Source organism: Paroedura picta, chromosome 9, assembly GCF_049243985.1.
Source record: "Paroedura picta isolate Pp20150507F chromosome 9, Ppicta_v3.0, whole genome shotgun sequence".
Classification (NCBI taxonomy): Eukaryota; Metazoa; Chordata; class Lepidosauria; order Squamata; family Gekkonidae; genus Paroedura; species Paroedura picta.
The window spans coordinates 89,981,322-90,053,410 of NC_135377.1; positions in this window are offsets into that span (position 1 = coordinate 89,981,322).

Consider the following 72,089-nt stretch of genomic DNA (forward strand, 5'->3'; position numbering starts at 1 on the left):
ACGCCCACCCGGAACAATATATAAAGCTAAACGAGCCGTTCACTGGGTACTTATACGTACGAAGATCCCTATTGATTTACCTGTTTTTACAAGGAAATAAAATGTGAAAAAAATATTTCTACATCCCATGGCCTTTCCCAAAGATTTAAATTTTTCTCTTACAGGTCTAACACTTCCGAAAAACCAATACAACGCCCACCCGGAACAATATATAAAGCTAAACGAACTGTTCACTGGGTACTTATCCGTACGAAAATCCCTATTGATTTACCTGTTTTTACTAGGAAACAAAATGTGAAAAAAATATTTCTACATCCCATGGCCTTTCCCAACCATTTAAATTTTTCTCTTACAGGTCTAACACTTCCGAAAAACCAATACAACGCCCACCCGGATCAATATATAAAGCTAAACGAGCCGTTCACTGGGTACTTATACGTACGAAAATCCCTATTGATTTACCTGTTTTTACAAGGAAATAAAATGTGAAATAAATATTTCTGCATCCCATGGCCTTTCCCAATGATTTAAATTTTTCTCTTACAGGTCTATCACTTCCGAAAAACCAATACAACGCCCACCCGGAACAATATATAAAGCTAAACGAGCCGTTCACTGGGTACTTATACGTACGAAAATCCCTATTGATCTACCTGTTTTTACAAGGAAATAAAATGTGAAAAAAATATTTCTACATCCCATGGCCTTTCCCAACCATTTAAATATTTCTCTTACAAGTCTAACACTTCCGAAAAACCAATACAACGCCCACCCGGAACAATATATAAAGCTAAACGAACCGTTCACTGGGTACTTACACGTACGAAAATCCCTATTAATTTACCTGTTTTTACAAGGAAATAAAATGTGAAAAAAAAATTTCTACATCCCATGGCCTTTCCCAACCATGTAAATTTTTCTCTTACAGGGCTAACACTTCCGAAAAACCAATACAACGCCCACCCGGAACAATATATACAGCTAAACGAGCCGTTCACTGGGTACTTATACGTACGAAAATCCCTATTGATTTACCTGTTTTTACAAGGAAATAAAATGTGAAAAAATATTTCTGCATCCCATGGCCTTTCCCAACCATTTAAATTTTTCTCTTACATGTCTATCACTTCCGAAAAACCAATACAACTCCCACCAGGAACAATATATAAAGCTAAACGAGCCGTTCACTGGGTACTTATACGTACGAAAATCCCTATTGATTTACCTGTTTTTACAAGGAAATAAAATGTGAAAAAAATATTTCTACATCCCATGGCCTTTCCCAACCATTTAAATTTTTCTCTTACAGGGCTAACACTTCCGATAAACCAATACAACGCCCACCCGGAACAATATATAAAGCTAAACGAACCGTTCACTGGGTACTTATCCGTACGAAAATCCCTATTGATTTACCTGTTTTTACAAGGAAATAAAATGTGAAAAAAATATTTTTCTAAATCCCATGGCCTTTCCCAACCATTTACATTTTTCTCTTACAGGGCTAACACTTCCGAAAAACCAATACAACGCCCACCCGGACCAATATATAAAGCTAAACGAGCCGTTCACTGGGTACTTATACGTACGAAAATCCCTATTGATTTACCTGATTTTACAAGGAAATAAAATGTGAAAATAATATTTCTGCATCCCATGGCCTTTCCCAACCATTTAAATTTTTCTCTTACAGGTCTATCACTTCCGAAAAACCAATACAACGCCCACCCGGAACAATATATAAAGCTAAACGAGCCGTTCACTTGGTACTTATACGTACGAAGATCCCTATTGATTTACCTGTTTTTACAAGGAAATAAAATGTGAAAAAAATATTTCTACATCCCATGGCCTTTCCCAACCATTTAAATTTTTCTCTTACAGGGCTAACACTTCCGAAAAACCAATACAACGCCCACCCGGACCAATATATAAAGCTAAACCAACCGTTCACTGGGTACTTATATGTACGAAAATCCCTATTGATTTACCTGTTTTTACAAGGAAATAAAATGTGAAAAAAATATTTCTACATCCCATGGCCTTTCCCAAAGATTTAAATTTTTCTCTTACAGGTCTAACACTTCCGAAAAACCAATACAACGCCCACCCGGAACAATATATAAAGCTAAACGAACCGTTCACTGGGTACTTATCCGTACGAAAATCCCTATTGATTTACCTGTTTTTACAAGGAAATAAAATGTGAAAAAAATATTTTTCTAAATCCCATGGCCTTTCCCAACCATTTACATTTTTCTCTTACAGGGCTAACACTTCCGAAAAACCAATACAACGCCCACCCGGACCAATATATAAAGCTAAACGAGCCGTTCACTGGGTACTTATACGTACGAAAATCCCTATTGATTTACCTGATTTTACAAGGAAATAAAATGTGAAAATAATATTTCTGCATCCCATGGCCTTTCCCAACCATTTAAATTTTTCTCTTACAGGTCTATCACTTCCGAAAAACCAATACAACGCCCACCCGGAACAATATATAAAGCTAAACGAGCCGTTCACTTGGTACTTATACGTACGAAGATCCCTATTGATTTACCTGTTTTTACAAGGAAATAAAATGTGAAAAAAATATTTCTACATCCCATGGCCTTTCCCAACCATTTAAATTTTTCTCTTACAGGGCTAACACTTCCGAAAAACCAATACAACGCCCACCCGGACCAATATATAAAGCTAAACCAACCGTTCACTGGGTACTTATATGTACGAAAATCCCTATTGATTTACCTGTTTTTACAAGGAAATAAAATGTGAAAAAAATATTTCTACATCCCATGGCCTTTCCCAAAGATTTAAATTTTTCTCTTACAGGTCTAACACTTCCGAAAAACCAATACAACGCCCACCCGGAACAATATATAAAGCTAAACGAACTGGTCACTGGGTACTTATCCGTACGAAAATCCCTATTGATTTACCTGTTTTTACTAGGAAACAAAATGTGAAAAAAATATTTCTACATCCCATGGCCTTTCCCAACCATTTAAATTTTTCTCTTACAGGTCTAACACTTCCGAAAAACCAATACAACGCCCACCCGGATCAATATATAAAGCTAAACGAGCCGTTCACTGGGTACTTATACGTACGAAAATCCCTATTGATCTACCTGTTTTTACAAGGAAATAAAATGTGAAAAAAATATTTCTACATCCCATGGCCTTTCCCAACCATTTAAATATTTCTCTTACAAGACTAACACTTCCGAAAAACCAATACAACGCCCACCCGGAACAATATATAAAGCTAAACGAACCGTTCACTGGGTACTTATATGTACGAAAATCCCTATTGATTTACCTGTTTTTACAAGGAAATAAAATGTGAAAAAAATATTTCTACATCCCATGGCCTTTCCCAACCATTTAAATATTTCTCTTACAAGTCTAACACTTCCGAAAAACCAATACAACGCCCACCCGGAACAATATATAAAGCTAAACGAACCGTTCACTGGGTACTTATATGTACGAAAATCCCTATTGATTTACCTGTTTTTACAAGGAAATAAAATGTGAAAAAAAAATTTCTACATCCCATGGCCTTTCCCAACCATGTAAATTTTTCTCTTACAGGGCTAACACTTCCGAAAAACCAATACAACGCCCACCCGGAACAATATATACAGCTAAACGAGCCGTTCACTGGGTACTTATACGTACGAAAATCCCTATTGATTTACGTGTTTTTACAAGGAAATAAAATGTGAAAAAATATTTCTGCATCCCATGGCCTTTCCCAACCATTTAAATTTTTCTCTTACAGGTCTATCACTTCCGAAAAACCAATACAACGCCCACCAGGAACAATATATAAAGCTAAACGAGCCGTTCACTGGGTACTTATACGTACGAAAATCCCTATTGATTTACCTGTTTTTACAAGGAAATAAAATGTGAAAAAAATATTTCTACATCCCATGGCCTTTCCCAACCATTTAAATTTTTCTCTTACAGGGCTAACACTTCTGATAAACCAATACAACGCCCACCCGGAACAATATATAAAGCTAAACGAACCGTTCACTGGGTACTTATCCGTACGAAAATCCCTATTGATTTACCTGTTTTTACAAGGAAATAAAATGTGAAAAAAATATTTTTCTACATCCCATGGCCTTTCCCAACCATTTAAATTTTTCTCTAACAGGGCTAACACTTCCGAAAAACCAATACAACGCCCACCCGGACCAATATATAAAGCTAAACGAGCCGTTCACTGGGTACTTATACGTACGAAAATCCCTATTGATTTACCTGATTTTACAAGGAAATAAAATGTGAAAATAATATTTCTGCATCCCATGGCCTTTCCCAACCATTTAAATTTTTCTCTTACAGGTCTATCACTTCCGAAAAACCAATACAACGCCCACCCGGAACAATATATAAAGCTAAACGAGCCGTTCACTGGGTACTTAAACGTACGAAGATCCCTATTGATTTACCTGTTTTTACAAGGAAATAAAATGTGAAAAAAATATTTCTACATCCCATGGCCTTTCCCAACCATTTAAATTTTTCTCTTACAGGGCTAACACTTCCGAAAAACCAATACAACGCCCACCCGGACCAATATACAAAGCTAAACGAACCGTTCACGGGGTACTTATCCGTACGAAAATCCCTATAGATTTACCTGTTTTTACAAGGAAATAAAATGTGGAAAAAATATTTCTACATCCCATGGCCTTTCCCAACCATTTAAATTTTTCTCTTACAGGGCTAACACTTCCGAAAAACCAATACAACGCCGACCCGGACCAATATATAAAGCTAAACCAACCGTTCACTGGGTACTTATATGTACGAAAATCCCTATTGATTTACCTGTTTTTACAAGGAAATAAAATGTGAAAAAAATATTTCTACATCCCATGGCCTTTCCCAACCATTTAAATTTTTCTCTAACAGGTCTAACAATTCCGAAAAACCAATACAACGCCCACCCGGAACAATATATAAAGCTAAACGAACCGTTCACTGCGTAATTATATGTACGAAAATCCCTTTTGATTTACCTATTTTTACAAGGAAATAAAATGCGAAAAAAAAATTTCTACATCCCATGGCCTTTCCCAACCATTTAAATTTTTCTCTTACAGGGCTAACACTTCCGAAAAACCAATACAACGCCGACCCGGACCAATATATAAAGCTAAACCAACCGTTCACTGGGTACTTATATGTACGAAAATCCCTATTGATTTACCTGTTTTTACAAGGAAATAAAATGTGAAAAAAATATTTCTACATCCCATGGCCTTTCCCAAAGATTTAAATTTTTCTCTTACAGGTCTAACACTTCCGAAAAACCAATACAACGCCCACCCGGAACAATATATAAAGCTAAACGAACTGGTCACTGGGTACTTATCCGTACGAAAATCCCTATTGATTTACCTGTTTTTACTAGGAAACAAAATGTGAAAAAAATATTTCTACATCCCATGGCCTTTCCCAACCATTTAAATTTTTCTCTTACAGGTCTAACACTTCCGAAAAACCAATACAACGCCCACCCGGATCAATATATAAAGCTAAACGAGCCGTTCACTGGGTACTTATAAGTACGAAATTCCGTATTGATCTACCTGTTTTTACAAGGAAATAAAATGTGAAAAAAATATTTCTACATCCCATGGCCTTTCCCAACCATTTAAATATTTCTCTTACAAGTCTAACACTTCCGAAAAACCAATACAACGCCCACCCGGAACAATATATAAAGCTAAACGAACCGTTCACTGGGTACTTATATGTACGAAAATCCCTATTGATTTACCTGTTTTTACAAGGAAATAAAATGTGAAAAAAATATTTCTACATCCCATGGCCTTTCCCAACCATTTAAATTTTTCTCTTACAGGGCTAACACTTCCGAAAAACCAATACAACGCCCACCCGGACCAATATATAAAGCTAAACGAACCGTTCACTGGGTACTTATATGTACGAAAAACCCTATTGATTTACCTGATTTACAAGGAAATAAAATGTGAAAAAAATATTTCTACATCCCATGGCCTTTCCCAACCATTTAAATTTTTCTCTTACAGGTCTAACAATTCCGAAAAACCAATACAATGCCCACCCGGAACAATATATAAAGCTAAACGAACCGTTCACTGGGTACTTATATGTACGAAAAACCCTATTGATTTACCTGTTTTTACAAGGAAATAAAATGTGAAAAAAAAATTTCTACATCCCATGGCCTTTCCCAACCATTTAAATTTTTCCCTTACAGGGCTAACACTTCCGAAAAACCAATACAACGCCGACCCGGAACAATATATAAAGGTAAACGAACCGTTCACTGGGTACTTATATGTACGAAAATCCCTATTGATTTACCTGTTTTTACAAGGAAATAAAATGTGAAAAAAATATTTCTATATCCCATGGCCTTTCCCAAAGATTTAAATTTTTCTCTTACAGGTCTAACACTTCCGAAAAACCCATACAACGCCCACCCGGAACAATATATAAAGCTAAACGAACTGTTCACTGGGTACTTATCCGTACGAAAATCCCTATTGATTTACCTGTTTTTACTAGGAAACAAAATGTGAAAAAAAAATTTCTACATCCCATGGCCTTTCCCAACCATTTAAATTTTTCTCTTACAGGTCTAACACGTCCGAAAAACCAATACAACGCCCACCCGGATCAATATATAAAGCTAAACGAACCGTTCACAGGGTACTTATCCGTACGAAAATCCCTATTGATTTACCTGTTCTTACAAGGAAATAAAATGTGAAAAAATATATCTACATCCCATGGCCTTTCCCAACCATTTAAATTTTTCTCTTACAGGTCTAACACTTCCGAAAAACCAATACAACGCCCACCCGGAACAATATATAAAGCTAAACGAACTGGTCACTGGGTACTTATCCGTACGAAAATCCCTATTGATTTACCTGTTTTTACTAGGAAACAAAATGTGAAAAAAATATTTCTACATCCCATGGCCTTTCCCAACCATTTAAATTTTTCTCTTACAGGTCTAACACTTCCGAAAAACCAATACAACGCCCACCCGGATCAATATATAAAGCTAAACGAGCCGTTCACTGGGTACTTATAAGTACGAAATTCCCTATTGATCTACCTGTTTTTACAAGGAAATAAAATGTGAAAAAAATATTTCTACATCCCATGGCCTTTCCCAACCATTTAAATATTTCTCTTACAAGTCTAACACTTCCGAAAAACCAATACAACGCCCACCCGGAACAATATATAAAGCTAAACGAACCGTTCACTGGGTACTTATATGTACGAAAATCCCTATTGATTTACCTGTTTTTACAAGGAAATAAAATGTGAAAAAAATATTTCTACATCCCATGGCCTTTCCCAACCATTTAAATTTTTCTCTTACAAGTCTATCACTTCCGAAAAACCAATACAACGCCCACCCGGACCAATATATAAAGCTAAACGAACCGTTCACTGGGTACTTATATGTACGAAAAACCCTATTGATTTACCTGATTTACAAGGAAATAAAATGTGAAAAAAATATTTCTACATCCCATGGCCTTTCCCAACCATTTAAATTTTTCTCTTACAGGTCTAACAATTCCGAAAAACCAATACAATGCCCACCCGGAACAATATATAAAGCTAAACGAACCGTTCACTGGGTACTTATATGTACGAAAAACCCTATTGATTTACCTGTTTTTACAAGGAAATAAAATGTGAAAAAAAAATTTCTACATCCCATGGCCTTTCCCAACCATTTAAATTTTTCCCTTACAGGGCTAACACTTCCGAAAAACCAATACAACGCCCACCCGGACCAATATATAAAGGTAAACGAACCGTTCACTGGGTACTTATATGTACGAAAATCCCTATTGATTTACCTGTTTTTACAAGGAAATAAAATGTGAAAAAAATATTTCTATATCCCATGGCCTTTCCCAAAGATTTAAATTTTTCTCTTACAGGTCTAACACTTCCGAAAAACCCATACAACGCCCACCCGGAACAATATATAAAGCTAAACGAACTGTTCACTGGGTACTTATCCGTACGAAAATCCCTATTGATTTACCTGTTTTTACTAGGAAACAAAATGTGAAAAAAAAATTTCTACATCCCATGGCCTTTCCCAACCATTTAAATTTTTCTCTTACAGGTCTAACACTTCCGAAAAACCAATACAACGCCCACCCGGATCAATATATAAAGCTAAACGAACCGTTCACAGGGTACTTATCCGTACGAAAATCCCTATTGATTTACCTGTTCTTACAAGGAAATAAAATGTGAAAAAATATATCTACATCCCATGGCCTTTCCCAACCATTTAAATTTTTCTCTTACAGGTCTATCACTTCCCGAAAAACCAATACAACGCCCACCCGGAACAATATATAAAGCTAAACGAGCTGTTCACTGGGTACTTATACGTACGAAAATCCCTATTGATTTACCTGTTTTTACAAGGAAATAAAATGTGAAATAAATATTTCTGCATCCCATGGCCTTTCCCAACCATTTAAATTTTTCTCTTACAGGTCTATCACTTCCGAAAAACCAATACAACGCCCACCCGGAACTATATATAAAGCTAAACGAGCCGTTCACTGGGTACTTATACGTACGAAAATCCCTATTGATCTACCTGTTTTTACAAGGAAATAAAATGTGAAAAAAATATTTCTACATCCCATGGCCTTTCCCAACCATTTAAATATTTCTCTTACAAGTCTAACACTTCCGAAAAACCAATACAACGCCCACCCGGAACAATATATAAAGCTAAACGAACCGTTCACCGGGTACTTATATGTACGAAAATCCCTATTGATTTACCTGTTTTTACAAGGAAATAAAATGTGAAAAAAATATTTCTACATCCCATGGCCTTTCCCAACGATTTAAATTTTTCTCTTACAGGTCTAACAATTCCAAAAAACCAATACAACGCCCACCCGGAACAATATATAAAGCTAAACGAACCGTTCACTGGGTACTTATCCATACGAAAATCCCTATTGATTTACCTGTTTTTACAAGGAAATAAAATGTGATAAAAATATTTCTACATCCCATGGCCTTTCCCAACCATTTAAATTTTTCTCTTACAGGGCTAACACTTCCGAAAAACCAATACAACGCCCACCCGGACCAATATATAAAGCTAAACGAGCCGTTCACTGGGTACTTATACGTACGAAAATCCCTATTGATTTACCTGTTTTTACAAGGAAATAAAATGTGAAAATAATATTTCTGCATCCCATGGCCTTTCCCAACCATTTAAATTTTTCTCTTACAGGTCTATCACTTCCGAAAAACCAATACAACGCCCACCCGGAACAATATATAAAGCTAAACGAACCGTTCACAGGGTACTTATACGTACGAAAAACCCTATTGATTTACCTGTTTTTACAAGGAAATAAAATGTGAAAAAAAAATTTCTACATCCCATGGCCTTTCCCAACCATTTAAATTTTTCTCTTACAGGTCTATCACTTCCGAAAAACCAATACAACGCCCACCCGGAACAATATATAAAGCTAAACGAGCCGTTCACTGGGTACTTATACGTACGAAAATCCCTACTGATTTACCTGTTTTTACAAGGAAATAAAATGTGAAAAAAATATTTCTGCATCCCATGGCCTTTCCCAACCATTAAAATTTTTCTCTTACAGGTCTATCACTTCCGAAAAACCAATACAACGCCCACCCGGAACAATATATAAAGCTAAACGAGCCGTTCACTGGGTACTTATACGTACGAAAATCCCTATTGATCTACCTGTTTTTACAAGGAAATAAAATGTGAAAAAAATATTTCTACATCCCATGGCCTTTCCCAACCATTTAAATATTTCTCTTACAAGTCTAACACTTCCGAAAAACCAATACAACGCCCACCCGGAACAATATATAAAGCTAAACGAACCGTTCACTGGGTACTTATATGTACGAAAATCCCTATTGATTTACCTGTTTTTACAAGGAAATAAAATGTGAAAAAAATATTTCTACATCCCATGGCCTTTCCCAACCATTTAAATTTTTCTCTTACAGGGCTAACACTTCTGAAAAACCAATACAACGCCCACCCGGACCAATATATAAAGCCAAACGAACCGTTCACTGGGTACTTATATGTACGAAAATCCCTATTGATTTACCTGTTTTTACAAGGAAATAAAATGTGAAAAAAATATTTCTACATCCCATGGCCTTTCCCAACGATTTAAATTTTTCTCTTACAGGTCTAACACTTCCAAAAAACCAATACAATGCCCACCCGGAACAATATATAAAGCTAAACGAACCGTTCACTGGGTACTTATCCATACGAAAATCCCTATTGATTTACCTGTTTTTACAAGGAAATAAAATGTGAAAAAAATATTTCTACATCCCATGGCCTTTCCCAACCATTTAAATTTTTCTCTTACAGGTCTAACACTTCCGAAAAACCAATACAACGCCCACCCGGATCAATATATAAAGCTAAACGAACCGTTCACTGGGTATTATCCGTACGAAAATCCCTATTGATTTACCTGTTTTTACAAGGAAATAAAATGTGAAAAAAATATTTCTACATCCCATGGCCTTTCCCAACCATTTAAATTTTTCTCTTACAGGGCTAACACTTCCGAAAAACCAATACAACGCCCACCCGGACCAATATATAAAGCTAAACGAACCGTTCACTGGGTACTTATCCGTACGAAAATCCCTGTTGATTTACCTGTTTTTACAAGGAAATAAAATGTGAAAAAAATATTTCTACATCCCATGGCCTTTCCCAACCATTTAAATTTTTCTCTTACAGGTCTAACACTTCCGAAAAACCCATACAACGCCCACCCGGATCAATATATAAAGCTAAACGAACCGTTCACTGGGTACTTATCCGTACGAAAATCCCTATTGATTTACCTGTTTTTACAAGGAAATAAAATGTGAAAAAAATATTTCTACATCCCATGGCCTTTCCCAACCATTTAAATTTTTCTCTTACAGGGCTAACACTTCCGAAAAACCAATACAACGCCCACCCGGACCAATATATAAAGCTAAACGAGCCGTTCACTGGGTACTTATACGTACGAAAATCCCTATTGATTTACCTGTTTTTACAAGGAAATAAAATGTGAAAAAAATATTTCTGCATCCCATGGCCTTTCCCAACCATTTAAATTTTTCTCTTAGTGGTCTATCTCTTCTGAAAAACCAATACAACGCCCACCCGGAACAATATATAAAGCTAAACGAGCCGTTCACTGGGTACTTTTACGTACGAAAATCCCTATTGATTTACCTGTTTTTACAAGGAAATAAAATGTGAAAAAAATATTTCTACATCCCATGGCCTTTCCCAACCATTTAAATTTTTCTCTTACAGGGCTAACACTTCCGAAAAACCAATACAACGCCCACCCGGATCAATATATAAAGCTAAACGAACCGTTCACTGGGTACTTATCCGTACGAAAATCCCTATTGATTTACCTGTTTTTACAAGGAAATAAAATGTGAAAAAAATATTTCTACATCCCATGGCCTTTCCCAACCATTTAAATTTTTCTCATACAGGGCTAACACTTCCGAAAAAACAATACAACGCCCACCCGGACCAATATATAAAGCTAAACGAGCCGTTCACTGGGTACTTATCCGTACGAAAATCCCTATTGATTTACCTCTTTTTACAAGGAAATAAAATGTGAAAAAAATATTTCTGCATCCCATGGCCTTTCCCAACCATTTAAATTTTTCTCTTACAGGTCTATCACTTCTGAAAAACCAATACAACGCCCACCCGGAACAATATATAAAGCTAAACGAGCCGTTCACTGGGTACTTATACGTACGAAAATCCCTATTGATTTACCTGTTTTTACAAGGAAATAAAATGTGAAAAAAATATTTCTACATCCCATGGCCTTTCCCAACGATTTAAATTTTTCTCTTACAGGTCTAACAATTCCAAAAAACCAATACAACGCCCACCCGGAACAATATATAAAGCTAAACGAACCGTTCACTGGGTACTTATCCATACGAAAATCCCTATTGATTTACCTGTTTTTACAAGGAAATAAAATGTGAAAATAATATTTCTGCATCCCATGGCCTTTCCCAACCATTTAAATTTTTCTCTTACAGGTCTATCACTTCCGAAAAACCAATACAACGCCCACCCGGAACAATATATAAAGCTAAACGAACCGTTCACAGGGTACTTATACGTACGAAAAACCCTATTGATTTACCTGTTTTTACAAGGAAATAAAATGTGAAAAAAAAATTTCTACATCCCATGGCCTTTCCCAACCATTTAAATTTTTCTCTTACAGGGCTAACACTTCCGAAAAACCAATACAACGCCCACCCGGACCAATATATAAAGCTAAACGAACCGTTCACAGGGTACTTATACGTACGAAAATCCCTATTGATTTACCTGTTTTTACAAGGAAATAAAATGTGAAAAAAATATTTCTACATCCCATGGCCTTTCCCAAAGATTTAAATTTTTCTCTTACAGGTCTAACACTTCCGAAAAACCAATACAACGCCCACCAGGAACAATATATAAAGCTAAACGAAGTGTTCACTGGGTACTTATCCGTACGAAAATCCCTATTGATTTACCTGTTTTTACTAGGAAACAAAATGTGAAAAAAATATTTCTACATCCCATGGCCTTTCCCAACCATTTAAATTTTTCTCTTACAGGTCTATCACTTCCGAAAAACCAATACAACGCCCACCCGGAACAATATATAAAGCTAAACGAGCCGTTCACTGGGTACTTATACGTACGAAAATCCCTATTGATTTACCTGTTTTTACAAGGAAATAAAATGTGAAAAAAATATTTCTGCATCCCATGGCCTTTCCCAACCATTAAAATTTTTCTCTTACAGGTCTATCACTTCCGAAAAACCAATACAACGCCCACCCGGAACAATATATAAAGCTAAACGAGCCGTTCACTGGGTACTTATACGTACGAAAATCCCTATTGATCTACCTGTTTTTACAAGGAAATAAAATGTGAAAAAAATATTTCTACATCCCATGGCCTTTCCCAACCATTTAAATATTTCTCTTACAAGTCTAACACTTCCGAAAAACCAATACAACGCCCACCCGGAACAATATATAAAGCTAAACGAACCGTTCACTGGGTACTTATACGTACGAAAATCCCTATTGATTTACCTGTTTTTACAAGGAAATAAAATGTGAAAAAAATATTTCTACATCCCATGGCCTTTCCCAACCATTTAAATTTTTCTCTTACAAGTCTATCACTTCCGAAAAACCAATACAACGCCCACCCGGACCAATATATAAAGCTAAACGAGCCGTTCACTGGGTACTTGTTGTTGTTGTTGTTATGTGCGAAGTCGTGTCCGACCCATCGCGACCCCATGGACAATGATCCTCCAGGCCTTCCTGTCCTCTACCATTCCCCGGAGTCCACTGGGTACTTATACGTACGAAAATCCCTATTGATTTACCTGTTTTTACAAGGAAATAAAATGTGAAAAAAATATTTCTGCATCCCATGGCCTTTCCCAACCATTTAAATTTTTCTCTTACACGTCTATCACTTCCGAAAAACCAATACAACGCCCACCCGGAACAATATATAAAGCTAAACGAGCCGTTCACTGGGTACTTATACGTATGAAAATCCCTATTGATTTACCTGTTTTTACAAGGAAATAAAATGTGAAAAAAATATTTCTATATCCCATGGCCTTTCCCAACCATTTAAATTTTTCTCTTACAGGGCTAACACTTCCGAAAAACCCATACAACGCCCACCCGGACCAATATATAAAGCTAAACGTACCGTTCAGTGGGTACTTATCCGTACGAAAATCCCTATTGATTTACCTGTTTTTACAAGGAAATAAAATGTGAAAAAAATATTTCTACATCCCATGGCCTTTCCCAACCATTTAAATTTTTCTCTTACAGGGCTAACACTTCCGAAAAACCAATACAACGCCCACCCGGACCAATATATAAAGCTAAACGAGCCGTTCACTGGGTACTTATACGTACGAAAATCCCTATTGAATTACCTGTTTTTACAAGGAAATAAAATGTGAAAAAAATATTTCTGCATCCCATGGCCTTTCCCAACCATTTAAATTTTTCTCTTACAAGTTTATCACTTCCGAAAAACCAATACAACGCCCACCCAGAACAATATATAAAGCTAAACGAGCCGTTCACTGGGTACTTATACGTATGAAAATCCCTACTGATTTACCTGTTTTTACAAGGAAGTAAAATGTGAAAAAAATATTTCTACATCCCATGGCCTTTCCCAACCATTTAAATTTTTCTCTTACAGGGCTAACACTTCTGAAAAACCAATACAACGCCCACCCGGACCAATATATAAAGCTAAACGAGCCGTTCACTGGGTACTTATACGTACGAAAATCCCTATTGATTTACCTGTTTTTACAAGGAAATAAAATGTGAAAAAAATATTTCTGCATCCCATGGCCTTTCCCAACCATTTAAATTTTTCTCTTAGTGGTCTATCTCTTCCGAAAAACCAATACAACGCCCACCCGGAACAATATATAAAGCTAAACGAGCCGTTCACTGGGTACTTATACGTACGAAAATCCCTATTGATTTACCTGTTTTTACAAGGAAATAAAATATGAAAAAAATATTTCTACCTCCCATGGCCTTTCCCAACCATTTAAATTTTTCTCTTACAGGGCTAACACTTCCGAAAAACCAATACAACGCCCACCCGGACCAATATATAAAGCTAAACGAACCGTTCACTGGGTACTTATACGTACGAAAAACCCTATTGATTTACCTGTTTTTACAAGGAAATAAAATGTGAAAAAAATATTTCTACATCCCATGGCCTTTCCCAAAGATTTAAATTTTTCGCTTACAGGTCTAACGCTTCCGAAAAACCAATACAACGCCCACCCGGACCAATATATAAAGCTAAACGAACTGTTCACTGGGTACTTATCCGTACGAAAATCCCTATTGATTTACCTGTTTTAACTAGGAAACAAAATGTGAAAAAAATATTTCTACATCCCATGGCCTTTCCCAACCATTTAAATTTTTCTCTTACAGGTCTAACACTTCCGAAAAACCAATACAACGCCCACCCGGATCAATATATAAAGCTAAACGAGCCGTTCACAGGGTACTTATACGTACGAAAATCCCTATTGATTTACCTGTTTTTACAAGGAAATAAAATGTGAAAAAATATTTCTACATCCCATGGCCTTTCCCAACCATTTAAATTTTTCTCTTACAGGTCTATCACTTCCGAAAAACCAATACAACGCCCACCCGGAACAATATATAAAGCTTAACGAGCCGTTCACTGGGTACTTATACGTACGGAAATCCCTATTGATTTACCTGTTTTTACAAGGAAATAAAATGTGAAAAAAATATTTCTACATCCCATGGCCTTTCCCAACCATTTAAATTTTTCTCTTACAGGGCTAACACTTCCGAAAAACCAATACAACGCCCACCCGGATCAATATATAAAGCTAAACGAACCGTTCACTGGGTACTTATCCGTACGAAAATCCCTATTGATTTACCTGTTTTTACAAGGAAATAAAATGTGAAAAAAATATTTCTACATCCCATGGCCTTTCCCAACCATTTAAATTTTTCTCTTACAGGGCTAACACTTCCGAAAAAACAATACAACGCCCACCCGGACCAATATATAAAGCTAAACGAGCCGTTCACTGGGTACTTATACGTACGAAAATCCCTATTGATTTACCTCTTTTTACAAGGAAATAAAATGTGAAAAAAATATTTCTGCATCCCATGGCCTTTCCCAAGAATTTAAATTTTTCTCTTACAGGTCTATCACTTCTGAAAAACCAATACAACGCCCACCCGGAACAATATATAAAGCTAAACGAGCCGTTCACTGGGTACTTATACGTATGAAAATCCCTATTGATTTACCTGTTTTTACAAGGAAGTAAAATGTGAAAAAAATATTTCTACATCCCATGGCCTTTCCCAACCATTTAAATTTTTCTCTTACAGGGCTAACACTTCCGAAAAACCAATACAACGCCCACCCGGATCAATATATAAAGCTAAACGAACCGTTCACTGGGTACTTATCCGTACGAAAATCCCTATTGATTTACCTGTTTTTACAAGGAAATAAAATGTGAAAAAAATATTTCTGCATCCCATGGCCTTTCCCAACCATTTAAATTTTTCTCTTAGTGGTCTATCTCTTCCGAAAAACCAATACAATGCCAACCCGGAACAATATATAAAGCTAAACGAGCCGTTCACTGGGTACTTATACGTACGAAAATCCCTATTGATTTACCTGTTTTTACAAGGAAATAAAATATGAAAAAAATATTTCTACCTCCCATGGCCTTTCCCAACCATTTAAATTTTTCTCTTACAGGGCTAACACTTCCGAAAAACCAATATAACGCCCACCCGGACCAATATATAAAGCTAAACGAACCGTTCACTGGGTACTTATACGTACGAAAAACCCTATTGATTTACCTGTTTTTACAAGGAAATAAAATGTGAAAAAAAAATTTCTACATCCCATGGCCTTTCCCAACCATTTAAATTTTTCTCTTACAGGGCTAACACTTCCGAAAAACCAATACAACGCCCACCCGGACCAATATATAAAGCTAAACGAACCGTTCACTGGGTACTTATATGTACAAAAATCCCTATTGATTTACCTGTTTTTACAAGGAAATAAAATGTGAAAAAAATATTTCTACATCCCATGGCCTTTCCCAAAGATTTAAATTTTTCGCTTACAGGTCTAACACTTCCGAAAAACCAATACAACGCCCACCCGGACCAATATATAAAGCTAAACGAACTGTTCACTGGGTACTTATCCGTACGAAAATCCCTATTGATTTACCTGTTTTAACTAGGAAACAAAATGTGAAAAAAATATTTCTACATTCCATGGCCTTTCCCAACCATTTAAATTTTTCTCTTACAGGTCTAACACTTCTGAAAAACCAATACAACGCCCACCCGGATCAATATATAAAGCTAAACGAGCCGTTCACAGGGTACTTATACGTACGAAAATCCCTATTGATTTACCTGTTTTTACAGGGAAATAAAATGTGAAAAAATATTTCTACATCCCATGGCCTTTCCCAACCATTTAAATTTTTCTCTTACAGGTCTATCACTTCCGAAAAACCAATACAATGCCCACCCGGAACAATATATAAAGCTAAACGAGCCGTTCACTGGGTACTTATACGTACGAAAATCCCTATAGATCTACCTGTTTTTACAAGGAAATAAAATGTGAAAAAAATATTTCTGCATCCCATGGCCTTTCCCAACCATTTAAATTTTTCTCTTATAGGTCTATCACTTCCGAAAAACCAATACAACGCCCACCCGGAACAATATATAAAGCTTAACGAGCCGTTCACTGGGTACTTATACGTACGAAAATCCCTATTGATTTACCTGTTTTTACAAGGAAATAAAATGTGAAAAAAATATTTCTACATCCCATGGCCTTTCCCAACCATTTAAATTTTTCTCTTACAGGGCTAACACTTCCGAAAAACCAATACAACGCCCACCCGGACAAATATATAAAGCTAAACAAACCGTTCACTGGGTACTTATACGTACGAAAATCCCTATTGATTTACCTGTTTTTACAAGGAAATAAAATGTGAAAAAAAAATTTCTACATCCCATGGCCTTTCCCAACCATTTAAATTTTTCCCTTACAGGGCTAACACTTCCGAAAATCCAATACAACGCCCACCCGGATCAATATATAAAGCTAAACGAACCGTTCACTGGGTACTTATCCGTACGAAAATCCCTATTGATTTACCTGTTTTTACAAGGAAATAAAATGTGAAAAAAATATTTCTACATCCCATGGCCTTTCCCAACCATTTAAATTTTTCTCTTACAGGGCTAACACTTCCGAAAAAACAATACAACGCCCACCCGGACCAATATATAAAGCTAAACGAGCCGTTCACTGGGTACTTATACGTACGAAAATCCCTATTGATTTACCTCTTTTTACAAGGAAATAAAATGTGAAAAAAATATTTCTGCATCCCATGGCCTTTCCCAACCATTTAAATTTTTCTCTTACAGGTCTATCACTTCTGAAAAACCAATACAACGCCCACCCGGAACAATATATAAAGCTAAACGAGCCGTTCACTGGGTACTTATACGTATGAAAATCCCTATTGATTTACCTGTTTTTACAAGGAAGTAAAATGTGAAAAAAATATTTCTACATCCCATGGCCTTTCCCAACCATTTAAATTTTTCTCTTACAGGGCTAACACTTCTGAAAAACCAATACAACGCCCACCCGGACCAATATATAAAGCTAAACGAGCCGTTCACTGGGTACTTATACGTACGAAAATCCCTATTGATTTACCTGTTTTTACAAGGAAATAAAATGTGAAAAAAATATTTCTGCATCCCATGGCCTTTCCCAACCATTTAAATTTTTCTCTTACAAGTCTATCACTTCCGAAAAACCAATACAACGCCCACCCGGAACAATATATAAAGCTAAACGAGCCGTTCACTGGGTACTTATACGTACGAAAATCCCTATTGAATTACCTGTTTTTACAAGGAAATAAAATGTGAAAAAAATATTTCTGCATCCCATGGCCTTTCCCAACCATTTAAATTTTTCTCTTACAAGTCTATCACTTCCGAAAAACCAATACAAAAGCCCACCAGGAACAATATATAAAGCTAAACGAGCCGTTCACTGGGTACTTATACGTACGAAAATCCCTATTGATTTACCTGTTTTTACAAGGAAATAAAATGTGAAAAAAATATTTCTACATCCCATGGCCTTTCCCAACCATTTAAATTTTTCTCTTACAAGTCTATCACTTCCGAAAAACCAATACAACGCCCACCCGGACCAATATATAAAGCTAAACGAGCCGTTCACTGGGTACTTGTTGTTGTTGTTGTTATGTGCGAAGTCGTGTCCGACCCATCGCGACCCCATGGACAATGATCCTCCAGGCCTTCCTGTCCTCTACCATTCCCCGGAGTCCACTGGGTACTTATACGTACGAAAATCCCTATTGATTTACCTGTTTTTACAAGGAAATAAAATGTGAAAAAAATATTTCTGCATCCCATGGCCTTTCCCAACCATTTAAATTTTTCTCTTACACGTCTATCACTTCCGAAAAACCAATACAACGCCCACCCGGAACAATATATAAAGCTAAACGAGCCGTTCACTGGGTACTTATACGTATGAAAATCCCTATTGATTTACCTGTTTTTACAAGGAAATAAAATGTGAAAAAAATATTTCTATATCCCATGGCCTTTCCCAACCATTTAAATTTTTCTCTTACAGGGCTAACACTTCCGAAAAACCCATACAACGCCCACCCGGACCAATATATAAAGCTAAACGTACCGTTCAGTGGGTACTTATCCGTACGAAAATCCCTATTGATTTACCTGTTTTTACAAGGAAATAAAATGTGAAAAAAATATTTCTACATCCCATGGCCTTTCCCAACCATTTAAATTTTTCTCTTACAGGGCTAACACTTCCGAAAAACCAATACAACGCCCACCCGGACCAATATATAAAGCTAAACGAGCCGTTCACTGGGTACTTATACGTACGAAAATCCCTATTGAATTACCTGTTTTTACAAGGAAATAAAATGTGAAAAAAATATTTCTGCATCCCATGGCCTTTCCCAACCATTTAAATTTTTCTCTTACAAGTTTATCACTTCCGAAAAACCAATACAACGCCCACCCAGAACAATATATAAAGCTAAACGAGCCGTTCACTGGGTACTTATACGTACGAAAATCCCTACTGATTTACCTGTTTTTACAAGGAAATAAAATGTGAAAAAAATATTTCTACATCCCATGGTTTTTCCCAACCATTTAAATTTTTCTCTTACAAGTCTATCTCTTCCGAAAAACCAATACAACGCCCACCCGGACCAATATATAAAGCTAAACGAGCCGTTCACTGGGTACTTATACGTACGAAAATCCCTATTGATTTACCTGTTTTTACAAGGAAATAAAATGTGAAAAAAATATTTCTGCATCCCATGGCCTTTCCCAACCATTTAAATTTTTCTCTTACAAGTCTATCACTTCCGAAAAACCAATACAACGCCCACCCGGAACAATATATAAAGCTAAACGAGCCGTTCACTGGGTACTTATACGTACGAAAATCCCTATTGATTTACCTGTTTTTACAAGGAAATAAAATGTGAAAAAAATATTTCTACATCCCATGGCCTTTCCCAACCATTTAAATTTTTCTCTTACAGGGCTAACACTTCCGAAAAACCAATAAAACGCCCACCCGGATCAATATATAAAGCTAAACGAACCGTTCACTGGGTACTTATCCGTACGAAAATCCCTATTGATTTACCTGTTTTTACAAGGAAATAAAATGTGAAAAAAATATTTCTGCATCCCATGGCCTTTCCCAACCATTTAAATTTTTCTCTTACAGGGCTAACACTTCCGAAAAACCAATACAACGCCCACCCGGACCAATATATAAAGCTAAACGAACCGTTCACTGGGTACTTATCCGTACGAAAATCCCTATTGATTTACCTGTTTTTACAAGGAAATAAAATGTGAAAAAAATATTTCTACATCCCATGGCCTTTCCCAACCATTTAAATTTTTCTCTTACAAGTCTATCACTTCCGAAAAACCAATACAACGCCCACCCGGAACAATATATAAAGCTAAACGAGCCGTTCACTGGGTACATATACGTACGAAAATCCCTATTGATTTACCTGTTTTTACAAGGAAATAAAATGTGAAAAAAATATTTCTACATCCCATGGCCTTTCCCAACCATTTAAATTTTTCTCTTACAGGGCTAACACTTCCGAAAAACCAATACAACGCCCACCCGGACCAATATATAAAGCTAAACGAACCGTTCACTGGGTACTTATCCGTACGAAAATCCCTATTGATTTACCTGTTTTTACAAGGAAATAAAATGTGAAAAAAATATTTCTACATCCCATGGCCTTTCCCAACCATTTAAATTTTTCTCTTACAGGGCTAACACTTCCGAAAAACCAATAAAACGCCCACCCGGATCAATATATAAAGCTAAACGAACCGTTCACTGGGTACTTATCCGTACGAAAATCCCTATTGATTTACCTGTTTTTACAAGGAAATAAAATGTGAAAAAAATATTTCTGCATCCCATGGCCTTTCCCAACCATTTAAATTTTTCTCTTACAGGGCTAACACTTCCGAAAAACCAATACAACGCCCACCCGGACCAATATATAAAGCTAAACGAACCGTTCACTGGGTACTTATCCGTACGAAAATCCCTATTGATTTACCTGTTTTTACAAGGAAATAAAATGTGAAAAAAATATTTCTACATCCCATGGCCTTTCCCAACCATTTAAATTTTTCTCTTACAAGTCTATCACTTCCGAAAAACCAATACAACGCCCACCCGGAACAATATATAAAGCTAAACGAGCCGTTCACTGGGTACATATACGTATGAAAATCCCTATTGATTTACCTGTTTTTACAAGGAAATAAAATGTGAAAAAAATATTTCTACATCCCATGGCCTTTCCCAACCATTTAAATTTTTCTCTTACAGGGCTAACACTTCTGAAAAACCAATACAACGCCCTCCCGGACCAATATATAAAGCTAAACGAACCGTTCACTGGGTACTTATCCGTACGAAAATCCCTATTGATTTACCTGTTTTTACAAGGAAATAAAATGTGAAAAAAATATTTCTACATCCCATGGCCTTTCCCAACCATTTAAATTTTTCTCTTACAGGGCTAACACTTCCGAAAAACCAATAAAACGCCCACCCGGATCAATATATAAAGCTAAACGAACCGTTCACTGGGTACTTATCCGTACGAAAATCCCTATTGATTTACCTGTTTTTACAAGGAAATAAAATGTGAAAAAAATATTTCTGCATCCCATGGCCTTTCCCAACCATTTAAATTTTTCTCTTACAGGGCTAACACTTCCGAAAAACCAATACAACGCCCACCCGGACCAATATATAAAGCTAAACGAACCGTTCACTGGGTACTTATCCGTACGAAAATCCCTATTGATTTACCTGTTTTTACAAGGAAATAAAATGTGAAAAAAATATTTCTACATCCCATGGCCTTTCCCAACCATTTAAATTTTTCTCTTACAAGTCTATCACTTCCGAAAAACCAATACAACGCCCACCCGGAACAATATATAAAGCTAAACGAGCCGTTCACTGGGTACATATACGTATGAAAATCCCTATTGATTTACCTGTTTTTACAAGGAAATAAAATGTGAAAAAAATATTTCTACATCCCATGGCCTTTCCCAACCATTTAAATTTTTCTCTTACAGGGCTAACACTTCTGAAAAACCAATACAACGCCCTCCCGGACCAATATATAAAGCTAAACGAACCGTTCACTGGGTACTTATCCGTACGAAAATCCCTATTGATTTACCTGTTTTTACAAGGAAATAAAATGTGAAAAAAATATTTCTACATCCCATGGCCTTTCCCAACCATTTAAATTTTTCTCTTACAGGGCTAACACTTCCGAAAAACCAATACAACGCCCACCCGGACCAATATATAAAGCTAAACGAGCCGTTCACTGGGTACTTATACGTACGAAAATCCCTATTGAATTACCTGTTTTTACAAGGAAATAAAATGTGAAAAAAATATTTCTGCATCTCATGGCCTTTCCCAACCATTTAAATTTTTCTCTTACAAGTCTATCACTTCCGAAAAACCAATACAACGCCCACCCGGAACAATATATAAAGCTAAACGAGCCGTTCACTGGGTACTTATACGTACGAAAATCCCTATTGATTTACCTGTTTTTACAAGGAAATAAAATGTGAAAAAAATATTTCTACATCCCATGGCCTTTCCCAACCATTTAAATTTTTCTCTTACAAGTCTATCACTTCCGAAAAACCAATACAACGCCCACCCGGACCAATATATAAAGCTAAACGAGCCGTTCACTGGGTACTTATACGTACGAAAATCCCTATTGATTTACCTGTTTTTACAAGGAAATAAAATGTGAAAAAAATATTTCTGCATCCCATGGCCTTTACCAACCATTTAAATTTTTCTCTTACAAGTCTATCACTTCCGAAAAACCAATACAACGCCCACCGGAACAATATATAAAGCTAAACGAGCCGTTCACTGGGTACTTATACGTACGAAAATCCCTATTCATTTACCTGTTTTTACAAGGAAATAAAATGTGAAAAAAATATTTCTACATCCCATGGCCTTTCCCAACCATTTAAATTTTTCTCTTACAGGGCTAACACTTCCGAAAAACCAATAAAACGCCCACCCGGATCAATATATAAAGCTAAACGAACCGTTCACTGGGTACTTATACGTACGAAAATCCCTACTGATTTACCTGTTTTTACAAGGAAATAAAATGTGAAAAAAATATTTCTACATCCCATGGTTTTTCCCAACCATTTAAATTTTTCTCTTACAAGTCTATCTCTTCCGAAAAACCAATACAACGCCCACCCGGACCAATATATAAAGCTAAACGAGCCGTTCACTGGGTACTTATACGTACGAAAATCCCTATTGATTTACCTGTTTTTACAAGGAAATAAAATGTGAAAAAAATATTTCTGCATCCCATGGCCTTTCCCAACCATTTAAATTTTTCTCTTACAAGTCTATCACTTCCGAAAAACCAATACAACGCCCACCCGGAACAATATATAAAGCTAAACGAGCCGTTCACTGGGTACTTATACGTACGAAAATCCCTATTGATTTACCTGTTTTTACAAGGAAATAAAATGTGAAAAAAATATTTCTACATCCCATGGCCTTTCCCAACCATTTAAATTTTTCTCTTACAGGGCTAACACTTCCGAAAAACCAATAAAACGCCCACCCGGATCAATATATAAAGCTAAACGAACCGTTCACTGGGTACTTATCCGTACGAAAATCCCTATTGATTTACCTGTTTTTACAAGGAAATAAAATGTGAAAAAAATATTTCTGCATCCCATGGCCTTTCCCAACCATTTAAATTTTTCTCTTACAGGGCTAACACTTCCGAAAAACCAATACAACGCCCACCCGGACCAATATATAAAGCTAAACGAACCGTTCACTGGGTACATATCCGTACGAAAATCCCTATTGATTTACCTGTTTTTACAAGGAAATAAAATGTGAAAAAAATATTTCTACATCCCATGGCCTTTCCCAACCATTTAAATTTTTCTCTTACAAGTCTATCACTTCCGAAAAACCAATACAACGCCCACCCGGAACAATATATAAAGCTAAACGAGCCGTTCACTGGGTACATATACGTACGAAAATCCCTATTGATTTACCTGTTTTTACAAGGAAATAAAATGTGAAAAAAATATTTCTACATCCCATGGCCTTTCCCAACCATTTAAATTTTTCTCTTACAGGGCTAACACTTCCGAAAAACCAATACAACGCCCACCCGGACCAATATATAAAGCTAAACGAACCGTTCACTGGGTACTTATCCGTACGAAAATCCCTATTGATTTACCTGTTTTTACAAGGAAATAAAATGTGAAAAAAATATTTCTACATCCCATGGCCTTTCCCAACCATTTAAATTTTTCTCTTACAGGGCTAACACTTCCGAAAAACCAATACAACGCCCACCCGGACCAATATATAAAGCTAAACGAGCCGTTCACTGGGTACTTATACGTACGAAAATCCCTATTGAATTACCTGTTTTTACAAGGAAATAAAATGTGAAAAAAATATTTCTGCATCTCATGGCCTTTCCCAACCATTTAAATTTTTCTCTTACAAGTCTATCACTTCCGAAAAACCAATACAACGCCCACCCGGAACAATATATAAAGCTAAACGAGCCGTTCACTGGGTACTTATACGTACGAAAATCCCCATTGATTTACCTGTTTTTACAAGGAAATAAAATGTGAAAAAAATATTTCTACATCCCATGGCCTTTCCCAACCATTTAAATTTTTCTCTTACAAGTCTATCACTTCCGAAAAACCAATACAACGCCCACCCGGACCAATATATAAAGCTAAACGAGCCGTTCACTGGGTACTTATACGTACGAAAATCCCTATTGATTTACCTGTTTTTACAAGGAAATAAAATGTGAAAAAAATATTTCTGCATCCCATGGCCTTTCCCAACCATTTAAATTTTTCTCTTACAAGTCTATCACTTCCGAAAAACCAATACAACGCCCACCGGAACAATATATAAAGCTAAACGAGCCGTTCACTGGGTACTTATACGTACGAAAATCCCTATTCATTTACCTGTTTTTACAAGGAAATAAAATGTGAAAAAAATATTTCTACATCCCATGGCCTTTCCCAACCATTTAAATTTTTCTCTTACAAGTTTATCACTTCCGAAAAACCAATACAACGCCCACCCAGAACAATATATAAAGCTAAACGAGCCGTTCACTGGGTACTTATACGTACGAAAATCCCTACTGATTTACCTGTTTTTACAAGGAAATAAAATGTGAAAAAAATATTTCTACATCCCATGGTTTTTCCCAACCATTTAAATTTTTCTCTTACAAGTCTATCTCTTCCGAAAAACCAATACAACGCCCACCCGGACCAATATATAAAGCTAAACGAGCCGTTCACTGGGTACTTATACGTACGAAAATCCCTACTGATTTACCTGTTTTTACAAGGAAATAAAATGTGAAAAAAATATTTCTACATCCCATGGTTTTTCCCAACCATTTAAATTTTTCTCTTACAAGTCTATCTCTTCCGAAAAACCAATACAACGCCCACCCGGACCAATATATAAAGCTAAACGAGCCGTTCACTTGGTACTTATACGTACGAAAATCCCTATTGATTTACCTGTTTTTACAAGGAAATAAAATGTGAAAAAAATATTTCTGCATCCCATGGCCTTTCCCAACCATTTAAATTTTTCTCTTACAAGTCTATCACTTCCGAAAAACCAATACAACGCCCACCCGGAACAATATATAAAGCTAAAAGAGCCGTTCACTGGGTACTTATACGTACGAAAATCCCTATTGATTTACCTGTTTTTACAAGGAAATAAAATGTGAAAAAAATATTTCTACATCCCATGGCCTTTCCCAACCATTTAAATTTTTCTCTTACAGGGCTAACACTTCCGAAAAACCAATAAAACGCCCACCCGGATCAATATATAAAGCTAAACGAACCGTTCACTGGGTACTTATCCGTACGAAAATCCCTATTGATTTACCTGTTTTTACAAGGAAATAAAATGTGAAAAAAATATTTCTGCATCCCATGGCCTTTCCCAACCATTTAAATTTTTCTCTTACAGGGCTAACACTTCCGAAAAACCAATACAACGCCCACCCGGACCAATATATAAAGCTAAACGAACCGTTCACTGGGTACTTATCCGTACGAAAATCCCTATTGATTTACCTGTTTTTACAAGGAAATAAAATGTGAAAAAAATATTTCTACATCCCATGGCCTTTCCCAACCATTTAAATTTTTCTCTTACAGGGCTAACACTTCCGAAAAACCAGTACAACGCCCACCCGGACCAATATATAAAGCTAAACGAGCCGTTCACTGGGTACTTATACGTACGAAAATCCCTATTGAATTACCTGTTTTTACAAGGAAATAAAATGTGAAAAAAATATTTCTGCATCTCATGGCCTTTCCCAACCATTTAAATTTTTCTCTTACAAGTCTATCACTTCCGAAAAACCAATACAACGCCCACCCGGAACAATATATAAAGCTAAACGAGCCGTTCACTGGGTACTTATACGTACGAAAATCCCCATTGATTTACCTGTTTTTACAAGGAAATAAAATGTGAAAAAAATATTTCTACATCCCATGGCCTTTCCCAACCATTTAAATTTTTCTCTTACAAGTCTATCACTTCCGAAAAACCAATACAACGCCCACCCGGACCAATATATAAAGCTAAACGAGCCGTTCACTGGGTACTTATACGTACGAAAATCCCTATTGATTTACCTGTTTTTACAAGGAAATAAAATGTGAAAAAAATATTTCTGCATCCCATGGCCTTTCCCAACCATTTAAATTTTTCTCTTACAAGTCTATCACTTCCGAAAAACCAATACAACGCCCACCGGAACAATATATAAAGCTAAACGAGCCGTTCACTGGGTACTTATACGTACGAAAATCCCTATTCATTTACCTGTTTTTACAAGGAAATAAAATGTGAAAAAAATATTTCTACATCCCATGGCCTTTCCCAACCATTTAAATTTTTCTCTTACAAGTTTATCACTTCCGAAAAACCAATACAACGCCCACCCAGAACAATATATAAAGCTAAACGAGCCGTTCACTGGGTACTTATACGTACGAAAATCCCTACTGATTTACCTGTTTTTACAAGGAAATAAAATGTGAAAAAAATATTTCTACATCCCATGGTTTTTCCCAACCATTTAAATTTTTCTCTTACAAGTCTATCTCTTCCGAAAAACCAATACAACGCCCACCCGGACCAATATATAAAGCTAAACGAGCCGTTCACTGGGTACTTATACGTACGAAAATCCCTACTGATTTACCTGTTTTTACAAGGAAATAAAATGTGAAAAAAATATTTCTACATCCCATGGTTTTTCCCAACCATTTAAATTTTTCTCTTACAAGTCTATCTCTTCCGAAAAACCAATACAACGCCCACCCGGACCAATATATAAAGCTAAACGAGCCGTTCACTTGGTACTTATACGTACGAAAATCCCTATTGATTTACCTGTTTTTACAAGGAAATAAAATGTGAAAAAAATATTTCTGCATCCCATGGCCTTTCCCAACCATTTAAATTTTTCTCTTACAAGTCTATCACTTCCGAAAAACCAATACAACGCCCACCCGGAACAATATATAAAGCTAAACGAGCCGTTCACTGGGTACTTATACGTACGAAAATCCCTATTGATTTACCTGTTTTTACAAGGAAATAAAATGTGAAAAAAATATTTCTACATCCCATGGCCTTTCCCAACCATTTAAATTTTTCTCTTACAGGGCTAACACTTCCGAAAAACCAATAAAACGCCCACCCGGATCAATATATAAAGCTAAACGAACCGTTCACTGGGTACTTATCCGTACGAAAATCCCTATTGATTTACCTGTTTTTACAAGGAAATAAAATGTGAAAAAAATATTTCTGCATCCCATGGCCTTTCCCAACCATTTAAATTTTTCTCTTACAGGGCTAACACTTCCGAAAAACCAATACAACGCCCACCCGGACCAATATATAAAGCTAAACGAACCGTTCACTGGGTACTTATCCGTACGAAAATCCCTATTGATTTACCTGTTTTTACAAGGAAATAAAATGTGAAAAAAATATTTCTACATCCCATGGCCTTTCCCAACCATTTAAATTTTTCTCTTACAAGTCTATCACTTCCGAAAAACCAATACAACGCCCACCCGGAACAATATATAAAGCTAAACGAGCCGTTCACTGGGTACATATACGTACGAAAATCCCTATTGATTTACCTGTTTTTACAAGGAAATAAAATGTGAAAAAAATATTTCTACATCCCATGGCCTTTCCCAACCATTTAAATTTTTCTCTTACAGGGCTAACACTTCCGAAAAACCAATAAAACGCCCACCCGGATCAATATATAAAGCTAAACGAACCGTTCACTGGGTACTTATCCGTACGAAAATCCCTATTGATTTACCTGTTTTTACAAGGAAATAAAATGTGAAAAAAATATTTCTGCATCCCATGGCCTTTCCCAACCATTTAAATTTTTCTCTTACAGGGCTAACACTTCCGAAAAACCAATACAACGCCCACCCGGACCAATATATAAAGCTAAACGAACCGTTCACTGGGTACTTATCCGTACGAAAATCCCTATTGATTTACCTGTTTTTACAAGGAAATAAAATGTGAAAAAAATATTTCTACATCCCATGGCCTTTCCCAACCATTTAAATTTTTCTCTTACAAGTCTATCACTTCCGAAAAACCAATACAACGCCCACCCGGAACAATATATAAAGCTAAACGAGCCGTTCACTGGGTACATATACGTACGAAAATCCCTATTGATTTACCTGTTTTTACAAGGAAATAAAATGTGAAAAAAATATTTCTACATCCCATGGCCTTTCCCAACCATTTAAATTTTTCTCTTACAGGGCTAACACTTCCGAAAAACCAATACTACGCCCACCCGGACCAATATATAAAGCTAAACGAACCGTTCACTGGGTACTTATCCGTACGAAAATCCCTATTGATTTACCTGTTTTTACAAGGAAATAAAATGTGAAAAAAATATTTCTACATCCCATGGCCTTTCCCAACCATTTAAATTTTTCTCTTACAAGTCTATCACTTCCGAAAAACCAATACAACACCCACCCGGAACAATATATAAAGCTAAACGAGCCGTTCACTGGGTACTTATACGTACGAAAATCCCTATTGATTTACCTGTTTTTACAAGGAAATAAAATGTGAAAAAAATATTTCTACATCCCATGGCCTTTCCCAACCATTTAAATTTTTCTCTTACAAGTCTATCACTTCCGAAAAACCAATACAACGCCCACCCGGACCAATATATAAAGCTAAACGAGCCGTTCACTGGGTACTTATACGTACGAAAATCCCTATTGATTTACCTGATTTTACAAGGAAATAAAATGTGAAAAAAATATTTCTGCATCCCATGGCCTTTCCCAACCATTTAAATTTTTCTCTTACAAGTCTATCACTTCCGAAAAACCAATACAACGCCCACCGGAACAATATATAAAGCTAAACGAGCCGTTCACTGGGTACTTATACGTACGAAAATCCCTATTCATTTACCTGTTTTTACAAGGAAATAAAATGTGAAAAAAATATTTCTACATCCCATGGCCTTTCCCAACCATTTAAATTTTTCTCTTACAAGTTTATCACTTCCGAAAAACCAATACAACGCCCACCCAGAACAATATATAAAGCTAAACGAGCCGTTCACTGGGTACTTATACGTACGAAAATCCCTACTGATTTACCTGTTTTTACAAGGAAATAAAATGTGAAAAAAATATTTCTACATCCCATGGTTTTTCCCAACCATTTAAATTTTTGTCTTACAAGTCTATCTCTTCCGAAAAACCAATACAACGCCCACCCGGACCAATATATAAAGCTAAACGAGCCGTTCACTGGGTACTTATACATACGAAAATCCCTATTGATTTACCTGTTTTTACAAGGAAATAAAATGTGAAAAAAATATTTCTGCATCCCATGGCTTTTCCCAACCATTTAAATTTTTCTCTTACAAGTCTATCACTTCCGAAAAACCAATACAACGCCCACCCGGAACAATATATAAAGCTAAACGAGCCGTTCACTGGGTACTTATACGTACGAAAATCCCTATTGATTTACCTGTTTTTACAAGGAAATAAAATGTGAAAAAAATATTTCTACATCCCATGGCCTTTCCCAACCATTTAAATTTTTCTCTTACAGGGCTAACACTTCCGAAAAACCAATAAAACGCCCACCCGGATCAATATATAAAGCTAAACGAACCGTTCACTGGGTACTTATCCGTACGAAAATCCCTATTGATTTACCTGTTTTTACAAGGAAATAAAATGTGAAAAAAATATTTCTGCATCCCATGGCCTTTCCCAACCATTTAAATTTTTCTCTTACAGGGCTAACACTTCCGAAAAACCAATACAATGCCCACCCGGACCAATATATAAAGCTAAACGAACCGTTCACTGGGTACTTATCCGTACTAAAATCCCTATTGATTTACCTGTTTTTACAAGGAAATAAAATGTGAAAAAAATATTTCTACATCCCATGGCCTTTCCCAACCATTTAAATTTTTCTCTTACAAGTCTATCACTTCCGAAAAACCAATACAACGCCCACCCGGAACAATATATAAAGCTAAACGAGCCGTTCACTGGGTACATATACGTACGAAAATCCCTATTGATTTACCTGTTTTTACAAGGAAATAAAATGTGAAAAAAATATTTCTACATCCCATGGCCTTTCCCAACCATTTAAATTTTTCTCTTACAGGGCTAACACTTCCGAAAAACCAATACAACGCCCACCCGGACCAATATATAAAGCTAAATGAACCGTTCACTGGGTACTTATCCGTACGAAAATCCCTATTGATTTACCTGTTTTTACAAGGAAATAAAATGTGAAAAAAATATTTCTACATCCCATGGCCTTTCCCAACCATTTAAATTTTTCTCTTACAGGGCTAACACTTCCGAAAAACCAATACAACGCCCACCCGGACCAATATATAAAGCTAAACGAGCCGTTCACTGGGTACTTATACGTACGAAAATCCCTATTGAATTACCTGTTTTTACAAGGAAATAAAATGTGAAAAAAATATTTCTGCATCTCATGGCCTTTCCCAACCATTTAAATTTTTCTCTTACAAGTCTATCACTTCCGAAAAACCAATACAACGCCCACCCGGAACAATATATAAAGCTAAACGAGCCGTTCACTGGGTACTTATACGTACGAAAATCCCTATTGATTTACCTGTTTTTACAAGGAAATAAAATGTGAAAAAAATATTTCTACATCCCATGGCCTTTCCCAACCATTTAAATTTTTCTCTTACAAGTCTATCACTTCCGAAAAACCAAGACAACGCCCACCCGGACCAATATATAAAGCTAAACGAGCCGTTCACTGGGTACTTATACGTACGAAAATCCCTATTGATTTACCTGTTTTTACAAGGAAATAAAATGTGAAAAAAATATTTCTGCATCCCATGGCCTTTCCCAACCATTTAAATTTTTCTCTTACAAGTCTATCACTTCCGAAAAACCAATACAACGCCCACCGGAACAATATATAAAGCTAAACGAGCCGTTCACTGGGTACTTATACGTACGAAAATCCCTATTCATTTACCTGTTTTTACAAGGAAATAAAATGTGAAAAAAATATTTCTACATCCCATGGCCTTTCCCAACCATTTAAATTTTTCTCTTACAGGGCTAACACTTCCGAAAAACCAATACAACGCCCATCCGGACCAATATATAAAGCTAAACGAGCCGTTCACTGGGTACTTATCCGTACGAAAATCCCTATTGATTTACCTGTTTTTACAAGGAAATAAAATGTGAAAAAAATATTTCTACATCCCATGGCCTTTCCCAACCATTTAAATTTTTCACTTACAGGGCTAACACTTCTGAAAAACCAATACAACGCCCACCCGGACCAATATATAAAGCTAAACGAGCCGTTCACTGGGTACTTATACGTACGAAAATCCCTATTGATTTACCTGTTTTTACAAGGAAATAAAATGTGAAAAAAATATTTCTGCATCCCATGGCCTTTCCCAACCATTTAAATTTTTCTCTTACAGGTCTATCACTTCCGAAAAACCAATACAACGCCCACCCAGAACAATATATAAAGCTAAACGAGCCGTTCACTGGGTACTTATACGTACGAAAATCCCTATTGATTTACCTGTTTTTACAAGGAAATAAAATATGAAAAAAATATTTCTACATCCCATGGCCTTTCCCAACCATTTAAATTTTTCTCTTACAGGGCTAACACTTCCGAAAAACCAATACAACGCCCACCCGGTCCAATATATAAAGCTAAACGAACCGTTCACTGGGTACTTATACGTACGAAAAACCCTATTGATTTACCTGTTTTTACAAGGAAATAAAATGTGAAAAAAATATTTCTACATCCCATGGCCTTTCCCAACCGTTTAAATTTTACTCTTACAGGTCTAACACTTCCGAAAAACCAATACAACGCCCACCCGGAACAATATATAAAGCTAAACGAACCGTTCACTGGGTGCTTATATGTACGAAAATCCCTATTGATTTACCTGTTTTTACAAGGAAATAAAATGTGAAAAAAAAAATTTCTACATCCCATGGCCTTTCCCAACCATTTAAATTTTTCTCTTACAGGGCTAACACTTCCGAAAAACCAATACAACGCCCACCCGGACCAATATATAAAGCTAAACGAACCGTTCACTGGGTACTTATATGTACGAAAATCCCTATTGATTTACCTGTTTTTACAAGGAAATAAAATGTGAAAAAAATATTTCTACATCCCATGGCCTTTCCCAAAGATTTAAATTTTTCTCTTACAGGTCTAACACTTCCGAAAAACCAATACAACACCCACCAGGAACAATATATAAAGCTAAACGAACTGTTCACTGGGTACTTATCCGTACGAAAATCCCTATTGATTTACCTGTTTTTACTAGGAAACAAAATGTGAAAAAAATATTTCTACATCCCATGGCCTTTCCCAACCATTTAAATTTTTCTCTTACAGGTCTATCACTTCCGAAAAACCAATACAACGCCCACCCGGAACAATATATAAAGCTAAACGAGCCGTTCACTGGGTACTTATACGTACGAAAATCCCTATTGATTTACCTGTTTTTACAAGGAAATAAAATGTGAAAAAAATATTTCTGCATCCCATGGCCTTTCCCAACCATTAAAATTTTTCTCTTACAGGTCTATCACTTCCGAAAAACCAATACAACGCCCACCCGGAACAATATATAAAGCTAAACGAGGCGTTCACTGGGTACTTATACGTACGAAAATCCCTATTGATCTACCTGTTTTTACAAGGAAATAAAATGTGAAAAAAATATTTCTACATCCCATGGCCTTTCCCAACCATTTAAATATTTCTCTTACAAGTCTAACACTTCCGAAAAACCAATACAACGCCCACCCGGAACAATATATAAAGCTAAACGAACCGTTCACTGGGTACTTATATGTACGAAAATCCCTATTGATTTACCTGTTTTTACAAGGAAATAAAATGTGAAAAAAATATTTCTACATCCCATGGCCTTTCCCAACCATTTAAATTTTTCTCTTACAGGGCTAACACTTCCGAAAAACCAATACAACGCCCACCCGGACCAATATATAAAGCTAAACGAACCGTTCACTGGGTACTTATATGTACGAAAATCCCTATTGATTTACTTGTTTTTACAAGGAAATAAAATGTGAAAAAAATATTTCTACATCCCATGGCCTTTCCCAACGATTTAAATTTTTCTCTTACAGGTCTAACACTTCCAAAAAACCAATACAACGCCCACCCGGAACAATATATAAAGCTAAACGAACCGTTCACTGGGTATTATCCGTACGAAAATCCCTATTGATTTACCTGTTTTTACAAGGAAATAAAATGTGAAAAAAATATTTCTACATCCCATGGCCTTTCCCAACCATTTAAATTTTTCTCTTACAGGGCTAACACTTCCGAAAAACCAATACAACGCCCACCCGGACCAATATATAAAGCTAAACGAACCGTTCACTGGGTACTTATCCGTACGAAAATCCCTGTTGATTTACCTGTTTTTACAAGGAAATAAAATGTGAAAAAAATATTTCTACATCCCATGGCCTTTCCCAACCATTTAAATTTTTCTCTTACAGGTCTAACACTTCCGAAAAACCAATACAACGCCCACCCGGATCAATATATAAAGCTAAACGAACCGTTCACTGGGTACTTATCCGTACGAAAATCCCTATTGATTTACCTGTTTTTACAAGGAAATAAAATGTGAAAAAAATATTTCTACATCCCATGGCCTTTCCCAACCATTTAAATTTTTCTCTTACAGGGCTAACACTTCCGAAAAACCAATACAACGCCCACCCGGACCAATATATAAAGCTAAACGAGCCGTTCACTGGGTACTTATACGTACGAAAATCCCTATTGATTTACCTGTTTTTACAAGGAAATAAAATGTGAAAAAAATATTTCTGCATCCCATGGCCTTTCCCAACCATTTAAATTTTTCTCTTACAAGTCTATCACTTCCGAAAAACCAATACAACGCCACCCGGAACAATATATAAAGCTAAACGAGCCGTTCACTGGGTACTTTTACGTACGAAAATCCCTATTGATTTACCTGTTTTTACAAGGAAATAAAATGTGAAAAAAATATTTCTACATCCCATGGCCTTTCCCAACCATTTAAATTTTTCTCTTACAGGGCTAACACTTCCGAAAAACCAATACAACGCCCACCCGGATCAATATATAAAGCTAAACGAACCGTTCACTGGGTACTTATCCGTACGAAAATCCCTATTGATTTACCTGTTTTTACAAGGAAATAAAATGTGAAAAAAATATTTCTACATCCCATGGCCTTTCCCAACCATTTAAATTTTTCTCTTACAGGGCTAACACTTCCGAAAAACCAATACAACGCCCACCCGGACCAATATATAAAGCTAAACGAGCCGTTCACTGGGTACTTATACGTACGAAAATCCCTATTGATTTACCTCTTTTTACAAGGAAATAAAATGTGAAAAAAATATTTCTGCATCCCATGGCCTTTCCCAACCATTTAAATTTTTCTCTTACAGGTCTATCACTTCTGAAAAACCAATACAAAGCCCACCCGGAACAATATATAAAGCTAAACGAGCCGTTCACTGGGTACTTATACGTATGAAAATCCCTATTGATTTACCTGTTTTTACAAGGAAGTAAAATGTGAAAAAAATATTTCTACATCCCATGGCCTTTCCCAACCATTTAAATTTTTCTCTTACAGGGCTAACACTTCCGAAAAACCAATACAACGCCCACCCGGATCAATATATAAAGCTAAACGAACCGTTCACTGGGTACTTATCCGTACGAAAATCCCTATTGATTTACCTTTTTTTACAAGGAAATAAAATGTGAAAAAAATATTTCTACATCCCATGGCCTTTCCCAACCATTTAAATTTTTCTCTTACAGGGCTAACACTTCCGAAAAACCAATACAACGCCCACCCGGACCAATATATAAAGCTAAACGAGCCGTTCACTGGGTACTAATACGTACGAAAATCCCTATTGATTTACCTGTTTTTACAAGGAAATAAAATGTGAAAAAAATATTTCTGCATCCCATGGCCTTTCCCAACCATTTAAATTTTTCTCTTAGTGGTCTATCTCTTCCGAAAAACCAATACAATGCCCACCCGGACCAATATATAAAGCTAAACGAGCCGTTCACTGGGTACTTATACGTACGAAAATCCCTATTGATTTACCTGTTTTTACAAGGAATTAAAATATGAAAAAAATATTTCTACCTCCCATGGCCTTTCCCAACCATTTAAATTTTTCTCTTACAGGTCTATCACTTCTGAAAAACCAATACAAAGCCCACCCAGAACAATATATTAAGCTAAACGAGCCGTTCACTGGGTACTTATACGTATGAAAATCCCTATTGATTTACCTGTTTTTACAAGGAAGTAAAATGTGAAAAAAATATTTCTACATCCCATGGCCTTTCCCAACCATTTAAATTTTTCTCTTACAGGGCTAACACTTCCGAAAAACCAATACAACGCCCACCCGGATCAATATATAAAGCTAAACGAACGGTTCACTGCGTACTTATCCGTACGAAAATCCCTATTGATTTACCTGTTTTTACAAGGAAATAAAATGTGAAAAAAATATTTCTACATCCCATGGCCTTTCCCAACCATTTAAATTTTTCTCTTACAGGGCTAACACTTCTGAAAAACCAATACAACGCCCACCCGGACCAATATATAAAGCTAAACGAGCCGTTCACTGGGTACTTATACGTACGAAAATCCCTATTGATTTACCTCTTTTTACAAGGAAATAAAATGTGAAAAAAATATTTCTGCATCCCATGGCCTTTCCCAACCATTTAAATTTTTCTCTTACAGGTCTATCACTTCTGAAAAACCAATACAAAGCCCACCCGGAACAATATATAAAGCTAAACGAGCCGTTCACTGGGTACTTATACGTATGAAAATCCCTATTGATTTACCTGTTTTTACAAGGAAGTAAAATGTGAAAAAAATATTTCTACATCCCATGGCCTTTCCCAACCATTTAAATTTTTCTCTTACAGGGCTAACACTTCCGAAAAACCAATACAACGCCCACCCGGACCAATATATAAAGCTAAACGAGCCGTTCACTGGGTACTTATACGTACGAAAATCCCTATTGATTTACCTGTTTTTACAAGGAAATAAAATGTGAAAAAAATATTTCTGCATCCCATGGCCTTTCCCAACCATTTAAATTTTTCTCTTAGTGGTCTATCTCTTCCGAAAAACCAATACAATGCCCACCCGGACCAATATATAAAGCTAAACGAGCCGTTCACTGGGTACTTATACGTACGAAAATCCCTATTGATTTACCTGTTTTTACAAGGAATTAAAATATGAAAAAAATATTTCTACCTCCCATGGCCTTTCCCAACCATTTAAATTTTTCTCTTACAGGTCTATCACTTCTGAAAAACCAATACAAAGCCCACCCGGAACAATATATAAAGCTAAACGAGCCGTTCACTGGGTACTTATACGTATGAAAATCCCTATTGATTTACCTGTTTTTACAAGGAAGTAAAATGTGAAAAAAATATTTCTACATCCCATGGCCTTTCCCAACCATTTAAATTTTTCTCTTACAGGGCTAACACTTCCGAAAAACCAATACAACGCCCACCCGGATCAATATATAAAGCTAAACGAACGGTTCACTGGGTACTTATCCGTACGAAAATCCCTATTGATTTACCTGTTTTTACAAGGAAATAAAATGTGAAAAAAATATTTCTACATCCCATGGCCTTTCCCAACCATTTAAATTTTTCTCTTACAGGGCTAACACTTCCGAAAAACCAATACAACGCCCACCCGGACCAATATATAAAGCTAAACGAGCCGTTCACTGGGTACTTATACGTACGAAAATCCCTATTGATTTACCTGTTTTTACAAGGAAATAAAATGTGAAAAAAATATTTCTGCATCCCATGGCCTTTCCCAACCATTTAAATTTTTCTCTTAGTGGTCTATCTCTTCTGAAAAACCAATACAATGCTCACCCGGACCAATATATAAAGCTAAACGAGCCGTTCACTGGGTACTTATACGTACGAAAATCCCTATTGATTTACCTGTTTTTACAAGGAAATAAAATATGAAAAAAATATTTCTACCTCCCATGGCCTTTCCCAACCATTTAAATTTTTCTCTTACAGGGCTAACACTTCCGAAAAACCAATACAACGCCCACCCGGACCAATATATAAAGCTAAACGAACCGTTCACTGGGTACTTATACGTACGAAAAACCCTATTGATTTACCTGTTTTTACAAGGAAATATAATGTGAAAAAAATATTTCTACATCCCATGGCCTTTCCCAACCATTTAAATTTTTCTCTTACAGGTCTAACACTTCCGAAAAACCAATACAACGCCCACCCGGAACAATATATAAAGCTAAACGAACCGTTCACTGGGTACTTATATGTACGAAAATCCCTATTGATTTACCTGTTTTTACAAGGAAATAAAATGTGAAAAAAAAATTTCTACATCCCATGGCCTTTCCCAACCATTTAAATTTTTCTCTTACAGGGCTAACACTTCCGAAAAACCAATACAACGCCCACCCGGACCAATATATAAAGCTAAACGAACCGTTCACTGGGTACTTATATGTACAAAAATCCCTATTGATTTACCTGTTTTTACAAGGAAATAAAATGTGAAAAAAATATTTCTACATCCCATGGCCTTTCCCAAAGATTTAAATTTTTCGCTTACAGGTCTAACACTTCCGAAAAACCAATACAACGCCCACCCGGACCAATATATAAAGCTAAACGAACTGTTCACTGGGTACTTATCCGTACGAAAATCCCTATTGATTTACCTGTTTTAACTAGGAAACAAAATGTGAAAAAAATATTTCTACATCCCATGGCCTTTCCCAACCATTTAAATTTTTCTCTTACAGGTCTAACACTTCCGAAAAACCAATACAACGCCCACCCGGATCAATATATAAAGCTAAACGAGCCGTTCACAGGGTACTTATACGTACGAAAATCCCTATTGATTTACCTGTTTTTACAAGGAAATAAAATGTGAAAAAAATATTTCTACATCCCATGGCCTTTCCCAACCATTTAAATTTTTCTCTTACAGGGCTAACACTTCCGAAAAACCAATACAACGCCCACCCGGACAAATATATAAAGCTAAACAAGCCGTTCACTGGGTACTTATACGTACGAAAATCCCTATTGATTTACCTGTTTTTACAAGGAAATAAAATGTGAAAAAAATATTTCTACATCCCATGGCCTTTCCCAACCATTTAAATTTTTCCCTTACAGGGCTAACACTTCCGAAAAACCAATACAACGCCCACCCGGACCAATATATAAAGCTAAACAAGCCGTTCACTGGGTACTTATACGTACGAAAATCCCTATTGATTTACCTGTTTTTACAAGGAAATAAAATGTGAAAAAAATATTTCTACATCCCATGGCCTTTCCCAACCATTTAAATTTTTCTCTTACAGGGCTAACACTTCCAAAAAACCAATACAACGCCCACCCGGACCAATATATAAAGCTAAACGAGCCGTTCACTGGGTACTTATACGTATGAAAATCCCTGTTGATTTACCTGTTTTTACAAGGAAATAAAATGTGAAAAAAATATTTCTGCGTCCCATGGCCTTTCCCAACCATTTAAATTTTTCTCTTACAGGTCTATCACTTCCGAAAAACCAATACAACACCCACCCGGAACAATATATTAAGCTAAACGAGCCGTTCACTGGGTACTTATACGTACGAAAATCCCTATTGATTTACCTGTTTTTACAAGGAAATAAAATGTGAAAAAAATATTTCTGCATCCCATGGCCTTTCCCAACCATTTAAATTTTTCTCTTACAGGGCTAACACTTCCGAAAAACCAATACAACGCCCACCCGGACCAATATATAAAGCTAAACGAGCCGTTCACTGGGTACTTATACGTACGAAAATCCCTATTGATTTACCTGTTTTTACAAGGAAATAAAATGTGAAAAAAATATTTCTACATCCCATGGCCTTTCCCAACCATTTAAATTTTTCTCTTACAGGGCTAACACTTCCAAAAAACCAATACAACGCCCACCCGGACCAATATATAAAGCTAAACGAGCCGTTCACTGGGTACTTATACGTATGAAAATCCCTGTTGATTTACCTGTTTTTACAAGGAAATAAAATGTGAAAAAAATATTTCTGCGTCCCATGGCCTTTCCCAACCATTTAAATTTTTCTCTTACAGGTCTATCACTTCCGAAAAACCAATACAACACCCACCCGGAACAATATATTAAGCTAAACGAGCCGTTCACTGGGTACTTATACGTACGAAAATCCCTATTGATTTACCTGTTTTTACAAGGAAATAAAATGTGAAAAAAATATTTCTGCATCCCATGGCCTTTCCCAACCATTTAAATTTTTCTCTTACAGGGCTAACACTTCCGAAAAACCAATACAACGCCCACCCGGACCAATATATAAAGCTAAACGAGCCGTTCACTGGGTACTTATACGTACGAAAATCCCTATTGATTTACCTGTTTTTACAAGGAAATAAAATGTGAAAAAAATATTTCTGCATCCCATGGCCTTTCCCAACCATTTAAATTTTTCTCTTACAAGTCTATCACTTCCGAAAAACCAATACAACGCCCACCCGGAACAATATATAAAGCTAAACGACCCGTTCACTGGGTACTTATACGTACGAAAATCCCTATTGAATTACCTGTTTTTACAAGGAAATAAAATGTGAAAAAAATATTTCTGCATCCCATGGCCTTTCCCAACCATTTAAATTTTTCTCTTACAAGTCTATCACTTCCGAAAAACCAATACAAAAGCCCACCAGGAACAATATATAAAGCTAAACGAGCCGTTCACTGGGTACTTATACGGACGAAAATCCCTATTGATTTACCTGTTTTTACAAGGAAATAAAATGTGAAAAAAATATTTCTACATCCCATGGCCTTTCCCAACCATTTAAATTTTTCTCTTACAAGTCTATCACTTCCGAAAAACCAATACAACGCCCACCCGGACCAATATATAAAGCTAAACGAGCCGTTCACTGGGTACTTATACGTACGAAAATCCCTATTGATTTACCTGTTTTTACAAGGAAATAAAATGTGAAAAAAATATTTCTGCATCCCATGGCCTTTCCCAACCATTTAAATTTTTCTCTTACACGTCTATCACTTCCGAAAAACCAATACAACGCCCACCCGGAACAATATATAAAGCTAAACGAGCCGTTCACTGGGTACTTATACGTACGAAAATCCCTATTGATTTACCTGTTTTTACAAGGAAATAAAATGTGAAAAAAATATTTCTACATCCCATGGCCTTTCCCAACCATTTAAATTTTTCTCTTACAGGGCTAACACTTCCGAAAAACCAATAAAACGCCCACCCGGACCAATATATAAAGCTAAACGAACCGTTCACTGGGTACTTATCCGTACGAAAATCCCTATTGATTTACCTGTTTTTACAAGGAAATAAAATGTGAAAAAAATATTTCTACATCCCATGGCCTTTCCCAACCATTTAAATTTTTCTCTTACAGGGCTAACACTTCCGAAAAACCAATACAACGCCCACCCGGACCAATATATAAAGCTAAAGGAGCCGTTCACTGGGTACTTATACGTACGAAAATCCCTATTGATTTACCTCTTTTTACAAGGAAATAAAATGTGAAAAAAATATTTCTGCATCCCATGGCCTTTCCCAACCATTTAAATTTTTCTCTTACAGGTCTATCACTTCTGAAAAACCAATACAAAGCCCACCCGGAACAATATATAAAGCTAAACGAGCCGTTCACTGGGTACTTATACGTACGAAAATCCCTATTGATTTACCTGTTTTTACAAGGAAATAAAATGTGAAAAAAATATTTCTGCATCCCATGGCCTTTCCCAACCATTTAAATTTTTCTCTTACACGTCTATCACTTCCGAAAAACCAATACAACGCCCACCCAGACCAATATATAAAGCTAAACGAGCCGTTCACTGGGTACTTATCCGTACGAAAATCCCTATTGATTTACCTGTTTTTACAAGGAAATAAAATGTGAAAAAAATATTTCTACATCCCATGGCCTTTCCCAACCATTTAAATTTTTCTCTTACAGGGCTAACACTTCCGAAAAACCAATACAACGCCCACCCGGACCAATATATAAAGCTAAACGAGCCGTTCACTGGGTACTTATACGTACGAAAATCCCTATTGAATTACCTGTTTTTACAAGGAAATAAAATGTGAAAAAAATATTTCTGCATCCCATGGCCTTTCCCAACCATTTAAATTTTTCTCTTACAAGTCTATCACTTCCGAAAAACCAATACAACGCCCACCCGGAACAATATATAAAGCTAAACGAGCCGTTCACTGGGTACTTATACGTACGAAAATCCCTATTGATTTACCTGTTTTTACAAGGAAATAAAATGTGAAAAAAATATTTCTACATCCCATGGCCTTTCCCAACCATTTAAATTTTTCTCTTACAGGGCTAACACTTCCGAAAAAGCAATACAACGCCCACCCGGACCAATATATAAAGCTAAACGAGCCGTTCACTGGGTACTTATACGTACGAAAATCCCTATTGATTTACCTGTTTTTACAAGGAAATAAAATGTGAAAAAAATATTTCTGCATCCCATGGTTTTTCCCAACCATTTAAATTTTTCTCTTACAAGTCTATCACTTCCGAAAAACCAATACAACGCCCACCCGGACCAATATATAAAGCTAAACGAGCCGTTAACTGGGTACTTATACGTACGAAAATCCCTATTGATTTACCTGTTTTTACAAGGAAATAAAATGTGAAAAAAATATTTCTGCATCCCATGGCCTTTCCCAACCATTTAAATTTTTCTCTTACAAGTCTATCACTTCCGAAAAACCAATACAACGTCCACCCGGAACAATATATAAAGCTAAACAAGCCGTTCACTGGGTACTTATACGTACGAAAATCCCTATTGATTTACCTGTTTTTACAAGGAAATAAAATGTGAAAAAAATATTTCTACATCCCATGGCCTTTCCCAACCATTTAAATTTTTCTCTTACAGGGCTAACAATTCCGAAAAACCAATACAACGCCCACCCGGATCAATATATAAAGCTAAACGAACCGTTCACTGGGTACTTATCCGTACGAAAATCCCTATTGATTTACCTGTTTTTACAAGGAAATAAAATGTGAAAAAAATATTTCTACATCCCATGGCCTTACCCAACCATTTAAATTTTTCTCTTACAGGGCTAACACTTCCGAAAAACCAATACAACGCCCACCCGGACCAATATATAAAGCTAAACGAACCGTTCACTGGGTACTTATCCGTACGAAAATCCCTATTGATTTACCAGTTTTTACAAGGAAATAAAATGTGAAAAAAATATTTCTACATCCCATGGCCTTTCCCAACCATTTAAATTTTTCTCTTACAAGTCTATCACTTCCGAAAAACCAATACAACGCCCACCCGGAACAATATATAAAGCTAAACGAGCCGTTCACTGGGTACTTATACGTACGAAAATCCCTATTGATTTACCTGTTTTTACAAGGAAATGAAATGTGAAAAAAATATTTCTGCATCCCATGGCCTTTCCCAACCATTTAAATTTTTCTCTTACAATTCTATCACTTCCGAAAAACCAATACAACGCCCACCCGGAACAATATATAAAGCTAAAAGAGCCGTTCACTGGGTACATATACGTACGAAAATCCCTATTGATTTACCTGTTTTTACAAGGAAATGAAATGTGAAAAAAATATTTCTGCATCCCATGGCCTTTCCCAACCATTTAAATTTTTCTCTTACAATTCTATCACTTCCGAAAAACCAATACAACGCCCACCCGGAACAATATATAAAGCTAAAAGAGCCGTTCACTGGGTACATATACGTACGAAAATCCCTATTGATTTACCTGTTTTTACAAGGAAATAAAATGTGAAAAAAATATTTCTACATCCCATGGCCTTTCCCAACCATTTAAATTTTTCTCTTACAGGGCTAACACTTCCGAAAAACCAATACAACGCCCACCCGGATCAATATATAAAGCTAAACGAACCGTTCACTGGGTACTTATCCGTACGAAAATCCCTATTGATTTACCTGCTTTTTACAAGGAAATAAAATGTGAAAAAAATATTTCTACATCCCATGGCCTTTCCCAACCATTTAAATTTTTCTCTTACAGGGCTAACACTTCCGAAAAACCAATACAACGCCCACCCGGACCAATATATAAAGCTAAACGAACCGTTCACTGGGTACTTATCCGTACGAAAATCCCTATTGATTTACCTGTTTTTACAAGGAAATAAAATGTGAAAAAAATATTTCTACATCCCATGGCCTTTCCCAACCATTTAAATTTTTCTCTTACAAGTCTATCACTTCCGAAAAACCAATACAACGCCCACCCGGAACAATATATAAAGCTAAACGAGCCGTTCACTGTGTACATATACGTACGAAAATCCCTATTGATTTACCTGTTTTTACAAGGAAATAAAATGTGTAAAAAATATTTCTACATCCCATGGCCTTTCCCAACCATTTAAATTTTTCTCTTACAGGGCTAACACTTCCGAAAAACCAATACAACGCCCACCCGGACCAATATATAAAGCTAAACGAGCCGTTCACTGGGTACTTATACGTACGAAAATCCCTATTGATTTACCTGTTTTTACAAGGAAATAAAATGTGAAAAAAATATTTCTGCATCCCATGGCCTTTCCCAACCATTTAAATTTTTCTCTTACAAGTCTATCACTTCCGAAAAACCAACACAACGCCCACCCGGAACAATATATAAAGCTAAACAAGCCGTTCACTGGGTACTTATACGTACGAAAATCCCTATTGATTTACCTGTTTTTTCAAGGAAATAAAATGTGAAAAAAATATTTCTACATCCCATGGCCTTTCCCAACCATTTAAATTTTTCTCTTACCGGGCTAACACTTCCGAAAAACCAATACAACGCCCACCAGGACCAATATATAAAGCTAAACGAGCCGTTCACTGGGTACTTATCCGTACGAAAATCCCTATTGATTTACCTGTTTTTACAAGGAAATAAAATGTGAAAAAAATATTTCTACATCCCATGGCCTTTCCCAACCATTTAAATTTTTCTCTTACAGGGCTAACACTTCCGAAAAAGCAATACAACGCCCACCCGGACCAATATATAAAGCTAAACGAGCCGTTCACTGGGTACTTATCCGTACGAAAATCCCTATTGATTTACCTGTTTTTACAAGGAAATAAAATGTGAAAAAAATATTTCTACATCCCATGGCCTTTCCCAACCATTTAAATTTTTCTCTTACAGGGCTAACACTTCCGAAAAAGCAATACAACGCCCACCCGGACCAATATATAAAGCTAAACGAGCCGTTCACTGGGTACTTATACGTACGAAAATCCCTATTGATTTACCTGTTTTTACAAGGAAATAAAATGTGAAAAAAATATTTCTACATCCCATGGTTTTTCCCAACCATTTAAATTTTTCTCTTACAAGTCTATCACTTCCGAAAAACCAATACAACGCCCACCCGGACCAATATATAAAGCTAAACGAGCCGTTAACTGGGTACTTATACGTACGAAAATCCCTATTGATTTACCTGTTTTTACAAGGAAATAAAATGTGAAAAAAATATTTCTGCATCCCATGGCCTTTCCCAACCATTTAAATTTTTCTCTTACAAGTCTATCACTTCCGAAAAACCAATACAACGTCCACCCGGAACAATATATAAAGCTAAACAAGCCGTTCACTGGGTACTTATACGTACGAAAATCCCTATTGATTTACCTGTTTTTACAAGGAAATAAAATGTGAAAAAAATATTTCTACATCCCATGGCCTTTCCCAACCATTTAAATTTTTCTCTTACAGGGCTAACAATTCCGAAAAACCAATACAACGCCCACCCGGATCAATATATAAAGCTAAACGAACCGTTCACTGGGTACTTATCCGTACGAAAATCCCTATTGATTTACCTGTTTTTACAAGGAAATAAAATGTGAAAAAAATATTTCTACATCCCATGGCCTTACCCAACCATTTAAATTTTTCTCTTACAGGGCTAACACTTCCGAAAAACCAATACAACGCCCACCCGGACCAATATATAAAGCTAAACGAACCGTTCACTGGGTACTTATCCGTACGAAAATCCCTATTGATTTACCAGTTTTTACAAGGAAATAAAATGTGAAAAAAATATTTCTACATCCCATGGCCTTTCCCAACCATTTAAATTTTTCTCTTACAAGTCTATCACTTCCGAAAAACCAATACAACGCCCACCCGGAACAATATATAAAGCTAAACGAGCCGTTCACTGGGTACTTATACGTACGAAAATCCCTATTGATTTACCTGTTTTTACAAGGAAATGAAATGTGAAAAAAATATTTCTGCATCCCATGGCCTTTCCCAACCATTTAAATTTTTCTCTTACAATTCTATCACTTCCGAAAAACCAATACAACGCCCACCCGGAACAATATATAAAGCTAAAAGAGCCGTTCACTGGGTACATATACGTACGAAAATCCCTATTGATTTACCTGTTTTTACAAGGAAATAAAATGTGAAAAAAATATTTCTACATCCCATGGCCTTTCCCAACCATTTAAATTTTTCTCTTACAGGGCTAACACTTCCGAAAAACCAATACAACGCCCACCCGGATCAATATATAAAGCTAAACGAACCGTTCACTGGGTACTTATCCGTACGAAAATCCCTATTGATTTACCTGCTTTTTACAAGGAAATAAAATGTGAAAAAAATATTTCTACATCCCATGGCCTTTCCCAACCATTTAAATTTTTCTCTTACAGGGCTAACACTTCCGAAAAACCAATACAACGCCCACCCGGACCAATATATAAAGCTAAACGAACCGTTCACTGGGTACTTATCCGTACGAAAATCCCTATTGATTTACCTGTTTTTGCAAGGAAATAAAATGTGAAAAAAATATTTCTACATCCCATGGCCTTTCCCAACCATTTAAATTTTTCTCTTACAAGTCTATCACTTCCGAAAAACCAATACAACGCCCACCCGGAACAATATATAAAGCTAAACGAGCCGTTCACTGTGTACATATACGTACGAAAATCCCTATTGATTTACCTGTTTTTACAAGGAAATAAAATGTGTAAAAAATATTTCTACATCCCATGGCCTTTCCCAACCATTTAAATTTTTCTCTTACAGGGCTAACACTTCCGAAAAACCAATACAACGCCCACCCGGACCAATATATAAAGCTAAACGAACCGTTCACTGGGTACTTATCCGTACGAAAATCCCTATTGATTTACCTGTTTTTACAAGGAAATAAAATGTGAAAAAAATATTTCTACATCCCATGGCCTTTCCCAACCATTTAAATTTTTCTCTTACAGGGCTAACACTTCCGAAAAACCAATACAACGCCCACCCGGACCAATATATAAAGCTAAACGAGCCGTTCACTGGGTACTTATACGTACGAAAATCCCTATTGATTTACCTGTTTTTACAAGGAAATAAAATGTGAAAAAAATATTTCTACATCCCATGGCCTTTCCCAACCATTTAAATTTTCTCTTACAAGTCTATCACTTCCGAAAAACCAATACAACGCCCACCCGGACCAATATATAAAGCTAAACGAGCCGTTCACTGGGTACTTATACGTACGAAAATCCCTATTGATTTACCTGTTTTTACAAGGAAATAAAATGTGAAAAAAATATTTCTGCATCCCATGGCCTTTCCCAACCATTTAAATTTTTCTCTTACAAGTCTATCACTTCCGAAAAACCAATACAACGCCCACCCGGACCAATATATAAAGCTAAACGAGCCGTTAACTGGGTACTTATACGTACGAAAATCCCTATTGATTTACCTGTTTTTACAAGGAAATAAAATGTGAAAAAAATATTTCTGCATCCCATGGCCTTTCCCAACCATTTAAATTTTTCTCTTACAGGGCTAACACTTCCGAAAAACCAATACAACGCCCACCCGGACCAATATATAAAGCTAAACGAACCGTTCACTGGGTACTTATCCGTACGAAAATCCCTATTGATTTACCTGTTTTTACAAGGAAATAAAATGTGAAAAAAATATTTCTACATCCCATGGCCTTTCCCAACCATTTAAATTTTTCTCTTACAGGGCTAACACTTCCGAAAAACCAATACAACGCCCACCCGGACCAATATATAAAGCTAAACGAACCGTTCACTGGGTACTTATCCGTACGAAAATCCCTATTGATTTACCTGTTTTTACAAGGAAATAAAATGTGAAAAAAAATTTCTACATCCCATGGCCTTTCCCAACCATTTAAATTTTTCTCTTACAGGGCTAACACTTCCGAAAAACCAATACAACGCCCACCCGGACCAATATATAAAGCTAAACGAACCGTTCACTGGGTACTTATATGTACGAAAATCCCTATTGATTTACCTGTTTTTACAAGGAAATAAAATGTGAAAAAAATATTTCTACATCCCATGGCCTTTCCCAACGATTTAAATTTTTCTCTTACAGGTCTAACACTTCCGAAAAACCAATACAACGCCCACCCGGAACAATATATAAAGCTAAACGAACCGTTCACTGGGTACTTATCCGTACGAAAATCCCTATTGATTTACCTGTTTTTACAAGGAAATAAAATGTGAAAAAAATATTTCTACATCCCATGGCCTTTCCCAACCATTTAAATTTTTCTCTTACAGGGCTAACACTCCCGAAAAACCAATACAACGCCCACCCGGACCAATATATAAAGCTAAACGAGCCGTTCACTGGGTACTTATACGTACGAACATCCCTATTGATTTACCTGTTTTTACAAGGAAATAAAATGTGAAAAAAATATTTCTGCATCCCATGGCCTTTCCCAACCATTTAAATTTTTCTCTTACAGGTCTATCACTTCCGAAAAACCAATACAACGCCCACCCGGAACAATATATAAAGCTACACGAGCCGTTCACTGGGTACTTATACGTACGAAAATCCCTATTGATTTACCTGTTTTTACAAGGAAATAAAATGTGAAAAAAATATTTCTGCATCCCATGGCCTTTCCCAACCATTTAAATTTTTCTCTTACAGGTCTATCACTTCCGAAAAACCAATACAACGCCCACCTGGAACAATATATAAAGCTAAACGAGCGGTTCACTGGGTACTTATACGTACGAAAATCCCTATTGATTTACCTGTTTTTACAAGGAAATAAAATGTGAAAAAAATATTTCTACATCCCATGGCCTTTCCCAACCATTTAAATTTTTCTCTTACAGGGCTAACACTTCCGAAAAACCAATACAACGCCCACCCGGACCAATATATAAAGCTAAACTAGCAGTTCACTGGGTACTTATACGTACGAAAATCCCTATTGATTTACCTGTTTTTACAAGGAAATAAAATGTGAAAAAAATATTTCTACATCCCATGGCCTTTCCCAACCATTTAAATTTTTCTCTTACAGGGCTAACACTTCCGAAAAACCAATACAACGCCCACCCGGACCAATATATAAAGCTAAACGAACCGTTCACTGGGTACTTATATGTACGAAAATCCCTATTGATTTACCTGTTTTTACAAGGAAATAAAATGTGAAAAATATATTTCTACATCCCATGGCCTTTCCCAACCATTTAAATTTTTCTCTTACAGGTCTAACTCTTCCGAAAAACCAATACAACGCCCACCCGGAACAATATATAAAGCTAAACGAACCGTTCACTGGGTACTTATCCGTACGAAAATCCCTCTTGATTTACCTGTTTTTACAAGGAAATAAAATGTGAAAAAAATATTTCTACATCCCATGGCCTTTCCCAACCATTTAAATTTTTCTCTTACAGGGCTAACACTCCCGAAAAACCAATACATCGCCCACCCGGACCAATATATAAAGCTAAACGAGCCGTTCACTGGGTACTTATCCGTACGAAAATCCCTATTGATTTACCTGTTTTTACAAGGAAATAAAATGTGAAAAAAAATTTCTACATCCCATGGCCTTTCCCAACCATTTAAATTTTTCTCTTACAGGGCTAACACTTCCGAAAAACCAATACAACGCCCACCCGGAACAATATATAAAGCTAAACGAACCGTTCACTGGGTACATATATGTACGAAAATCCCTATTGATTTACCTGTTTTTACAAGGAAATAAAATGTGAAAAAAATATTTCTACATCCCATGGCCTTTCCCAACGATTTAAATTTTTCTCTTACAGGTCTAACACTTCCGAAAAACCAATACAACGCCCACCCGGAACAATATATAAAGCTAAACGAACCGTTCACTGGGTACTTATCCGTACGAAAAGCCCTATTGATTTACCTGTTTTTACAAGGAAATAAAATGTGAAAAAAATATTTCTACATCCCATGGCCTTTCCCAACCATTTAAATTTTTCTCTTACAGGGCTAACACTCCCGAAAAACCAATACAACGCCCACCCGGACCAATATATAAAGCTAAACGAGCCGTTCACTGGGTACTTATACGTACGAACATCCCTATTGATTTACCTGTTTTTACAAGGAAATAAAATGTGAAAAAAATATTTCTGCATCCCATGGCCTTTCCCAACCATTTAAATTTTTCTCTTACAGGTCTATCACTTCCGAAAAACCAATACAACGCCCACCCGGAACAATATATAAAGCTACACGAGCCGTTCACTGGGTACTTATACGTACGAAAATCCCTATTGATTTACCTGTTTTTACAAGGAAATAAAATGTGAAAAAAATATTTCTGCATCCCATGGCCTTTCCCAACCATTTAAATTTTTCTCTTACAGGTCTATCACTTCCGAAAAACCAATACAACGCCCACCCAGAACAATATATAAAGCTAAACGAGCGGTTCACTGGGTACTTATACGTACGAAAATCCCTATTGATTTACCTGTTTTTACAAGGAAATAAAATGTGAAAAAAATATTTCTACATCCCATGGCCTTTCCCAACCATTTAAATTTTTCTCTTACAGGGCTAACACTTCCGAAAAACCAATACAACGCCCACCCGGACCAATATATAAAGCTAAACTAGCAGTTCACTGGGTACTTATCCGTACGAAAATCCCTATTGATTTACCTGTTTTTACAAGGAAATAAAATGTGAAAAAAAATTTCTACATCCCATGGCCTTTCCCAACCATTTAAATTTTTCTCTTACAGGGCTAACACTTCCGAAAAACCAATACAACGCCCACCCGGACCAATATATAAAGCTAAACGAACCGTTCACTGGGTACTTATATGTACGAAAATCCCTATTGATTTACCTGTTTTTACAAGGAAATAAAATGTGAAAAAAATATTTCTACATCCCATGGCCTTTCCCAACCATTTAAATTTTTCTCTTACAGGTCTAACACTTCCGAAAAACCAATACAACGCCCACCCGGAACAATATATAAAGCTAAACGAGCGGTTCACTGGGTACTTATACGTACGAAAATCCCTATTGATTTACCTGTTTTTACAAGGAAATAAAATGTGAAAAAAATATTTCTACATCCCATGGCCTTTCCCAACCATTTAAATTTTTCTCTTACAGGTCTAACACTTCCGAAAAACCAATACAACGCCCACCCGGAACAATATATAAAGCTAAACGAGCGGTTCACTGGGTACTTATACGTACGAAAATCCCTATTGATTTACCTGTTTTTACAAGGAAATAAAATGTGAAAAAAATATTTCTACATCCCATGGCCTTTCCCAACCATTTAAATTTTTCTCTTACAGGGCTAACACTTCCGAAAAACCAATACAACGCCCACCCGGACCAATATATAAAGCTAAACTAGCAGTTCACTGGGTACTTATCCGTACGAAAATCCCTATTGATTTACCTGTTTTTACAAGGAAATAAAATGTGAAAAAAAATTTCTACATCCCATGGCCTTTCCCAACCATTTAAATTTTTCTCTTACAGGGCTAACACTTCCGAAAAACCAATACAACGCCCACCCGGACCAATATATAAAGCTAAACGAACCGTTCACTGGGTACTTATATGTACGAAAATCCCTATTGATTTACCTGTTTTTACAAGGAAATAAAATGTGAAAAAAATCTTTCTACATCCCATGGCCTTTCCCAACCATTTAAATTTTTCTCTTACAGGTCTAACACTTCCGAAAAACCAATACAACGCCCACCCGGAACAATATATAAAGCTAAACGAACCGTTCACTGGGTACTTATCCGTACGAAAATCCCTCTTGATTTACCTGTTTTTACAAGGAAATAAAATGTGAAAAAAATATTTCTACATCCCATGGCCTTTCCCAACCATTTAAATTTTTCTCTTACAGGGCTAACACTCCCGAAAAACCAATACAACGCCCACCCGGAACAATATATAAAGCTAAACGAGCCGTTCACTGGGTACTTATACGTACGAAAATCCCTATTGATTTACCTGTTTTTACAAGGAAATAAAATGTGAAAAAAATATTTCTGCATCCCATGGCCTTTCCCAACCATTTAAATTTTTCTCTTACAGGTCTATCACTTCCGAAAAACCAATACAACGCCCACCCGGAACAATATATAAAGCTAAACGAGCCGTTCCCTGGGTACTTATACGTACGAAAATCCCTATTGATTTACCTGTTTTTACAAGGAAACAAAATGGGAAAAAATATTTCTACATCCCATGGCCTTTCCCAACCATTTAATTTTTTCTCTTACAGGGCTAACACTTCCGAAAAACCAATACAACGCCCACCCGGACCAATATATAAAGCTAAACGAACCGTTCACTGGGTACTTATCCGTACGAAAATCCCTATTGATTTACCTGTTTTTACAAGGAAATAAAATGTGAAAAAAATATTTCTACATCCCATGGCCTTTCCCAACCATTTAAATTTTTCTCTTACAGGGCTAACACTCCCGAAAAACCAATACAACGCCCACCCGGACCAATATATAAAGCTAAACGAGCCGTTCACTGGGTACTTATACGTACGAACATCCCTATTGATTTACCTGTTTTTACAAGGAAATAAAATGTGAAAAAAATATTTCTACATCCCATGGCCTTTCCCAACCATTTAAATTTTTCTCTTACAGGGCTAACACTCCCGAAAAACCAATACAATGCCCACCCGGAACAATATATAAAGCTAAACGAGCCGTTCACTGGGTACTTATACGTACGAAAATCCCTATTGATTTACCTGTTTTTACAAGGAAATAAAATGTGAAAAAAATATTTCTGCATCCCATGGCCTTTCCCAACCATTTAAATTTTTCTCTTACAGGTCTATCACTTCCGAAAAACCAATACAACGCCCACCCGGAACAATATATAAAGCTAAACGAGCCGTTCCCTGGGTACTTATACGTACGAAAATCCCTATTGATTTACCTGTTTTTACAAGGAAACAAAATGGGAAAAAATATTTCTACATCCCATGGCCTTTCCCAACCATTTAATTTTTTCTCTTACAGGGCTAACACTTCCGAAAAACCAATACAACGCCCACCCGGACCAATATATAAAGCTAAACGAACCGTTCACTGGGTACTTATCCGTACGAAAATCCCTATTGATTTACCTGTTTTTACAAGGAAATAAAATGTGAAAAAAATATTTCTACATCCCATGGCCTTTCCCAACCATTTAAATTTTTCTCTTACAGGGCTAACACTCCCGAAAAACCAATACAACGCCCACCCGGACCAATATATAAAGCTAAACGAGCCGTTCACTGGGTACTTATACGTACGAACATCCCTATTGATTTACCTGTTTTTACAAGGAAATAAAATGTGAAAAAAATATTTCTGCATCCCATGGCCTTTCCCAACCATTTAAATTTTTCTCTTACAGGTCTATCACTTCCGAAAAACCAATACAACGCCCACCCGGAACAATATATAAAGCTACACGAGCCGTTCACTGGGTACTTATACGTACGAAAATCCCTATTGATTTACCTGTTTTTACAAGGAAATAAAATGTGAAAAAAATATTTCTGCATCCCATGGCCTTTCCCAACCATTTAAATTTTTCTCTTACAGGTCTATCACTTCCGAAAAACCAATACAACGCCCACCCGGAACAATATATAAAGCTAAACGAGCGGTTCACTGGGTACTTATACGTACGAAAATCCCTATTGATTTACCTGTTTTTACAAGGAAATAAAATGTGAAAAAAATATTTCTACATCCCATGGCCTTTCCCAACCATTTAAATTTTTCTCTTACAGGGCTAACACTTCCGAAAAACCAATACAACGCCCACCCGGACCAATATATAAAGCTAAACTAGCAGTTCACTGGGTACTTATCCGTACGAAAATCCCTATTGATTTACCTGTTTTTACAAGGAAATAAAATGTGAAAAAAAATTTCTACATCCCATGGCCTTTCCCAACCATTTAAATTTTTCTCTTACAGGGCTAACACTTCCGAAAAACCAATACAACGCCCACCCGGACCAATATATAAAGCTAAACGAACCGTTCACTGGGTACTTATATGTACGAAAATCCCTATTGATTTACCTGTTTTTACAAGGAAATAAAATGTGAAAAAAATATTTCTACATCCCATGGCCTTTCCCAACCATTTAAATTTTTCTCTTACAGGTCTAACACTTCCGAAAAACCAATACAACGCCCACCCGGAACAATATATAAAGCTAAACGAGCGGTTCACTGGGTACTTATACGTACGAAAATCCCTATTGATTTACCTGTTTTTACAAGGAAATAAAATGTGAAAAAAATATTTCTACATCCCATGGCCTTTCCCAACCATTTAAATTTTTCTCTTACAGGGCTAACACTTCCGAAAAACCAATACAACGCCCACCCGGACCAATATATAAAGCTAAACTAGCAGTTCACTGGGTACTTATCCGTACGAAAATCCCTATTGATTTACCTGTTTTTACAAGGAAATAAAATGTGAAAAAAAATTTCTACATCCCATGGCCTTTCCCAACCATTTAAATTTTTCTCTTACAGGGCTAACACTTCCGAAAAACCAATACAACGCCCACCCGGACCAATATATAAAGCTAAACGAACCGTTCACTGGGTACTTATATGTACGAAAATCCCTATTGATTTACCTGTTTTTACAAGGAAATAAAATGTGAAAAAAATATTTCTACATCCCATGGCCTTTCCCAACCATTTAAATTTTTCTCTTACAGGTCTATCACTTCCGAAAAACCAATACAACGCCCACCCGGAACAATATATAAAGCTACACGAGCCGTTCACTGGGTACTTATACGTACGAAAATCCCTATTGATTTACCTGTTTTTACAAGGAAATAAAATGTGAAAAAAATATTTCTGCATCCCATGGCCTTTCCCAACCATTTAAATTTTTCTCTTACAGGTCTATCACTTCCGAAAAACCAATACAACGCCCACCCGGACCAATATATAAAGCTAAACTAGCAGTTCACTGGGTACTTATCCGTACGAAAATCCCTATTGATTTACCTGTTTTTACAAGGAAATAAAATGTGAAAAAAAATTTCTACATCCCATGGCCTTTCCCAACCATTTAAATTTTTCTCTTACAGGGCTAACACTTCCGAAAAACCAATACAACGCCCACCCGGACCAATATATAAAGCTAAACGAACCGTTCACTGGGTACTTATATGTACGAAAATCCCTATTGATTTACCTGTTTTTACAAGGAAATAAAATGTGAAAAAAATATTTCTACATCCCATGGCCTTTCCCAACCATTTAAATTTTTCTCTTACAGGTCTAACACTTCCGAAAAACCAATACAACGCCCACCCGGAACAATATATAAAGCTAAACGAGCGGTTCACTGGGTACTTATACGTACGAAAATCCCTATTGATTTACCTGTTTTTACAAGGAAATAAAATGTGAAAAAAATATTTCTACATCCCATGGCCTTTCCCAACCATTTAAATTTTTCTCTTACAGGGCTAACACTTCCGAAAAACCAATACAACGCCCACCCGGACCAATATATAAAGCTAAACTAGCAGTTCACTGGGTACTTATCCGTACGAAAATCCCTATTGATTTACCTGTTTTTACAAGGAAATAAAATGTGAAAAAAAATTTCTACATCCCATGGCCTTTCCCAACCATTTAAATTTTTCTCTTACAGGGCTAACACTTCCGAAAAACCAATACAACGCCCACCCGGACCAATATATAAAGCTAAACGAACCGTTCACTGGGTACTTATATGTACGAAAATCCCTATTGATTTACCTGTTTTTACAAGGAAATAAAATGTGAAAAAAATATTTCTACATCCCATGGCCTTTCCCAACCATTTAAATTTTTCTCTTACAGGTCTAACACTTCCGAAAAACCAATACAACGCCCACCCGGAACAATATATAAAGCTAAACGAACCGTTCACTGGGTACTTATCCGTACGAAAATCCCTCTTGATTTACCTGTTTTTACAAGGAAATAAAATGTGAAAAAAATATTTCTACATCCCATGGCCTTTCCCAACCATTTAAATTTTTCTCTTACAGGGCTAACACTCCCGAAAAACCAATACAACGCCCACCCGGAACAATATATAAAGCTAAACGAGCCGTTCACTGGGTACTTATACGTACGAAAATCCCTATTGATTTACCTGTTTTTACAAGGAAATAAAATGTGAAAAAAATATTTCTGCATCCCATGGCCTTTCCCAACCATTTAAATTTTTCTCTTACAGGTCTATCACTTCCGAAAAACCAATACAACGCCCACCCGGAACAATATATAAAGCTAAACGAGCCGTTCCCTGGGTACTTATACGTACGAAAATCCCTATTGATTTACCTGTTTTTACAAGGAAATAAAATGTGAAAAAAATATTTCTACATCCCATGGCCTTTCCCAACGATTTAAATTTTTCTCTTACAGGTCTAACACTTCCGAAAAACCAATACATCGCCCACCCGGAACAATATATAAAGCTAAACGAACCGTTCACTGGGTACTTATCCGTACGAAAATCCCTCTTGATTTACCTGTTTTTACAAGGAAATAAAATGTGAAAAAAATATTTCTACATCCCATGGCCTTTCCCAACCATTTAAATTTTTCTCTTACAGGGCTAACACTCCCGAAAAACCAATACAACGCCCACCCGGAACAATATATAAAGCTAAACGAGCCGTTCACTGGGTACTTATACGTACGAAAATCCCTATTGATTTACCTGTTTTTACAAGGAAATAAAATGTGAAAAAAATATTTCTGCATCCCATGGCCTTTCCCAACCATTTAAATTTTTCTCTTACAGGTCTATCACTTCCGAAAAACCAATACAACGCCCACCCGGAACAATATATAAAGCTAAACGAGCCGTTCCCTGGGTACTTATACGTACGAAAATCCCTATTGATTTACCTGTTTTTACAAGGAAACAAAATGGGAAAAAATATTTCTACATCCCATGGCCTTTCCCAACCATTTAATTTTTTCTCTTACAGGGCTAACACTTCCGAAAAACCAATACAACGCCCACCCGGACCAATATATAAAGCTAAACGAACCGTTCACTGGGTACTTATATGTACGAAAATCCCTATTGATTTACCTGTTTTTACAAGGAAATAAAATGTGAAAAAAATATTTCTACATCCCATGGCCTTTCCCAACGATTTAAATTTTTCTCTTACAGGGCTAACACTTCCGAAAATCCAATACAACGCCCACCCGGATCAATATATAAAGCTAAACGAACCATTCACTGGGTACTTATCCGTACGAAAATCCCTCTTGATTTACCTGTTTTTACAAGGAAATAAAATGTGAAAAAAATATTTCTACATCCCATGGCCTTTCCCAACCATTTAAATTTTTCTCTTACAGGGCTAACACTCCCGAAAAACCAATACAACGCCCACCCGGAACAATATATAAAGCTAAACGAGCCGTTCACTGGGTACTTATACGTACGAAAATCCCTATTGATTTACCTGTTTTTACAAGGAAATAAAATGTGAAAAATATATTTCTGCATCCCATGGCCTTTCCCAACCATTTAAATTTTTCTCTTACAGGTCTATCACTTCCGAAAAACCAATACAACGCCCACCCGGAACAATATATAAAGCTAAACGAGCGGTTCACTGGGTACTTATACGTACGAAAATCCCTATTGATTTACCTGTTTTTACAAGGAAATAAAATGTGAAAAAAATATTTCTACATCCCATGGCCTTTCCCAACCATTTAAATTTTTCTCTTACAGGGCTAACACTTCCGAAAAACCAATACAACGCCCACCCGGACCAATATATAAAGCTAAACTAGCAGTTCACTGGGTACTTATCCGTACGAAAATCCCTATTGATTTACCTGTTTTTACAAGGAAATAAAATGTGAAAAAAAATTTCTACATCCCATGGCCTTTCCCAACCATTTAAATTTTTCTCTTACAGGGCTAACACTTCCGAAAAACCAATACAACGCCCACCCGGACCAATATATAAAGCTAAACGAACCGTTCACTGGGTACTTATATGTACGAAAATCCCTATTGATTTACCTGTTTTTACAAGGAAATAAAATGTGAAAAAAATATTTCTACATCCCATGGCCTTTCCCAACCATTTAAATTTTTCTCTTACAGGTCTAACACTTCCGAAAAACCAATACAACGCCCACCCGGAACAATATATAAAGCTAAACGAGCGGTTCACTGGGTACTTATACGTACGAAAATCCCTATTGATTTACCTGTTTTTACAAGGAAATAAAATGTGAAAAAAATATTTCTACATCCCATGGCCTTTCCCAACCATTTAAATTTTTCTCTTACAGGGCTAACACTTCCGAAAAACCAATACAACGCCCACCCGGACCAATATATAAAGCTAAACTAGCAGTTCACTGGGTACTTATCCGTACGAAAATCCCTATTGATTTACCTGTTTTTACAAGGAAATAAAATGTGAAAAAAAATTTCTACATCCCATGGCCTTTCCCAACCATTTAAATTTTTCTCTTACAGGGCTAACACTTCCGAAAAACCAATACAACGCCCACCCGGACCAATATATAAAGCTAAACGAACCGTTCACTGGGTACTTATATGTACGAAAATCCCTATTGATTTACCTGTTTTTACAAGGAAATAAAATGTGAAAAAAATATTTCTACATCCCATGGCCTTTCCCAACCATTTAAATTTTTCTCTTACAGGTCTAACACTTCCGAAAAACCAATACAACGCCCACCCGGAACAATATATAAAGCTAAACGAACCGTTCACTGGGTACTTATCCGTACGAAAATCCCTCTTGATTTACCTGTTTTTACAAGGAAATAAAATGTGAAAAAAATATTTCTACATCCCATGGCCTTTCCCAACCATTTAAATTTTTCTCTTACAGGGCTAACACTCCCGAAAAACCAATACAACGCCCACCCGGAACAATATATAAAGCTAAACGAGCCGTTCACTGGGTACTTATACGTACGAAAATCCCTATTGATTTACCTGTTTTTACAAGGAAATAAAATGTGAAAAAAATATTTCTGCATCCCATGGCCTTTCCCAACCATTTAAATTTTTCTCTTACAGGTCTATCACTTCCGAAAAACCAATACAACGCCCACCCGGAACAATATATAAAGCTAAACGAGCCGTTCCCTGGGTACTTATACGTACGAAAATCCCTATTGATTTACCTGTTTTTACAAGGAAATAAAATGTGAAAAAAATATTTCTACATCCCATGGCCTTTCCCAACGATTTAAATTTTTCTCTTACAGGTCTAACACTTCCGAAAAACCAATACAACGCCCACCCGGAACAATATATAAAGCTAAACGAACCGTTCACTGGGTACTTATCCGTACGAAAATCCCTCTTGATTTACCTGTTTTTACAAGGAAATAAAATGTGAAAAAAATATTTCTACATCCCATGGCCTTTCCCAACCATTTAAATTTTTCTCTTACAGGGCTAACACTCCCGAAAAACCAATACAACGCCCACCCGGAACAATATATAAAGCTAAACGAGCCGTTCACTGGGTACTTATACGTACGAAAATCCCTATTGATTTACCTGTTTTTACAAGGAAATAAAATGTGAAAAAAATTTTCTGCATCCCATGGCCTTTCCCAACCATTTAAATTTTTCTCTTACAGGTCTATCACTTCCGAAAAACCAATACAACGCCCACCCGGAACAATATATAAAGCTAAACGAGCCGTTCCCTGGGTACTTATACGTACGAAAATCCCTATTGATTTACCTGTTTTTACAAGGAAACAAAATGGGAAAAAATATTTCTACATCCCATGGCCTTTCCCAACCATTTAATTTTTTCTCTTACAGGGCTAACACTTCCGAAAAACCAATACAACGCCCACCCGGACCAATATATAAAGCTAAACGAACCGTTCACTGGGTACTTATATGTACGAAAATCCCTATTGATTTACCTGTTTTTACAAGGAAATAAAATGTGAAAAAAATATTTCTACATCCCATGGCCTTTCCCAACGATTTAAATTTTTCTCTTACAGGGCTAACACTTCCGAAAATCCAATACAACGCCCACCCGGATCAATATATAAAGCTAAACGAACCATTCACTGGGTACTTATCCGTACGAAAATCCCTCTTGATTTACCTGTTTTTACAAGGAAATAAAATGTGAAAAAAATATTTCTACATCCCATGGCCTTTCCCAACCATTTAAATTTTTCTCTTACAGGGCTAACACTCCCGAAAAACCAATACAACGCCCACCCGGAACAATATATAAAGCTAAACAAGCCGTTCACTGGGTACTTATACGTACGAAAATCCCTATTGATTTACCTGTTTTTACAAGGAAATAAAATGTGAAAAATATATTTCTGCATCCCATGGCCTTTCCCAACCATTTAAATTTTTCTCTTACAGGTCTATCACTTCCGAAAAACCAATACAACGCCCACCCGGAACAATATATAAAGCTAAACGAGCCGTTCCCTGGGTACTTATACGTACGAAAATCCCTATTGATTTACCTGTTTTTACAAGGAAACAAAATGGGAAAAAATATTTCTACATCCCATGGCCTTTCCCAACCATTTAATTTTTTCTCTTACAGGGCTAACACTTCCGAAAAACCAATACAACGCCCACCCGGACCAATATATAAAGCTAAACGAACCGTTCACTGGGTACTTATATGTACGAAAATCCCTATTGATTTACCTGTTTTTACAAGGAAATAAAATGTGAAAAAAATATTTCTACATCCCATGGCCTTTCCCAACCATTTAAATTTTTCTCTTACAGGGCTAACACTTCCGAAAATCCAATACAACGCCCACCCGGATCAATATATAAAGCTAAACGAACCATTCACTGGGTACTTATCCGTACGAAAATCCCTATTGATTTACCTGTTTTTACAAGGAAATAAAATGTGAAAAAAAATTTCTACATCCCATGGCCTTTCCCAACCATTTAAATTTTTCTCTTACAGGGCTAACACTTCCGAAAAACCAATACAACGCCCACCCGGACCAATATATAAAGCTAAACGAACCGTTCACTGGGTACTTATATGTACGAAAAATCCCAATTGATTTACCTGTTTTTACAAGGAAATAATATGTGAAAACAATATTTCTACATCCCATGGCCTTTCCCAACCATTTAAATTTTTCTCATACAGGTCTAACACTTCCGAAAAAACCCATACAACGCCCACGCGGAACAATATATAAAGCTAAACGAACCGTTCACTGGGTACTTATATGTACGAAAATCCCTCTTGATTTACCTGTTTTTACAAGGAAATAAAATGTGAAAAAAATATTTCTACATCCCATGGCCTTTCCCAACCATTTAAATTTTTGTCTTACAGGTCTAACACTTCCGAAAAACCAATACAACGCCCACCCGGATCAATATATAAAGCTAAACGAACCGTTCACTGGGTACTTATATGTACGAAAATCCCTATTGATTTACCTGTTTTTACAAGGAAATAATATGTGAAAACAATATTTCTACATCCCATGGCCTTTCCCAACCATTTAAATTTTTCTCTTACAGGTCTAACACTTCCGAAAAACCAATACAACGCCCACGCGGAACAATATATAAAGCTAAACGAACCGTTCACTGGGTACTTATCCGTACGAAAATCGCTATTGATTTACCTGTTTTTACAAGGAAATAAAATGTGAAAAAAATATTTCTACATCCCATGGCCTTTCCCAACCATTTAAATTTTTCTCATACAGGGCTAACACTTCCGAAAAACCAATACAACGCCCACCCGGAACAATATATAAAGCTAAACGAACCGTTCACTGGGTACTTATATGTACGAAAATCCCTCTTGATTTACCTGTTTTTACAAGGAAATAAAATGTGAAAAAAATATTTCTACATCCCATGGCCTTTCCCAACCATTTAAGTTTTTCTCTTACAGGTCTAACACTTCCGAAAAACCAATACAACGCCCACCCGGATCAATATATAAAGCTAAACGAACCGTTCACTGGGTACTTATATGTACGAAAATTCCTATTGATTTACCTGTTTTTACAAGGAAATAATATGTGAAAACAATATTTCTACATCCCATGGCCTTTCCCAACCATTTAAATTTTTCTCTTACAAATCTAACACTTCCGAAAAACCAATACAACGCCCACGCGGAACAATATATAAAGCTAAACGAACCGTTCACTGGGTACTTATCCGTATGAAAATCCCTATTGATTTACCTGTTTTTACAAGGAAATAAAATGTGAAAACAATATTTCTACATCCCATGGCCTTTCCCAACCATTTAAATTTTTCTCTTACAGGGCTAACACTTCCGAAAAACCAATACAACGCCCACCCGGAACAATATATAAAGCTAAACGAACCGTTCACTGGGTACTTATACGTACGAAAATCCCTATAGATTTACCTGTTTTTACAAGGAAATAAAATGTGAAAAAAATATTTCTACATCCCATGGCCTTTCCCAACCATTTAAATTTTTCTCTTACAGGGCTAACACTTCCGAAAAACCAATACAACGCCCACCCGGAACAATATATAAAGCTAAACGAACCGTTCACTGGGTACTTATACGTACGAAAATCCCTATTAATTTACCTGTTTTTACAAGGAAATAAAATGTGAAAAAAATATTTCTACATCCCATGGCCTTTGCCAACCATTTAAATTTTTCTCTTACAGGTCTAACACTTCCGAAAAACCAATACAACGCCCACCCAGAACAATACATAAAGCTAAACGAAGCGTTCACTGGGTACTTATCCGTACGAAAATCCCTATTGATTTACCTGTTTTTACAAGGAAATAAAATGTGAAAAAAATATTTCTACATCCCATGGCCTTTCCCAACCATTTAAATTTTTCTCTTAGAGGTCTAACACTTCCGAAAAACCAATACAACGCCCACCCGGATCAATATATAAAGCTAAACGAACCGTTCACTGGGTACTTATATGTACGAAAATTCCTATTGATTTACCTGTTTTTACAAGGAAATAATATGTGAAAACAATATTTCTACATCCCATGGCCTTTCCCAACCATTTAAATTTTTCTCTTACAAATCTAACACTTCCGAAAAACCAATACAACGCCCACGCGGAACAATATATAAAGCTAAACGAACCGTTCACTGGGTACTTATCCGTACGAAAATCCCTATTGATTTACCTGTTTTTACAAGGAAATAAAATGTGAAAACAATATTTCTACATCCCATGGCCTTTCCCAACCATTTAAATTTTTCTCTTACAGGGCTAACACTTCCGAAAAACCAATACAACGCCCACCTGGAACAATATATAAAGCTAAACGAACCGTTCACTGGGTACTTATACGTACGAAAATCCCTATAGATTTACCTGTTTTTACAAGGAAATAAAATGTGAAAAAAATATTTCTACATCCCATGGCCTTTCCCAACCATTTAAATTTTTCTCTTACAGGGCTAACACTTCCGAAAAACCAATACAACGCCCACCCGGAACAATATATAAAGCTAAACGAACCGTTCACTGGGTACTTATACGTACGAAAATCCCTATTAATTTACCTGTTTTTACAAGGAAATAAAATGTGAAAAAAATATTTCTACATCCCATGGCCTTTGCCAACCATTTAAATTTTTCTCTTACAGGTCTAACACTTCCGAAAAACCAATACAACGCCCACCCGGAACAATACATAAAGCTAAACGAAGCGTTCACTGGGTACTTATCCGTACGAAAATCCCTATTGATTTACCTGTTTTTACAAGGAAATAAAATGTGAAAAAAATATTTCTACATCCCATGGCCTTTCCCAACCATTTAAATTTTTCTCTTAGAGGTCTAACACTTCCGAAAAACCAATACAACGCCCACCCGGATCAATATATAAAGCTAAACGAACCGTTCACTGGGTACTTATATGTACGAAAATCCCGCTTGATTTACCTGTTTTTACAAGGAAATAAAATGTGAAAAAAATATTTCTACATCCCATGGCCTTTCCCAACCATTTAAATTTTTCTCTTACAGGTCTAACACTTCCGAAAAACCAATACAACGCCCACCCGGACCAATATATAAAGCTAAACGAGCCGTTCACTGGGTTACTTATACGTACGAAAATCCCTATTGATTTACCTGTTTTTACAAGGAAATAAAATGTGAAAAAAATATTTCTGCATCCCATGGCCTTTCCCAACCATTTAAATTTTTCTCTTACAAGTCTATCACTTCCGAAAAACCAATACAACGCCCACCCGGACCAATATATAAAGCTAAACGAGCCGTTCACTGGGTACTTATACGTACGAAAATCCCTATTGATTTACCTGTTTTTACAAGGAAATAAAATGTGAAAAAAATATTTCTGCATCCCATGGCCTTTCCCAACCATTTAAATTTTTCTCTTACAAGTCTATCACTTCCGAAAAACCAATACAATGTCCACCCGGAACAATATATAAAGCTAAACAAGCCGTTCACTGGGTACTTATCCGTACGAAAATCCCTATTGATTTACCTGTTTTTACAAGGAAATAAAATGTGAAAAAAATATTTCTACATCCCATGGCCTTTCCCAACCATTTAAATTTTTCTCTTACAGGGCTAACACTTCCGAAAAACCAATACAACGCCCACCCGGACCAATATATAAAGCTAAACGAACCGTTCACTGGGTACTTATCCGTACGAAAATCCCTATTGATTTACCTGTTTTTACAAGGAAATAAAATGTGAAAAAAATATTTCTACATCCCATGGCCTTTCCCAACCATTTAAATTTTTCTCTTACAGGGCTAACACTTCCGAAAAACCAATACAACGCCCACCCGGACCAATATATAAAGCTAAACGAACCGTTCACTGGGTACTTATCCGTACGAAAATCCCTATTGATTTACCTGTTTTTACAAGGAAATAAAATGTGAAAAAAATATTTCTACATCCCATGGCCTTTCCCAACCATTTAAATTTTTCTCTTACAGGGCTAACACTTCCGAAAAAGCAATACAACGCCCACCCGGACCAATATATAAAGCTAAACGAGCCGTTCACTGGGTACTTATACGTACGAAAATCCCTATTGAATTACCTGTTTTTACAAGGAAATAAAATGTGAAAAAAATATTTCTGCATCCCATGGCCTTTCCCAACCATTTAAATTTTTCTCTTACAAGTCTATCACTTCCGAAAAACCAATACAACGCCCACCCGGAACAATATATAAAGCTAAACGAGCCGTTCACTGGGTACTTATCCGTACGAAAATCCCTATTGATTTACCTGTTTTTACAAGGAAATAAAATGTGAAAAAAATATTTCTACATCCCATGGCCTTACCCAACCATATAAATTTTTCTCTTACAGGGCTAACACTTCCGAAAAACCAATACAACGCCCACCCGGACCAATATATAAAGCTAAACGAACCGTTCACTGGGTACTTATCCGTACGAAAATCCCTATTGATTTACCAGTTTTTACAAGTAAATAAAATGTGAAAAAAATATTTCTACATCCCTTGGCCTTTCCCAACCATTTAAATTTTTCTCTTACAAGTCTATCACTTCCGAAAAACCAATACAACGCCCACCCGGAACAATATATAAAGCGAAACGAGCCGTTCACTGGGTACTTATACGTACGAAAATCCCTATTGATTTACCTGTTTTTACAAGGAAATGAAATGTGAAAAAAATATTTCTGCATCCCATGGCCTTTCCCAACCATTTAAATTTTTCTCTTACAATTCTATCACTTCCGAAAAACCAATACAACGCCCACCCGGAACAATATATAAAGCTAAAAGAGCCGTTCACTGGGTACTTATACGTACGAAAATCCCTATTGAATTACCTGTTTTTACAAGGAAATAAAATGTGAAAAAAATATTTCTGCATCCCATGGCCTTTCCCAACCATTTAAATTTTTCTCTTACAAGTCTATCACTTCCGAAAAACCAATACAACGCCCACCCGGAACAATATATAAAGCTAAACGAGCCGTTCACTGGGTACTTATCCGTACGAAAATCCCTATTGATTTACCTGTTTTTACATGGAAATAAAATGTGAAAAAAATATTTCTACATCCCATGGTTTTTCCCAACCATTTAAATTTTTCTCTTACAAGTCTATCACTTCCGAAAAACCAATACAACGCCCACCCGGACCAATATATAAAGCTAAACGAGCCGTTCACTGGGTACTTATACGTACGAAAATCCCTATTGATTTACCTGTTTTTACAAGGAAATAAAATGTGAAAAAAAATTTCTACATCCCATGGGCTTTCCCAACCATTTAAATTTTTCTCTTACAAGTCTATCACTTCCGAAAAACCAATACAACGCCCACCCGGAACAATATATAAAGCTAAACGAGCCATTCACTGGGTACTTATACGTACGAAAATCCCTATTGATTTACCTGTTTTTACAAGGAAATAAAATGTGAAAAAAATATTTCTACATCCCATGGCCTTTCCCAACCGTTTAAATTTTTCTCTTACAAGTCTATCACTTCCGAAAAACCAATACAACGCCCACCCGGACCAATATATAAAGCTAAACGAGCCGTTCACTGGGTACTTATCCGTACGAAAATCCCTATTGATTTACCTGTTTTTACAAGGAAATAAAATGTGAAAAAAATATTTCTACATCCCATGGCCTTTCCCAACCATTTAAATTTTTCTCTTACAGGTCTAACCCTTCCGAAAAACCAATACAACGCCCACCCAGAACAATATATAAAGCTAAACGAACCGTTCACTGGGTACTTATCCGTACGAAAATCCCTATTGATTTACCTGTTTTTACAAGGAAATAAAATGTGAAAAAAATATTTCTGCATCCCATGGCCTTTCCCAACCATTTAAATTTTTCTCTTACAGGGCTAACACTCCCGAAAAACCAATACAACGCCCACCCGGACCAATATATAAAGCTAAACGAGCCGTTCACTGGGTACTTATACGTACGAAAATCCCTATTGATTTACCTGTTTTTACAAGGAAATAAAATGTGAAAAAAATATTTCTGCATCCCATGGCCTTTCCCAACCATTTAAATTTTTCTCTTACAAGTCTATCACTTCCGAAAAACCAATACAACGCCCACCCGGAACAATATATAAAGCTAAACGAGCCGTTCACTGGGTACTTATACGTACGAAAATCCCTATTGATTTACCTGTTTTTACAAGATAATAAAATGTGAAAAAAATATTTCTACATCCCATGGCCTTTCCCAACCATTTATATTTTTCTCTTACAGGGCTAACACTTCCGAAAAACCAATACAACGCCCACCCGGACCAATATATAAAGCTAAACGAGCCGTTCACTGGGTACTTATCCGTACGAAAATCCCTATTGATTTACCTGTTTTTACAAGGAAATAAAATGTGAAAAAAATATTTCTACATCCCATGGCCTTTCCCAACCATTTAAATTTTTCTCTTACAGGTCTAACCCTTCCGAAAAACCAATACAACGCCCACCCAGAACAATATATAAAGCTAAACGAACCGTTCACTGGGTACTTATCCGTACGAAAATCCCTATTGATTTACCTGTTTTTACAAGGAAATAAAATGTGAAAAAAATATTTCTGCATCCCATGGCCTTTCCCAACCATTTAAATTTTTCTCTTACAGGGCTAACACTCCCGAAAAACCAATACAACGCCCACCCGGACCAATATATAAAGCTAAACGAGCCGTTCACTGGGTACTTATACGTACGAAAATCCCTATTGATTTACCTGTTTTTACAAGGAAATAAAATGTGAAAAAAATATTTCTACATCCCATGGTTTTTCCCAACCATTTAAATTTTTCTCTTACAAGTCTATCACTTCCGAAAAACCAATACAACGCCCACCCGGAACAATATATAAAGCTAAACGAGCCGTTCACTGGGTACTTATCCGTATGAAAATCCCTATTGATTTACCTGTTTTTACAAGGAAATAAAATGTGAAAAAAATATTTCTACATCCCATGGTTTTTCCCAACCATTTAAATTTTTCTCTTACAAGTCTATCACTTCCGAAAAACCAATACAACGCCCACCCGGACCAATATATAAAGCTAAACGAGCCGTTCACTGGGTACTTATACGTACGAAAATCCCTATTGATTTACCTGTTTTTACAAGGAAATAAAATGTGAAAAAAATATTTCTGCATCCCATGGCCTTTCCCAACCATTTAAATTTTTCTCTTACAAGTCTATCACTTCCGAAAAACCAATACAATGTCCACCCGGAACAATATATAAAGCTAAACAAGCCGTTCACTGGGTACTTATACGTACGAAAATCCCTATTGATTTACCTGTTTTTACAAGGAAATAAAATGTGAAAAAAATATTTCTACATCCCATGGCCTTTCCCAACCATTTAAATTTTTCTCTTACAGGGCTAACACTTCCGAAAAACCAATACAACGCCCACCCGGATCAATATATAAAGCTAAACGAACCGTTCACTGGGTACTTATCCGTACGAAAATCCCTATTGATTTACCTGTTTTTACAAGGAAATAAAATGTGAAAAAAATATTTCTACATCCCATGGCCTTTCCCAACCATTTAAATTTTTCTCTTACAGGGCTAACACTTCCGAAAAACCAATACAACGCCCACCCGGACCAATATATAAAGCTTAACGAACCGTTCACTGGGTACTTATCCGTACGAAAATCCCTATTGATTTACCTGTTTTTACAAGCAAATAAAATGTGAAAAAAATATTTCTACATCCCATGGCCTTTCCCAACCATTTAAATTTTTCTCTTACAGGGCTAACACTTCTGAAAAACCAATACAACGCCCACCCGGAACAATATATAAAGCTAAACGAGCCGTTCACTGGGTACTTATACGTACAAAAATCCCTATTGATTTACCTGTTTTTACAAGGAAATAAAATGTGAAAAAATATTTCTACATCCCATAGCCTTTCCCAACCATTTAAATTTTTCTCTTACAGGGCTAACACTTCCGAAAAACCAATACAACGCCCACCCGGATCAATATATAAAGCTAAACGAACCGTTCACTGGGTACTTATCCGTACGAAAATCCCTATTGATTTACCTGTTTTTACAAGGAAATAAAATGTGAAAAAAAATTTCTACATCCCATGGCCTTTCCCAACCATTTAAATTTTTCTCTTACAGGGCTAACACTTCCGAAAAACCAATACAACGGCCACCCGGACCAATATATAAAGCTAAACGAACCGTTCACTGGGTACTTATATGTACGAAAATCCCTATTGATTTACCTGTTTTTACAAGGAAATAAAATGTGAAAAAAATATTTCTACATCCCATGGCCTTTCCCAACGATTTAAATTTTTCTCTTACAGGTCTAACACTTCCGAAAAACCAATACAACGCCCACCCGGAACAATATATAAAGCTAAACGAAGCGTTCACTGGGTACTTATCCGTACGAAAATCCCTATTGATTTACCTGTTTTTACAAGGAAATAAAATGTGAAAAAAATATTTCTAGATCCCATGGCCTTTTCCAACCATTTAAATTTTTCTCTTACAGGGCTAACACTCCCGAAAAACCAATACAACGCCCACCCGGACCAATATATAAAGCTAAACGAGCCGTTCACTGGGTACTTATACGTACGAAAATCCCTATTGATTTACCTGTTTTTACAAGGAAATAAAATGTGAAAAAAATATTTCTACATCCCATGGCCTTTCCCAACCATTTAAATTTTTCTCTTACAGGTCTATCACTTCCGAAAAACCAATACAACGCCCACCCGGAACAATATATAAAGCTAAACGAGCCGTTCCCTGGGTACTTATACGTACGAAAATCCCTATTGATTTACCTGTTTTTACAAGGAAATAAAATGTGAAAAAAATATTTCTACATCCCATGGCCTTTCCCAACCATTTAAATTTTTCTCTTACAGGGCTAACACTTCCGAAAAACCAATACAACGCCCACCCGGATCAATATATAAAGCTAAACGGACCGTTCAATGGGTACTTATCCGTACGAAAATCCCTATTGATTTACCTGTTTTTACAAGGAAACAAAATGTGAAAAAAATATTTCTACATCCCATGGCCTTTCCCAACCATTTAATTTTTTCTCTTACAGGGCTAACACTTCCGAAAAACCAATACAACGCCCACCCGGAACAATATATAAAGCTAAACGAGCCGTTCACTGGGTACTTATACGTACAAAAATCCCTATTGATTTACCTGTTTTTACAAGGAAATAAAATGTGAAAAAAATATTTCTACATCCCATGGCCTTTCCCAACCATTTAAATTTTTCTCTTACAGGGCTAACACTTCCGAAAAACCAATACAACGCCCACCCGGATCAATATATAAAGCTAAACGAACCGTTCACTGGGTACTTATCCGTACGAAAATCCCTATTGATTTACCTGTTTTTACAAGGAAATAAAATGTGAAAAAAATATTTCTACATCCCATGGCCTTTCCCAACGATTTAAATTTTTCTCTTACAGGTCTAACACTTCCGAAAAACCAATACAACGCCCACCCGGAACAATATATAAAGCTAAACGAACCGTTCACTGGGTACTTATCCGTACGAAAATCCCTATTGATTTACCTGTTTTTACAAGGAAATAAAATGTGAAAAAAATATTTCTACATCCCATGGCCTTTCCCAACCATTTAAATTTTTCTCTTACAGGGCTAACACACCCGAAAAACCAATACAACGCCCACCCGGACCAATATATAAAGCTAAACGAGCCGTTCACTGGGTACTTATACGTACGAAAATCCCTATTGATTTACCTGTTTTACAAGGAAATAAAATGTGAAAAAAATATTTCTGCATCCCATGGCCTTTCCCAACCATTTAAATTTTTCTCTTACAAGTCTATCACTTCCGAAAAACCAATACAACGCCCACCCGGAACAATATATAAAGCTAAACGAGCCGTTCACTGGGTACTTATCCGTACGAAAATCCCTATTGATTTACCTGTTTTTACAAGGAAATAAAATGTGAAAAAAATATTTCTACATCCCATGGTTTTTCCCAACCCTTTAAATTTTTCTCTTACAAGTCTATCACTTCCGAAAAACCAATACAACGCCCACCCGGACCAATATATAAAGCTAAACGAGCCGTTCACTGGGTACTTATACGTACGAAAATCCCTATTG